General features: G+C 46.1%; 2 protein-coding genes across 2 annotated transcripts; one reads left to right on the top strand and one right to left on the bottom strand.

Moving 5' to 3' along the window:
* Positions 1-25,356: 25,356 nt before the first annotated feature.
* LOC123057251 (protein S-acyltransferase 8) lies at positions 25,357-31,034 on the bottom strand. The gene is made up of 5 exons (XM_044480327.1): positions 30,749-31,034; positions 30,277-30,462; positions 29,887-30,180; positions 28,634-28,867; positions 25,357-26,095 (listed from the first exon to the last, which is right to left on the bottom strand). Exons 1-5 carry the CDS (start codon positions 30,794-30,796, stop codon positions 25,577-25,579), a joined length of 1,281 nt encoding a protein of 426 aa, XP_044336262.1. The 5' UTR covers positions 30,797-31,034; the 3' UTR covers positions 25,357-25,576.
* Positions 31,035-40,677: 9,643 nt separating this feature from the next.
* Positions 40,678-44,130, top strand: LOC123057240 (probable serine/threonine-protein kinase At1g01540). Its single transcript, XM_044480323.1, has 7 exons — positions 40,678-41,522; positions 41,624-41,728; positions 41,847-41,969; positions 42,066-42,236; positions 42,356-42,485; positions 42,593-42,802; positions 43,589-44,130. The coding sequence occupies exons 1-7, from the start codon at positions 40,843-40,845 to the stop codon at positions 43,721-43,723; spliced, it is 1,554 nt and encodes a 517-aa protein (XP_044336258.1). The 5' UTR covers positions 40,678-40,842; the 3' UTR covers positions 43,724-44,130.
* Positions 44,131-72,089: the final 27,959 nt, after the last annotated feature.

Below are 72,089 nucleotides of genomic sequence, written 5' to 3'. Positions count from 1 at the left end.
GGGTGGCCCTCCCAGCCGTCGTCGGCCCAGCCGCCGCCGCCGCCGGACACGACCCTCGCGAGCGCCGACACCATCGTCGACATCTCCTGCGCCTGGTACTCCCCGGACAGCACCGACGAGCCTCCCGCCGCCTCCCCGCCGTCGCCATCCTGCTCCCGGCCCGCCATCCCGCACCACGCTCCCGAGCCCGGTAATGCCGCCTCCGCCGCTGCTCGCATGCAGCTCGCGATCGTTCGAGTGGCTCCCTAGCTAGCTAACCAGTTCGAGTTCAAAGTACTCTCAGCTTGGATTCACTAGCTGGCTAGTTCGAGTTCGACTTCACGAGGTGGACTGGCCGCTATATATACACGCACAGAGGCATGAGATTGAGGATGAGCACTCGAGTAGACGAGGCCAAGAAGAAGATGTAATGCGGCTCGTTCGAGCGGGAGTTACGCGCGGTGGCCACGCTGAGCTAGGGCGAGCTACCGAGCTATAGCTGAGCTAAGCGGGCAGAAGAGCCGCCAAAAAAAAGGCGTGGTTCAGATTTGGACCGAGTCTCGCGCTGACCACGTACTGTCCCTTCAGAGCAAGTGGGCAACGATCGACGACCCATCAGACGGCCGGTGATCAGATCTGGCGAGAGAGAGAGAGAGAGAGAGCAAACGTGCATTATTTTAGCAGCCGGCGTACGTTGGGCAGACTTGGCGATCGGAGACCGATGGATCATGGTTCATGGACGCATTGTTCCAGCCGCATGCGTGTACGCATCAGTATGATTTTTTGTCGGCCTGACTATCTGTACTGTGCATGCGGATTCAAACGAGACAGTGCAGTAAGATGCTCAAAGCATTGTAATAATACAGTAGGTATACGGTATTAGGGCTACGGATTTCGATAGACCTGACTACATACACACCATGCAAAAAAAAGACATGTGATTGAGATGGTTAGGTGGACAATGGTATCCCCAACCCACCAAGGTTCAAGATGATATGTCGGCTTGGTCTCTCAGAGGTATTCATAGGAGTAGGGTGTGCGTGTACACGTTCATAAGGGTGAGTGTATGCGCATGTATATGAGTGCTTGTGTCTGATGCTAAAAAAAGACATATGACTACATTCATGCATACATGAGGGCGGGCGCGTGGCCTACGGCTGGCCACTTGCTAGACGGGACGCCCTACCCTACACCACACCCATCGGAGTGACGTGGTCCTGGTCCAGGCGTGCGTGCGCGCGTGCATGCACCCGAGGTTTCCACGCCCATGGCCATGGGTCAAGCTCGCCCCGGCGAGGTGAAGTTCCATCTCCTCCTCCTCCTCCTCCTTCATGTGGCACGGACAAATCTTCTCCTCGGCCGCCCCGCGATGGAAGTAAGTTCGACATTTGCCAGCCCAAGCTCTCCGGTCTCCTCTCCTCGAGCCGACGTGTTGTTCCACCGTTTTTCCACGTCGTTCGTTCGTTCTACTCTTTCCTGGCCGATCCGGCACGTGCGCGTACTCGTGTTTTAACTGGCACGCGCCGCCTGGAACTGGAATGTTTTGCGAGAGACTACTCCCTCCGTCCGAGTGTATAAGTCATTCGCGTAGTTCTAGGTCATCGATTTAAGAAATTAAATATGTATATGTCATGAAAAGTATACCACTAAATTTCCACACGGATGTAGTTTTTAAATATATATTTTTGTCACATATAATACATATTTAGATAGTTAAATTATCGACCTAGAACTACGCGAATGACTTATACACCGGGACGGAGGTAGTACTATGAATGGACTGCCGATCCACGTCAAGCTCTGGTAAATATAATTATTAGCAGCTCAAAGCAGTCGCTATCTTTTCTGTTTTGGCTAATAACGCAGTCACACAGTCGCTGTCTTACCGTAACAATATGGAAATACTGGTCTATTGTCCGTGCTGCCACTAATCACTTCTTAACTGCACCAGCTAATTTCTCCCATCTGCATCTACTGCAGCGGTGGTCGGCGGTGGGCTGGTCCTCTCCGGTCAAACACACACTGTTGCATAGCACATTTTCGTTTTAGGAATATAAAATGGCGAGTTGCCAAAGGCGCGTGCATGCATTCCTGATTCCAGATCCGATCCCATGGATCCGACAATGAGGTTGACCTAACAGCCTAACACCAGACATCCATGTCACTCAGGGACCCGTGTCAGATCGCATCATAGTATACAAAGCATATTATGGTACTCCTATTTGTCTGCAAATGTAGATTATTTTTAAGCTTTCTCTTCGTGCCCAACGCAGAATGTTGACTGCTACTTTCGGAGATAGCGTCTCCATCTTTTTATATTCTCCATTTTTTTGCGGGGATTTTCCATTTACTCATATAATGGTTTGAATTCCGACCGTTCATCTGAACTATACCAACCATTGGATCTGCGTCGGGCAATATGTTTTTAATCTTCATCTTTAGTACATGGCAATGCTAATTTGAAAAATTTAAGAGCAACTCTAACAGAGTCGCTATATCTACTTGATCAAAATATCCGATCAAAACATCCGAAGACTACATGTTTTTTTACAACTATTATGGCAATTTGGGTAAAAAAAACACTCAATCAGAGCCGTCGAATGCCTTCAAATAGCTAAAATTTATGAAGTACCCTCCATATCTGACCTTTCAGTCACCATATATGGCGTCTCAGGGCTGCCTTTGGAGGGCGCTCCATAAGACAGTAATGTGTAAACTACATGTGGCGTGACCGTTTCAAATAAAAAAGTGTGGCGTGAAGGGAACTTTAGAGAGGTTGAGAAAAAATGGATGACCCATTGATAAGTGGGTCCCATGTTTATGAAGACAATAAATATGAAGACTTTGAGTTTGCCAGGTTTCTCAGCATCATCAATAATTTTTTGAAGTGCATTCCGAATGGTCATAGAGGCTGTCTTTTTTACGACTCTGCTAGAGTTGCTCTGACAGCATGAGTATGTGTAGCACCGATGCGGGTGCCAAGGATAGACATCTCATACCGTGTCTAAACTAGTACAAAACTTCAATGTGTATTACCACTCTCAAAACAAAACTTGGCCACCCTCTTATAATGGCTAATCTACTAGTACCGCTCCTAGCTTAGCCTAGCACCTGAATATGAGCACATTGCTCATGCTCTAATGCTATCATGTTTTTTCAATGAAATACTAGGGCATTTATATTATTTATAGTTTGTTACATGGTCTCCGGTCCTTTTTCTTGCGGGGACAAAGGTCTTCAATCCAACAGAGGCTGCAACTCTTTTGAATATCTTCATACATTCCAAGTAACCATTCAACTGCATTCATCATTATTTCACAGCAACACATAGGCTCCTAGTAGTAGCAAGAGAAACTGAGATCAAAATGTATAAGAAAATTGGGGAAAATATAAAAGTAAAGCTTTTGCAAGACACAAGCAACATCATTATTTTCATCCCACATGAAACCGGCAAGCAGATTCCTATCTTATGAAATTTCCATGTCTCAAATCTATGATCCATGTTTTTTCTTGGGATTACTATTGTAACGCCCTGGACTCCTGGCGGGATCTAGACTGGCCCCACATATCAATACTAGTCTTTTCTGCACACTTTGTCCTCACTCATGCGCACCCGGGAGCAACTTCCCGGTCGGTCACCCACATACACCCCTACTTAGAGGAACCGACGTCCTCGTCGGGCCACAAGAACGTTCCCTCTTGGCACATACGTCTGTGCTTCCAATCCGGTACATGTGCCATGCCGTGTGCCACGACGGGTCACAAACGCCATGAACAACATGACCGCGCACCTGTCCGCAAAAATCTATGTAACCGCGAGGGTCGGCTCTGATACCAACTTGTAACGCCCCGGACACACTCACCGGTGGTCGTTACTCTTGGCGGGATCTAGACTGGCCTCACATATCAATACTAGTCTTTTCTGCGCACTTTGTCCTCACTCGTGCGCACCCAGGAGCAACTTCCCGGTCGGTCACTCATCCTAAAACTACTCCAAGCTGAGCACGCTTAACTTTGAAGTTCTGTCTGAACGGGCTCCCGGAAAAGAAGGAATTCCTTATTGATATGAGTAGTCTATCATCCCTAATGAGCCAGGCTATCACAACTATCCTTTGCACACACACCCATCCATCCTCCAAAATTTATTTGTCGTCGAGGATCCCTCTTTTAGTTATGGATGTGGTGATGTGTGAGTTGAGGCCATCCTCTAATGGCGCTCCTTGCGCATCCCTCTGGGTGCGTCATTGGGCATGTAGACATGCAAACCCGGATTAACCATAGGCTTGTATATTTTTTCTGCAGGGCGAATGAGGAGGCTAGGACATCTAGGTCACAAACCCACTCGATTCACTACATGGTTTAACTATCAATCTATCAAATGGCCCCGCTTGCAGCAATCACGTCATCTATTTCTGATCAGGCGTAAAAAAATTCCAGAAGGGTTAGGCGTGCATCACTGCGCCGTCGAGTTGTTGAGATTTCACAAAGATAAAATTGGTTTGGCATGTGGGGAAGATGATGAAGTGTGTTTTCTTTTTTATATAATGCGGTGTTTTAGAGGGTTTTCTTGCCGGTGTGATTGTGTTATCTTCTACCCAACAAATATTTATGTGAGACGCATGTACTACATTGGTGCTACAATGTCACATGTTTTTTTTTTGCGGAGAGCTATAGTGTCACATGTTGACACTTATTTTTTAGACGGTGAGAGGGTGCATATGTCTGATGTGTTTTTACAGCTTGGTTGTTGCTGATTAATTTGAGAAATCATTGACCCAATCAAAATAGTGAATCAATTTCAAAATTGAATACATCAACTGAATGAGAGAGCTCATTGAGAAATAGTTGACCCGGTCAACATCGTGAACCAAATTCAAAGTGGAACATCTCACTTGAATGGGATGGCTAATAAATTAGGAAGTATAGTGAATTAGATGGTTCAGGGAAAAATAGGTGTATGAGGACCGGTGTTTTTTAAGTGGTGAGAAGCTGCACGGGTGTTGATGTGTTTTTATAGCCTGGTTGTTGTCGATTAATTTGATAAATTGTTGACCTAGTCAAAATTATGGATAAAATAGAAAACGATTACCCTAACTGAATGAGATAGATCCTCGAGAAATCGTTGACCCAGTCAAAATCATGAACCAAATTCAAATTCAACATCTCACTTGAATGGGAAGGCTAAAGAATTAGGGAATGTAGTGAATTAGATGATTCATGGAAAAAATGGTGTATGAGGACTGGTATTTTTTAAGTGGTGAGAGGCTGCACAGTGCTGATGTGTTTTTATAGCCTGGTTGCCGTCGATTAACTTGAGAAATCATTGACCTAGTCAAAATTGTGAATCAAATAGAAAATGATTATCCTAACTGAATGAGGGAGATCTTTCAGAAATCGTTGACCCGGTCAAAATCGTGAACCAAATTCAAATGTAACATCTCAATTGAATGAGAGGGTTCTAAAATTAGGGAGCTATTATAGATGACTAGTAAGTCCTTAGTAAACACATTGTTTTGCTATTTCACAATTGTCTAACAAAAAAAATATTTAAGTCACCGGCTCATAGCTAGGTCCGTCTGATCTAAACACGAGATTATCCATGATGTTGTGATATTTACCATGAGGAATTTATATTATTCCTTTTATATAAGCGGGCAAAATTTTGAAAATTGACTATGTCTCCGAAAGTGTTGTTCTGATCCTGAGCTCATGTGAACTCGTGTGAACATTAAAATCAAGAAAAATATTGTTTTTCCTTTCAAAATCCAATTTTTTTTCATGTTGAACATGGCAAATATTTTCATTGCTTGCAAAGTTTTATCATGAAATGACATTCGTGTAAGGCATGGCAAAAAAAAATCAATACTCCAAAATGCTTTTGAAAATAACATTTTTGAGCATCGATTGTTCTTTTGCCATGTTTTCCACGAATGTTATCTGGCGATGAAGCTTTGCAAGCGATGAGAACATGTGTTAATATTTGGCCCTTTTTTGAAAATTTTCACATTTTTACAGTTCACGAGCTCACATGAGCTCGGGATCAGAACAGCCGTGTCCCTACATGCTCTATATACCTTATCATGTCTATTAAGGAACAGAGAGGCAGTATTAGTTCACTGTCAAACAAGTATACGTCGTATTTCTGGTGGGCCCTGAGAGGCGCCTAAACATGTCGACAGCACGTATCTAGTCTTGGAGACAGGCGTGCAAAGTTGGACATGCATGGGGCATTGAGAAGTCAAGTTTGTTTGCTCGAGGCAGAGGCCTGCATGGGAAGCGAAGCGAAGCCGCCGCATTCTGCCAAACGGTTTCAGTTTCTTTCCTGGTTTGCAACGATCAATCGATCTGCAGTTCTGCACGGAGGGCTCTAAAATAAGCTCATCTACACGAACCATGCTAAAGGACTCCAGACCGTGGAGAAAAACGCAAAGATTTTGTCTTGAAAAGACGGTGCGGAGTTGGGACGCCTCCAGCAGACATTTGCTCCCAGCCCAGCCATGATGAAAAAGGAAAAACGTGATCGTTAGAAAACCACTGGTTATCTTATTAACAGTACGTATGTACCTAACTTGCCTTTCCCTGTTTCACAGAACGAACTTAGGTTTCACACTGTATGCAATATTTTGGACAAACTTGGAGACTGAAGTCCTAATCCGATAAAAACAATTGGCCCTGAAAATGAACAGATGGACCTTATGGAAAGGGGGGAGACAAGCGGGGTGTCTTGCTGGTGTTTATCATTGGGATTGGGAGTTGAAACTTTTGAAGCCAGGTTCAGACTTGCAGCTCGGTGGAATTTTAGCACCGACAAATAAACTTGAAAAATCAAAAGCTTCATTTACATTCCTTTTTTGACGATGCTACTGCACGGTCTTATCCTCCAAGCAAGCAAGCAAGCGTGCGCTGCCTCTGACAAAGGCATGCACCACGTTTCGTCGCACAGTGTGGTGTGGTCTACCACGCACGCCACCGGTCAAAGGTCAAAAGGCCTTCTATTCGAGCGGCCTCTTCATGAAAATTTGAACGGAGACTCTGTAGATGCTATTCATATTAGAGCATGGACACATGATTTTCTAGAGCCTACTCAATCACCAAAGTGGAAAACTGACCCGGCCTAAAGAAACAGAGTAAATAGTGTAAAACTATGGGTGGTGGCAAGTTCGGTCTGGTTGGTGGGTGAAGGAGTCCTGGATTAGGAGGTGTCCGAATGGCCGGACTATACCTTCAACCGGTCTCTTGGACTATGAAGATACAAGATTGAAGACTTTGTCTCGTGTTCGGGGGGGACTTTCCTTGGCGTGGAAGGCAAGCTTGGTGATACGAATATGCAGATCTCCTACCATTGTAATCGACTCTATGTAACCCTAACCCTATCCGGTGTATATATAAATTGGAGGGTTTTTAGTCCGTAGGACGACATACACAACAACAATCATACCATAGGCTAGCTTCTAGGGTTTAGCCTCTATGATCTCGTGGTAGATCTACTCTTGTACTACCCATATCATCAATATTAATCAAGCAGGACGTAGGGTTTTACTTCCATCGAGAGGGCCCGAACCTGGGTAAAACTTCGTGTCCCTTGCCTCCTGTTACCATCCGGCCTAGACGCACAGTTCGGGACCCACTACCCGAGATCCGCCGGTTTTGACACCGACATCGGTGCTTTCATTCAGAGTTCCTCTGTGTCGTCGCCGTCAGGCTTGATGGCTCCTACGATCATCAATGGCGATGCAGTCCAGGGTGAGACCTTCCTCCCCGGACAGATCTTCGTCTTCAGCGGCTTCGCACTGCGGGCCAATTCACTTGGCCATCTGGAGCAGATCGAAAGCTATGCCCCTGGCCGTCAGGTCAGATTTGGAAGCTTAAACTACATGGCTGACATCCACGGGGACTTGATCTTCGACGGATTCGAGCCACTGTCGAGCGCGCCGCACTGTCACGACGAGCATGATCTAGCTCTGTCGCCGAACAGTGACCTGGAGGCCGCACCCGCATCGGTTCGACCCTTAATTCGGAGCCAACTGCGCCGATCGAGGATGGGTGGTTGGACGCCGCCTCGGGGGCTGCGATCCCAACGGCGATCGAACCGAACACCAGCCCCACACGCTGCGAGACTCGTGACTCCAAGGAGTCGGACTCCTCTCCGGACTCCGAACCCTCTGCGTCCCTGCCGATCGAATCCGATTGGGCGCCGATCATGGAGTTTACTGTCGCGGACATCTTTCAGCACTCGCCTTTCGGCGATATTCTGAAGACACTAAAGTCCCTCTCTTTATCAGGAGAGCCCTGACTGGACTACGGTCAGCAAGGTTGGGATTCGGACGATGAAGAAATTCAAAGCCCACCCACCACCCACTTTGTAGCCACTGTCGACAACTTAACCGACATGGTCGACTTCGACTCCGAAGACATCGACGGTATGGACGCCGATGAAGGAGACGATGAAGAACCAGCGCCTATCAGGCCCTGGAAAGCCACCTCGTCATATGACATATACATGGTGGATAGCCCAAAAGAAGGAGATGGCGATGGAACAGCGGAGGATGACCCCTCCAAGAAATAGCCTAAGCGCCGGCGTCAGCGGCGCCGCTCAAAATCCTGCCAAAACAAATACGGTGATTCCAGCATGGGAGATAATAATATTTCGGAAAGTGCCGAAGAAAACCCCCTCCAGCAAGAATTAGCACAAGAGGATGGAGAAACTAGCCCTCATGAGAGAGCGGCAGATAGAGAGGTCGAGGACGATAATTATATGCCTCCCTCCGAAGACAAGGCAAGCCTCGACGACGACGAATTCGTCGTGCCATAGGATCCCGTCGAGCAAGAGCGTTTTCAACGCAGGATTATGGCCACGGCAAGAAGCCTCAAGAAAAAACAGTAACAACTCAGAGCTGATCAAGATTTGCTAGTTGACAGATGGACTGAAGTCCTTGCGACCAAAGAGCGTAAACTCGAACGTCCCTCCAAGAGCTACCCGAAGTGCAGGTTGCTACCCCGATTAGAGGAGGAAGCACTTGATGCGTTCGACCGGCCACCTCGTGGCCGCGACAGAGAGGCCTCTCGGCCCTGCACTCAAGCCGCACCCCGTACCAAGGCACGGGAATATGCCTCGGACTTACGAGATATGTTGGAGAACAAGGCAAGGCAAACAAGATCGATCTATGGATCGCGCGGGCACCCCACAGCTCGCGACGGTAACCGTCACGCCGGTCGCAAATTCGGCAGGGCCGAACACAGTAGACAAAGCTCATTGGAGCTACGTCGTGATAAAGCCCAGTACAGAGGGGCTGCACACCCACTATGCTTCACAGACGAAATAATAGATCATCAAATCCCCGAGGGTTTCAAACCCATAAATATCGAATCATATGATGGCACAACAGATCCTGCGGTATGGATCGAGGATTATCTCCTTCATATCCACATGGCCCGCGGTGATGATTTCCAGGCCATTAAATACCTCCCACTCAAGCTTAAAGGACCAGCTCGGCATTGGCTTAACAGCTTGCCAACATGATCAATCAGTTGTTGGGAGGACCTAGAAGCCACATTCCTCTACAATTTTCAGGGCACTTATGTGCGACCCCCAGACACCGATGACCTAAGTCACGTAATTCAGCAGCCAGAGGAATCGGCCAGGCAATTCTGGACACGGTTCCTAACAAAGAAAAATCAAATAGTCGACTATCCGGACGCTGAGGCCCTAGCAGCCTTCAAGCACAATATCCGTGACGAGTGGCTTGCCCGGCACCTTGGACAGGAAAAGCCGAAGTCTATGGCAGCACTCACGACACTCATGACCCGCTTTTGCCCGGGAGAAGACAACTGGCTTGCTCGTAGCAACAATATGACCAAGAATCCTGGTAATTCAGATACCAGGGACAGTAGTGACAGGTCGCGTCGCAACAAGCAGAAGCGCCGCATTAACGACGATAATGCTGAGGATACGACAGTTAATGCCGGATTCAAAGGCTCTAAATCCGATCAGCGAAAAAAGCCATTCAAAAGGAATCCTAGGGGCCCGTCCAGTTTGGACCGAATACTCGACCGCTTGTGGCAGATACATGGCACCTCCTAAAAGCCGGCCAATCACACCAACATGGATTGTTGGGTGTTCAAGCAGGCAGGCAAGTTAAACGCCGAAAATGAAGACAAGGGGCTGCATAGCGATGACGACGAGGAGCCCCGGCCGCCGAACAACAGTGGACAAAAGGGTTTTCCCCCACAAGTGCGGACGGTGAACATGATATACGCAACCCACATCCCCAAGAGGGAGCGGAAGCGCGCATTAAGGGACGTATACGCGATAGAGCCAGTCGCCCTAAAGTTCAACCCATGGTCCTCCTGCCCGATCACTTTTGATCGAAGGGACCACCCCACTAGCACCCATCATGGCGGATTCGCCGCATTGGTTCTAAACCCAATTATTGACGGATTTCATCTAACTAGAGTCCTTATGGACGGCGGCAGTAGCCTGAACCTGCTTTACCAGGATACAGTGCGGAAAATGGGCATAGATCCCTCGAGGATTAAGCCCACCAAAACAACCTTTAAAGGCGTAATATCAGGTGTAGAGGCCAACTGTACAGGCTCAGTCACACTTGAAGTGGTCTTTGGATCTCCGGATAATTTCCGAAGCGAGGAGTTAATCTTCAACATAGTCCCATTCCGCAGTGGCTATCACGCACTGCTCGGGTGAACCACATTCACAAAGTTCAATGCGGTACCGCACTACGCATACCTTAAGCTCAAGATGTCAGACCCTCGAGGAGTAATTACGGTCAATGGAAACACCGAACGCTCCCTCCGAACAGAGGAGCACACGACGGCCCTTGCAGCGGAGGTACAAAGCAGCCTCTCCAGGCAGTTCTCCAGTCCGTTCATTAAACGACCGGACAACGTCAAGCGCGCCCGGAGTAACCTACAACAAGACCGCCTGGCACGACCCGAGCAGGCGTAGCAATGCGGCCCCAACCCCAGCCCTCGCAAAAATGCGATACCAGTACTTCGCGTACATAACTATGCTCTAGAAATACCATGGGTACAGGGGGAGGGGCACCATCACGGCACGCCCGAAACACGGCTTAAACCGCACCAGGGGCTGCCGATTTTTTAATTTTCTCTTACTTTCAGGTCTCCACTCTTCGGAAGGCCTGTTCGGCAGTTCAATTCCCGCACAAACGATGCAACAACCAGGGAAGCAGACAAGCCACGCCGCATTATGGAACTCCCAGGTGGTCTCTATCACGAGCAGTATACCTGCTTCGCATACTATTCCGCAGCTTGCCCCTGGACCGGACATGTTACATAGTCCAACCTTTTGCTAATCACATTATTTGTATCATTCTGCTTTGATCGCAGCCCTCTTTAATAAACAGTGCATAACTTTTGTCTATTTTTGCATTACCTTTTTTTATTATATATATATATATATATATATATATATATATATATATATATATATATATTCCTTAACGACATATTGCACCCGTACACTTTGGTACGGCCTAAATACGCCAGGGGCTTTAGTACCCCTCAATATGGTGTGAGAAGTCCGAACACTTTAACAAGTGCGGCACCCCGAACTTATAGCATTATATGCATCGGCTCCGAATCATGTCTTGGATTAATAGTTGGGTTTGTCCGGCTCCTATGTTTTGGTGTCTTACGTTCCACTATATCGGCTAAGGTAGCACTAGGAGAATCACTGCAATTGTGCCCTAGTTGAGCTGGGTCGAGCACCTCAGTGGAGAAAGCTAAAACTGACTGTCATGATGAAGCGAGAGCTGGTCGCTGTTCGAGAGGTTTTTTCGAGTCCCTAACGACTTATGCCGCTTAGAGCGAGGAGCCGGCTCTGTCCGGCCAAGGCGTGGATAGCGCCCCGAACTCGGTTTTCCGAATACCAGGGACTTCGCTGAAATTTAAAATTATAGAATTCTATGGCTAAGTGAGAGTGTTCACGCATTATAGTTCGATTGCCTTGTTCTTTGGGCTGAGCGCCTCCCTCGAAGGACCCAAACATGGGAAAAAGAGCGCTCAGGTTTATCCCCGAACACCCCAGCACTAGCGGCACGGGGGCAGAAGCCAACGACTTGCCATCTCTCAGAATTGATAAACAACCGCACAAAAGGTAATATTTTAAATTCCAACAGCATTGCTTAGCGCATATGAACAAGTTTTCAGCGCACAGGACAAAACGAGCAAGTTTCACTAAATAATTACATCCCTAGAATATTCATCCGCCACAAGGCAGGCACACTTCAGAACATCCTTATAATAATTCTCAGGCTTGCGATGCTCTTTCCCCGGCGGTGGCCCGTCCTTCACAAGCTTCTCAGCATCCAGCTTGCCCCAGTGCACCTTAGCACGGGCAAGGGCCCTACGGGCACCTTCAATGCAGACGGAGCGCTTGATGACTTCGAGCCTTGGACAGGCCTCCACCAGCCGTCGCACCAGCCCGAAATAGCTCCCAGGCAGAGCCCCTCCGGGCCACAGCCAAACTATGAGGCCCTTCATGGCCTGTCCGGCCACCTTGTGGAGCTCGACCAGTTGCTTCAGCTGGTCGCTCAGGGGCACGTGGTGTCCGACCTCAGCATACTGAGATCAGAACGCCTTCTCTGTTGAGCTGCCCTCCTCGGCTCGATAGAATGCGGCGGCATCGGACACACTCCGGGGAAGATCTGCGAACGCTCGTGGAGAGCTCCGGATTCGGGTAAGTAACAAGTAACTCACGTTTATGTGTTTGCTTTGCATAAAGAATGCCTTACCCGCCGCTATCTTCTTCATGTCATCCAACTCCTGGAGGGTCTTCTGGGATTCGGCCTTGGCAGACTTGGCATTTTCAATAGCCACCGCGAGCTCGGACGCTCGCGTCTTTGAGTCAAGCTCCAAACTCTCATGTTTTTCCATGAGAGCCTGGAGCTCTTGCCGTACCTTGCCAACCTCGGCCTCATACTTCTCCCGCTCGGTGCGCTCCGTGGCCGCCCTCTTCTCGGCCTCGACCAGCGCTTGCTTAAGGGTCGCCACCTCAGACGTGGCCCCTACAATAGCCATGATAATCCTGTCATTTTTTGCAATTGCACATTTTTATATATATTTAAAACAAGGTATTTCTTACCTTCATTGTCCTCGAGCTGCTTCTTGGCACGCCCGAGCTCTTGCTCGGACCGCTCGAGGTTATGCTTTAGCGTGTCCACTTCCGCAGTCAGTGCAGCGGACGCAAGCAGAGAAGCCTGCATACGCATATTGACTCCTTTTTGTTAGACTCCTACGAATTTTATTTGATCCTCTATTCGGCTTTTCTTCCCGAACGTCAAACAGAGCATCAGGAGCTACTGTCTATGCGGTAATATTATTTACACATTCTTTACTTACCTCAAAGCCTGTTAAAAGGCTAGTACAAGCTTCAGTCAGTCCGCTCTTGGCGGACTGAACCTTCTGGACCACCGCACTCATAATGGTGCGGTGCTCATCGTCGATGGAGGCGCCTTAGAGCGCCTCCAACAGATTGTCCAGTGCCTCCGGTTGGACGGGGGTCACCGGCACGGTGGGCTTCCTCCTCTTGGAAGGAGGTCCCCCACCGGACTCTGGAACCTTTGAAGGTTCCGGAGCGGTGTCCGGCCTAGAGCCGGACTTGGAGCCCTGGGGGGTTTCATCCCCTTTACTCCTGGAGTCCGGGAGGTCGCCTTGCGGCGCCTCCAGGACCACCTCCTCCCGGCTTGGAACCTGTTGGGACAACACTTCGGTGTCGTCCGTAGGGCGGGGGGAGGAAGCCGCTGGAAGCGAGTTCACATCCGACGAGTCCAGTGAGCCGCTCGATGACGCGTCGAGCCGGTCTTTGGGTGGGCTGCATAAACATATTCGACATAAGGGAAATCTGTGCAATAAACGAATACTATGAATTACTCTAGTATCCGGATACTTACGATTTTGCCAGGGGCTTGGCCCTGGGCGGCCACTCCTCTCCGCCGTCGTCGGCGTCGGTGGAGTAGTCCGGAGGAAGGGTTTTCCCCTTCTTGGACCCTCCGGCCTCCCCAGAGAGGGCGGCCTTCCTTTTCTTCTCTCCTCCCGCTGGAGGGGGAGAGGTCTCTTCTTCTTCCTCCTCGTCTTCACGGGAGGAATGCGCCTCGGAACCGTCAGATGATGGATCCGACACCTCCTGGCGCCGGGCACTCTTTCGAGTCCTCGTGGCCTTTTCGCGGCCTTCTTCTCCGGTACCACATAGGGTGCCGGAACCAGCAGCTTCACCAAGCGAGCGTCCGCTGGGCCTTCGGGCAAAGTAGCCGGACAGTTGATCTGTCCGGACGTCACCTGCCAATCCTGTCAAAGGTAAGGGAGCTTAGATCCTGCATGGAGTCAAACTATGAAAAACTGATACCCTGTAAAAGGAAAAAACAGCTTACCGCAAGAGCGTGACGCTGCGTACTGAATCTACGATCCTCGGTAGCGGATGCGGGGGCCTCGGCGCCCTTAAAAAGCACCTTCCAGGCATCTTCGTATGTCGTGTCAAAGAGCCTGCTCAGAGTTTGGTGTCGCGCCGAGTCGAACTCCCACAGGTTGAAAGCCCGTTGTTGGCACGGGAGGATCAGGCGGATGAGTATAACCTGGACTACGTTGACAAGTTTGAGCTTCTTGTCCACCAGGGTTTGGACGCATGATTGGAGTCCGGTCAGCTCTCCTTTTTTACCCCACAATAGGCCCGTCTCCTTCCAGGAGGTGAGCCGCGTAGGGGGTCCGGATCGAAACTCAGGGGCTGCGACTCATTCGGGGTCGCGCGGCTCGGTGATGTAAAACCACCCCGATTGCCACCCCTTCAGGGTCTCCACAAAGGAGCCCTCGAGCCATAAGACGTTGGCCATCTTGCCCACCATGGCGCCTCCGCACTCCGCCTGGTTGCCGCGCACCACCTTCGGCTTGACATTAAAAGTCTTGAGCCATAGGCCGAAATGGGGGCGGATGCGGAGGAAAGCCTCGCACACGATGATAAACACCGAGATGTTGAGGACAAAGTTCGGGGCCAGATCGTGGAAATCCAGGCCATAGTAGAACATGAGCCCCCGGACAAATGGGTGAAGAGGGAAGCCCAGTTCGCGGAGGAAATGGGGGAGGAACACCACCCTCTCATGGGGCCTAGGGGTAGGGATGAGCTGCCCCTTTTCGGGAAGCCGGTACGCAATGTCGTTAGACAAGTATCCGGCCTTCCTCAGTCTTTTGATGTGTCCCTCCGTGTCGGAGGAGACCATCCACTTGCCTCCCGCTCCGGACATGGCTGGAGAAGGTTGAGGTGGGGAGTGCGTACTTGGGCGCTGGAGCTCGAGTACGCGAGAATGGATAAGCAAAGGAGGAAGAAGGCGTAGGTGAAAAGGTGGGTCCTTATCCCCTTATATGGGTGGACGCAACTACGTGTCCCCACCAGCCTGGTAAAACTCGTTTATCTCCAAGCGCCGTAATCAATGACGCGGTTGGGTTACCCACGCCCGTATTGATGAGAATCTCGGAATAAGGGGACACGATCTCTGCTTTAACATGACGTGCCAAGAAAACCGCCTCGCATGACGCACTGAGGTGGGATAATGAAACGACTCGGATAAAGGCTTGGTCGTGGTGTGTCACATTACGGAATACGTCAGCAGATTAGATTTGTGTAAATATTATTCTCTCTACGGCAATATATGGAAACTTATTTTGCAGAGCCGGACACTATCTTTGTGTTCAAAATCTTCTATGAAGTACTTGGAGGAGGAACCCGCCTTGCAATGCCGAAGACAATCTGCGCGCCGGACTCGTCGTCATTGAAGCCTGGTTCAGGGGCTACTGAGGGAGTCCTGGATTAGGGGGTGTCCGGATGGCCGGACTATACCTTCAGTCGGACTCCTGGACTATGAAGATACAAGATTGAAGACTTCATCCCGTGTCCGGGAGGGACTTTCCTTGGCGTGGAAGGCAAGCTTGGCGATACGAATATGCAGATCTCCTACCATTGTAACCGACTCTATGTAACCCTAACCCTATCCGGTGTCTATATAAACCAGAGGGTTTTTAGTCGTAGGACGACATACACAACAACAATCATACCATATGCTAGCTTCTAGGGTTTAACCTCTCTGATCTCGTGGTAGATCTACTCTTGTACTACCCATATCATCAATATTAATCAAGCAGGACATAGGGTTTTACCTCCATCGAGAGGGCCCGAACCTGGGTAAAACTTCGTGCCCCTTGCCTCCTGGTACCATCCGGCCTAGACGCACAGTTCAGGACCCCCTACCCGAGATCCGCCAGTTTTGACACCGACAGTGGGCGTCCCGCGGCGACATGGTTGGAGTTGGTGGTGTCTTGGAGGTTCTTCTCCAACTTCAGTGGCTTCCCACCATTGTTGCTCTGTCATTAGCAGCCTCATTGTGCATTTTGCTTCTTCTTGAGTGTTGGTCCCCCCCAGTGCCATGTTTGTCTTTGTGGAGCTCGGCGACGCGAGTTGGTGGTGCTCTGGTTAGGTTTTCTGGGCGACAATGGCGTCGGTTGTACATCTTTGCTCTTGGGAGAGCGTTTGCATCGTCCGACGGATCGGCGCCTCGTGCCAGGCAAGGGGCTAGGGAGCCCCTTCGGAGATGTAGGACGTTGTCAACGGTTCGGTCGGAGTCTATGGAGCTGTCAGCGTTGCCCTTACATGCTAGTTGGATCTCCGCAAGGCTTGCTGGTGTGAAAGATCGTCGATGTCGCCTAGAGGGGGGGTGAATAGGCATTTTTAAAATAATTACAGTTTAGGCTTTAACAAATGCGGAATAAACCTAGCGGTTAATTTGTCAAGCAGAAAACCTAAAACAACTAGGCTCACATATGTGCACCAACATCTTATGCTAAGCAAGATAAGCAACTATGTGATAGCAAGATATATGACAAGAAACAATATGTCTATCACAAAGTAAAGTGCATAAGTGAATGGGCTCGGGTAAGAGATAACCGAGGCACGCGGAGACGATGATGTATCCCGAAGTTCACACCCTTGCGGATGCTAATCTCCGTTTGGAGTGGTGTGGAGGCACAATGCTCCCCAAGAAGCCATTAGGGCCACTGTAATCTCCTCACGCTCTCGCACAATGCAAGATGCCATGATTCCACTAAGGGACCCTTGAGGGCGGTCACCGAACCCGTACAAATGGCAACCCTTGGGGGCGGTCACCGAACCCGTACACTTTGGTAACCCTTGGGGGCGGTCACCGGTACCCGTCAAATTGCTCGGGGCGATCTCCACAACCTAATTGGAGACCCCGACGCTTGCCCAAAGCTTTACACCACAATGATTGAGCTCCGAACAATACCAACCGTCTAGGGCGCCAAGGCACCCAAGCAAGCTCTAGGGTGTCCAAACACCCAAGAGTAATAAGCTTCTCAAACTTCACTTCCACGTAGCACCGTGAAGAACTCAAACCGATGCACCAAATGCAATGGCAAGGGCACACGGAGTGCCCAAGTCCTTCTCTCTCAAATCCCACCGAAGCAACTAATGCTAGGGAGGAAAATGAGAGGAAGAACAAGAAGGAGAACTCCAAGATCTAGATCCAAGGGGTTCCCCTCACATAGAGAAGAAAGTGATTGGTGGAAATGTGGATCTAGATCACCTCTCTCTTTTCCCTCAAAAACTAGCAAGAATCCATGGAGGGATCGAGAGTTCGCAAGCTCAAAGAAGGTCAACAATGGGGGAAGAACACGAGCTAAAAGGATAAGATTCATTGGAGAAGAAGACCCCCTTTTATAGGAGGGGGAAAATCCAACCGTTATGTGCTCAGCCCGCACACGAGCAGCACTACCGCTCCATGAGCGGTACTACCGCTTAGGCGGAAGAAACAGGGAAAAGGAGCAACAAAACATGAACCTTGGGGCGGTAGTACCGCAGGAGACAGCGGTACTACCGCTGGGTTAAGCAGTACTACCGCTCCCTTCGGCGGTACTGCCGCGCAGAACGAAAGGGAAAGGGAAAGAGGGAACCAGGCGGTACTACCGCGGAGGAAGGGCGGTACTGCTGCTAAGGAGCAGTACTGCCGCACTACTGCCGCAGCGAGGTACCGCACAATTCGACACAGAAAAAGACCCCTCGAATCGACGCGGTAGGGACCTGGTAAGCCAGCGATAGTACTGGTGCGGAGTCACCGCCGGTACTACCGCTGCGGAGCGGTACTGCCGCTTGAGACCCCTCAGCGGTACTACCGCTGGGTACCACGGTACTACCGCTGGGACCCTGACAAAAACCACACTCAAGAAAACAAGAACTGCCATAATTTCTGCATATGAGCTCCGAATTAAGCAAACTCAAGCTTGTTGGAAACAAGACGACGGGTAGCATCAAAACAGCGACTAGTTATAGTAAGAAGAGGCAGGAGAGGTATGCCTAACAAAAAGAGGAGTGAAACCTCCAACCGAGAAGAACTGGCAAAACCTCCAACATCGAAAACATCATAGAAGATGCAAGCGAACTCCATTTTCGATGAACTCAAGCTTGTCAACAAGATGACCGTAAGCTCTAAGACTCACAAAGAGAACCAAACAAGAACCAAGAAAGCTGATGCAAGGATGCAATGGTTTGAGCTCTCAACGAACGATACGATCAAGCTACTCATCGAGAGCCCCCCTTGATAGTATGGCAATCGATCCTATAACCCGGTTTCCCAACTACCAACATGAGACCGGTAAAATAGAAAACCTATCAAGGGCAAACCTTTGCCTTGCACATGGTCCACTTGAACTAGATGATGACGATCTTGACTCCCTCAAGTTGGACCACCTTTCTTGATTGTGTTGGCTCGATGAAGACTAGTTGATTGCTCCCCCATACTCTACTATGGGTGAGCTACTCTTCCGCACATCTTCACAGGTCCATTGTCACCACAAAGGACAACAAGCTTCAAGCATTTGATCTCTTTGTGGTGCTCCACTTGAACTTGCACATCGCAACCTAACCCCACAAAGAACCCTCACGAAGACCATGGGTTAGTACACAAAGCGTAATTGACAATGCTTATCATACCATGGGATCACTTGACCCCTCTCGGTACATCTTCTACGCTTTGTGGGTTGATCAACATGATTCACTCTTTAACTTAGTCTTGATCAACCTCTCACAAGACCAATCTTTAGGTAATTCCTTGAATAGCAACTTGGTCGACACAAACTCTCCTTGTAACCAACACATGTACTCCAAGAAAAGCCTATGGACAAAACCTTCAAATATAACTCAAGGCAACCATTAGTCCATAGAGATTGTCATCAATTATCAAAACCAAACATGGGGGCACCGCAAGTTCTTTCATGGTGTCTCGACGGGATGGATTACACTCGGTGGAGGGCTTCATTGTCTTCAAGCCGGTCTTGTTCCTTAATTTCTTCATCTTTGCTTGTAGATGGTAGGAAGCCTATTAGCTGCTTGCACAGCACTCTGTATCCTTTTATCTGTTTCTTTGTTCTGTCTTTATAAGTGGGCGGTTGATGTAATCCTGGCCGGTTGATGGCTTTGTTAATTCAAAGCCGGGCTCGACTTGAGCCTTCGTTCTAAAAAAAACTATGGGTTTTAAGGTTTGGGTTCCAAAATTCTAGTACCTGTTTTTTTTAAAACACCACCATCTTTTTTTACAAGAAAACAGTGAAAACAGCGTAAAACTATGGGTTTGAAGGTTTGGGTTCCAAAATTCTACCTATTTTTTTATAAAACACCGCCATCTTTTTTTTACGAGTAAACTTTCAATCTATTCGTTATAAATCATGGTAATACAACGAACGCCAGAATTAATAAAAAATACATCCAGACTCGTAGACCATCTAGCGATGACTACAAGTACTAGAACGAGGCGAAGGCGTGCCACCGTCATCACCCCTCCCTCGTCGTAACCGGACAAAACCTGTTGCAGTAGACAGTTGGAAAGTTGTTGTACTAAGGCCCCATAGGACCAACGCACCACGACAACAACAATCGCCTATGAAGAGAGGTGTAGATCGAAAGGATCCAGTCTGAAAAAACACTGACGTAGACAAACAAAGACTGGATCCACCAAAGAGAACCACCGACCGAATCTGGCGAGATCTGTTGGACAGGGGTGGGTGAACCTTGTTTCATTTTCAGGGAGTCGCCGTTGTCTCGTTTTTCTGAGCAGGACACAAACCCTATCAAAACTCAATGCAACATGCAAAAGAAACGGAGCCCTCCCACCAGTAAGGGTCAGGATACACCGCACACCCATGGCCCTAAGGCCACAGGAGACGAGGCAGATCGGTGGCGCCGCCGACGGGAGGCAAAAACCCTAACCGCCATATTCACTTGGAGGAGAGGCAAAGGAGTAAGGCGTCCTCATGTAAAAAAAACAATATGATAGAGTAACGTCACCTTATCATCCTGAGTTTACTAGACAAGTGATTAACTAATAGAGATATTAAATTAATTTTGCAAAAGACTATCAACAGATTGAGGAAAGATTGGTCCAATAAACTGAATGATGCATTGTGCGCTTATAGTACTGCTTACAAGAATCATATGGGAATGTCAGCATATAAGATGGCCCATGGTAAACCTTGCCATTCACCTCTTGAGTTAGAAAATAAAGCATATTGGATTGTTAAGCAACTTAATTATGATTTAAACTTGGTGTTGAAAGGAGGATGCTTGATACGGGTGCTTTAGATGAATGGAGGAAGGAAGCTTACGAGAATGCAAATATGTTTAAAGAAAAGTTTAAAACATGGCATGATAGGAGAATTCAAAAATGTGAATTCAAAACAGGTGTAAAGCTCTCTTGTAGAAGTCCCATTTCAGATATTTTGTAGCTAAGTAAGCTTCTATCTAAACGGGAAGGGTTGTTTATCATCGACGATGTTTACCGGTCTAAAAGGCCACCTCCAACCGAGTCCTCTCGACAATTCCTACATGGATATATCAGCTCTTTATTGCGTCTCAAGCAGCACCCCAATGGTGATGTTGTTAAGGAGAAAATGGTGATCGATACTGCGCCACCGGCTCACACAACTAGCGTCCTAGGCTCCTAGCTAAAGAGGAGCTGAGTTGGGTCGCCCCTGGTACAGGCTGGACCAAATTGAACACGGACGGAAGCTTTATACCGGCTATAGGTAAGGCAGGAGGTGGGATGATCCTCCGGGGCATTCAGGGAAACGTCATCTTTCGTACTTGTCGTGAACTCCATACATGTGGTAACGCGCTGGGCGCCGAGCTCGCGGCGTGCAGGGAGGGGCTGGAGCTAGCCCTCCACTGGACGAAGCTTTCATTTTCGATAGAACTAGATAGTGTCGAGGGCTGATCACAACAAATTCTGATGATAGATCAGTTCATGCTTTGTGGTCCAGGAGATTAAGAGCTTGGCCTCAACTGAGGATAAGGAGATTTCTTTTACTCTTTATTGTCGTTTCGTTGAATAAGATTAGCCATGAACTTGCCGCTTACGGCTGTAGCAGCCCCTCAACCGCAATGGTTGTATTCGGGGTTAGATTTCATTGAACCTGTCTTTGGTTGAGATGCCACCGTGAGTAATGAGAATCTCCTTCACCCCGTAAAAATAGAAAGGCCAAGTTTGACTGGCCCGCCGCCATTTGCACATAGCCAGTACGCATTCAACGTCAACGTGTTGATCAAACCGCATCCGACATGGAGCTCAGGGGCCATGCGTATGCGTACGGATAGGCGCATCCCCTCTATCCGATGCATGCATATGCGATATTGCCAAACAAAGAAAACAAATCTGTAGCTTCAACAGGACAAAAGAGTCTTCCGTTCAGATGGAGATGGCACCACTGTCAACCCCGTTTTCAAGAAGCATTTTTGTTTTCTCTCTTCTCTCTCATGCTAGTCCAGTACCATCACAAAGGAAAGGAAGTATAGTACAGAACTACAGATTGCAAATTTGCCATGGCCAGTGCAAACAACATGTGGGCACAATGGCACATGGCCAAATGTCGGATCGAATGATATTTCCCCAACCATGTGATCTATCTATGCAACGGCAACGAACAGCAAGTGCCCATCTCTTCTACAGTGTTAATTAACCTTGGCTGCACGAACTGGGAGTGGTCAGCACTCAGCAGTGGACGGAGCAAGTGAGGTCGCCTTCACTGAAGCAGGTACAGTACAGTGGCTTTCATGGAATGATCACCGCCACAGGGGGTCAGTAGGTTGACGAAAGCGCGTGAAGACGGCTGAAAACCCACTTCAGAATGTGGTTGGGGGACCTTCCCAGCACGGGCGATTATTACGGCTGGTATGAGGAGTAGCAGAACCGCATAAAAGATTCCGAGGGTAGGTGGGGGCCTGTAACGTCAGTTAACCATAATGGTGAAGCAATCATCTTCCCCTCTGATTTTAAGGGGTAGGGTCAGGCCTTATTTTGTCCCAACCAAATCAAGCCACATATGCAGAAGTACGGATGGGCGCACACACAGAAAGCAGACAAATCTCGTCCTAAAAGTATTCCCTTCGTCCAGTATCGCAAATATTTTGAATATTTTAATATGTATATGGACTGAAATGAGTAAACACATAAAATGCATCATAACTCATACCTCTATGCCGAAAAAAATAAAGTTAGAACATCTTACAACAGTCGGAGGGAGTAGCGTATAAAAGTTTCTAAATGGTAATGAGACGCTAATTGGATAGCGCCTATAAATCACTCCTTCTGTCCGAAAAAATTTGTCCTTTAAATGGTTGTATCTAGCATCAAGTTAGTACTAGATACATCTATTTGAGAAATAAATTTGAAAGAAGTTTTTTCAAACGGAAGGAGTAGATTTTAAAGTGCATAAATCAGTTTTCTCTCCTCATTTATCTCTCTTTAACTTTTTTAGCCATATACATTGCACCATCAATAGGTGCTAAGGGCTGTGACAATCAAAAAAGTATGTTTTATTTAGCTTAACAGCGAGCTAAACTGTTTAAATCTATTATCACGCCCCTTAGCACCGGTGCTAGGTGATTACTATCACTTCTAGAGTCCGCTTCGCACATAGGGATGCAGATGCTCAAAGGGATAATGTTTCAGCATCTCTGCTCTCACGAAAATGGCAGCGGCAGCAGAACTCTCCTCTCCCGGCTTCACTAGAAAGCTGTGGATTCTCCTCCCCTTTGCCTGCCGCTTCAATGAACGGTGGTAAGGAGGAGAATCTCGGTGCCTTGCCTTCCACTGGCAGTTTAAGTTAGGATTTTTTTTCCTCGAAGGGGCGGCGTTCAGGCGGATGGCGGCGTCTCATTTTCAAGCTGGTCTTTCGGATTTCGATCCTTGGGACGGCAAAGTTCTCGTCATGTGTTCGTGACGATGGCATGTCGTCAAGCGCTTCGGATTGAATCAAGAGTACAACAACGATGACTATGGCTCCAGGGCGGTGGTCCTTAGGGACACGTGCATAAAGACTTTTCGGTTATCATCGACAAGTCAAGCTGGCTTGAGTAGGGGAGTGGCGCGTCGACAACTCGTTTTGACGACGGTAGTGATTGTTCAGTGGTTCAAAGATCTTGATGATTTCTTTTATGTTTGGGGTGTACTTCTGGTGAATTTTGTGATAGTTTTGGATCTTTTTTTTCAAAAAGAAAAAGACACCTTAGCATCTACGGCAATGTTAAGATGCGGGTAAAAAACACTAAGAGAGATGAATGGAAAAAGAAAACTCATATGTTCATTTTAGTGTCTAATTATGGACGTTGGAATGTGAATGCTCTAATACACGACGAACTTCAGTGCCACTAATTATCAACTTTTTTTGTTCTTTACCTACACCATGTCGACTGGAGATTGGAGAGTTCCAGACAACAAGGTTATTCAAAAAACTTTGAATACCAACTCAACAGGATCTAGAAGATATAGTTTCTGTGATCATGATGAATCTATCAAACACCTTTTTTTTGACTGTCCAATGGCAAAAAAAATTATGGCGGTCTGTCCACATAGCATTTAACATTACTTCTCCGAATATCATCCACACGTTATTTGTGACATGGCTAGATGCAATAGAGTCAGAAACGGCGAGACATATTCGAGTAGGAGTATGTGCTTTATTATGGGCAATATGAAACTGCGGGAATGATTTAGTTTTTAAAGAACAACACATACTCATTTCTTGCAGGTTATTTTTTGGGCCACTGCACTGCTCCGTATGTAGTCGCTACTCACTCCGACAGATGCCAGGGAGCGTATGGTTACTGGGTCTATCCGGTGAGAGAGGGTAGCACGGACTATTTTCAACCGGTTTGAATGGCGGTCATGCAATAGGATAGGTGTTTAGTTTCCTGTCTATTTTTGCCTGCCGGTTGTGGCTATCCTATTTTTATGTGTTATTGCTCTTTGTGAGGATTTTTTCATTTTTTTTAGACTTGGAGATTTTGTTGGACCTTTTGTTTATTAATAAGATGGCCGTATGCATCACTCTGATGCAAAGGTCGGGAGATAACCACCTTTTCGGAAAAAAAACAACTCAACGCTTGGCTTGCTGAATCAGCATATGGACCACTTCATTGAGCTGACACGGCAAGGCAAAGAAGAAGGAATTGAAGGGAAGCGATGCAAAAGAACAAACACAAACGGATAGGCGCAAGCATTTCATTTTCATTGACCAAACAGTATAAAGGTGGTCGCGCAGCCATTCAATTTCAGTAGGCTCTTGGAGCGTACCAGCGCACAGACACCGGCCAGGTTCAGTCAGGCAAACGGATCGCCAGTTTTGGTCCACGATCAAACAAAGCAGTAGAGTTACCATCCGACGACCGTCGAGTAGACTTGGATAAAAAAATATCTGGGATCGTGGCAGTCATTTTCGATGTCTATGTAGTAGTACAAATGATTAGTAGGACTGACTTTCCCATGTCTTATGAGTTGCACGCAAAGCTCTTAAGTTTGAAGCTGCAAAAGCCAAAAGCATCTTCCTCTTCCCGGTCTCTGGTCCGAAAAATGGACCTGGGATCCTGATGTCTTCTGGTTTGTCACTATCAGGCCGGCTTCACCGTGCTCCGGTCCTCCGGTTCAAGTCCGCCCTTTGCAGCAGTCAGAGAACCCAAGAAACCAACAAAAAAGATGCTCAATGCAGTTCCACTCAAAACAAAGCAACTGCCAACCTTCGAAGTTCGAACGGTCAATTCCGGAAGAACACAAAGAGTTTTACGTCTGCTTGCAAACAAATAGATGATGTCAACACGCAAACTAAATTTGATATCTCCTTGTTCATCAGAAGAATGGAACGGGAAAGGCGCGACAAGAACTTATTAAGTTGAGATGCAAGCTAAACTAGAGACATTTCCAAGGAAGAGCCGGTGAGGAATTACAGGTGGATGAGTATCCCGCATCAGTAATTTACACAAAGAATGGCATCGAACACTGTCAGACGACAACACCGGCGCAAAAAAGACCGACATTACCACTAAACCCTTCGACCACAACAACTGTCCATACATAAAACACGATCCAAGATACCAAAACATGGCAGTCAAAAGTCAAAACGGGTCACGGTCATCGTTCCTCTCCCTTCTCCCGGTGTGTCACCGTCAGTAAACAATCGCAGAACCCAGCCCGCCAACACAAAGTTCAGAAGAATTCACACATTTTCAGCTACTAGTGAGTTATCTTTGAGACCGCGGCCCAGCCTCGGTGAGGGAAGCGCTTCTTCCAAGCACATCCGATGCGCTCCTTCCAATCATGTCCGACGACATGTCCCAGTTCCCACTTCTCCGGTCCCAGCTCGAGTGCCGCACCCGCACCTCGCTCCCGACCGCAGGAATCTGCGACCCCGAACCCGCCGCCAGTTTGGGGCCGCCGGTGCCTTCCGTCTCACCGTCGTCCTGGTTCCCCATTTCGACGTCAACATCCTCATAGTTGCGCCGCCGAGAGATCTTCAGGAGATCGCTGCCAATCTCAAGATCGTCTTCTACCTTTGCGCGAGGGCCGCCAGCCGGTTCCTCCTCCATCTGCCTACCGAAGTTAACTACTGGAGCGCGTACCTCCTCTTGAACATAGGCTCGGAACCTGTGCTTAGAAGGCTTCCCCTTGCTGCACAGGACTTCTAGGAAGTTATTCAGACATCCTCGGTCATAGACGTTGGGCCTGCTGTCTGCTCTGTACCGAAAATTCTCGTATGTCGTCTGGAAAAGCAAAACATCATATCAGAGTCATGCACTGTAACTTCAACAAGTTCTACATGCAGAAGAGGCCTTGAGCATACGACATTAGGTCAATCTACTAGTAGTTGAGGACACACAACTGTAATTTTGTTCCTTTCCACCATACAGCTTCATCCAGACCTGCTGGTAAGACTAAAGTGTGGCCTGATGATAATAATTGATTTTTCTCACTAGATAGTAGATACACTTGCTAGGAACAACCATGCTACAGCATTTTTAAATTCTTTCCTGATATTGCACTAGCATTGCAAGTTTTGACTTTATCAGTTCTCGATCAACTGTACACAAACAGATAGGCAGATGAATTGGTAGCTATTTTGCATAATTCATAGGACTTGGTAGATAAACTCTTATCTTCCCCAGAAAAAAAAACTCAACAGCTAACATAGTTGAATTGCACAATTTTCCGTATTACTGACTGAGATCTAAATATACAATCCGTGTTAGGCTGTAAATGAATCGAGCTATCCATATTGTTTTATGTAGCCATGTAAAAGTGTGTTGCTTCAACTCCGAGAAAAATGTCAACTAGATAAAGATATCATAGTACACTTTTCTATTGTGTATGCATAGCTAATTTGCTATCACTGGACAACCAAATGTCTTTTGAGTGATAAGTGGAGGTGGGTGTATCCTCTGCTCATCAGGAATGACATCCTAGGATTGATGCCAAGCTTTTGTGACAAAAAGTATATTTTTCCTTTAGTGATAGTCGCATACCCTTCGATTTTTGTTGCATCGATCTTCAGTCATCAAATCGATGGCACAAACCATGGCTGCCCACGGTTTTAATTTGTGTACATGTTGTGGTTTGTCTTTCTCTGCCAGTACATTTTGTACTTGGCGTTTCTGAAACTTACTTTTTCTTATATGGTGCTTAGCGTGCAATATTCCTTTCATCTAGTATAGAGCTACATATTTTTTAAATAGAATATCCTCCCCTTCTCTTGGCTGACAGAGAAAGTTTTTCCTAGAATGCTCCACCATTTCACGTCTTTGCATGTGCCGACCAAACTTTCCACCACCACTTGTGCCAACCAATCTTTAAAGTTCATCACATGACCAATTACGCATGATGGAGAACACCTGCTCGTCCAATTAAATTGCCTCCTCTATATGCGATTTGTGATTATTTTTGCTACTATAGGACTACTTGGCATGCAGTTTTCTAACCTCGTATTAAGCGCTATAAATAAAAAAAATCCCTTAGTCTCTTTGCGGACAGACACTTTCCCGAATGCTCTCCTGTTTCACGTTTCCGGGTACGCAAGCAAATCTTTTCCTCTGCCGCTTGCGCCAACCAAACTTTAAAATTCATCGTAGGTCAAACTAAATGTGATGGGAGACACTTATATTCTTCCCGTTTCACTTGCTTGATTTGATGTAAATTGCGTGTTATAACTAATATTATGAAAATCGTAATTATGCATCAAGTTTCTAGACCAACCAACCTAATTTCATTTTTCCTCTTGCTAACAAACTTGATATTTACAATTGCCATACTGGAATTGGCTGAAGAGTTAGAATTCACACAATTAGGGCCATGCATGATTATCATCATAGCAAATTTGCAATGGAGGAGAAATTCAACTGTGGCAGATAGATTTAGGCGCCACATCAATGGTGACTGCAACTGCACTTGCACAGGCTACATCATGTGCAGATCCTCTGCATGTAGTTGGAGTTTGGACTTTGGCCATGATCTCTTCTTATACTTCATACTGTACACAGAATAAAGGTCTCATCGTACGTACGTGGATGAGGCATATGGATTTCTTAGAAGTTTTACATACGGATATATGATGTGCAAGTTGGTTGGATTAGTCAAGGCACACATGAATCAGGCTTGTGCCTTTATTTCCTGGATGTTCATGTTCACTTTGGTCATACTTAGGTAGTAATTGATGAGGTTGTCTTTGAGTCGTGCACCCTAATAAAGCGATAAATAGCGTGTGACTGTGTGACTATTAAAAACAAAACGTGTCGGATTATGTGTAGGTGCATATGCATAGGAACAGCTAAAGGGGAAGGAATTAATTTTGCTAAGACTAAAGAAAACATATTATGATATGTGCAAGCGTGCATATCGGATGACTGGAGAGATAAATACGGAAGATACAAAATATGAAGGTTATGTAATATATCAAAACATGTTGTGTTTGAGTTGGTACATCTGTCATAATATGGGTCACCCAGTCATTGGATTTAGGTGCAGTTACAAAGATCTAATGGTTATACTTCGTTGATTAAAAGAAGATCCACTAAATTAACTGCTAGAGATTTGCTTTTTCGTGAGATTTTCCAGCCTGTCTATCTTTTCTGGTTAGACCATCATGTATTTTTAATATATAACAGATTCAATGTACTCATGGTTGAAAACAAATATATATAAATGAAAAGAAATTATTTAAGGAGTACTGGTAAACAAGCAAGAAAATGTTGCATTCATGGTTGAAAGCAAATTACTAACAAAGAGTAATTTCGTGTTAGCAAACTAACCTGGTTAGTGCTAATGAGATACGAATGAAATCCAGTGAGCCCGCCAACAAACCATAGAGCAATGAAACAATATATCATAAGCACCAAGCAAGCTGGAGAGTGTTTGAAAGCCTTCCATACTGTAGGATAGTCTCCGTCCATGAGAAACTTGATGTGTAGTGCCGACATGGCAAAGACATAAATGCAAAGAAGAGTCGAGGACGAAACAAATAGGAAAAAGTATCGGTAATTGCGCTGCACAATGTAAAAGTGAAAGAATAAAATATCAGGAGATAAAAGTGGTAATATACAAACTGAATCAAAATTTCGTAACATTTACAACAAAAACAAGGTTCTGAGTATCTCTTAGTTTCATATGCATTTTTCACCTAGCAAAGCAATACTTCCTTGCATGTGCATGACCTATACAACACCCAAATGCGTGGCTTCTAAAATGTAGTGCGGACAGTGGAAGATAGAGGACACTACCATCAGTGTAATCCTCCATGATTGTAGCGAGATTTACTACTTTTGTGGCTTTTCAGTTGCTTTATCTACTTGCAGGCCAGCTGATTCTTTAACTGGTTTCTATGGTACTCCCTCTGTAAACTAATATAAATTGTACTTATATTAGTTTACAGAGGGAGTAGTTTGTAACCTTTTTAAAGGAAAATTAGGGAATATCCTAAGATAAATTGTACTTAGACTGTAACCTGGTACATTTGCTTATCTGTTATGGAAAAATGGTCATCCCACAAATATGAACCTAATCAGGCGACCGAACTAAAGTACAAATTATGGATTTACATTGTGCCTTATAAAAGTTCAAACAGAAACGTGTCCCTCAAGTGGTATCAATTACGGTGATGAAGAACGGTTTCATGCTTAACTAATTAAGAACAGGTAAGAAAAGATACCGGGCAAGTTGAGCAAAATCACATTAGCAAAGCAATTCCACACAACTGATAAGGCACGGCAATTCTAAGGAGGGCAGACACTTCAACAGAGGAGAACAATACATCTTTGCCTCAATTAATCAGAATATAGTGCTCTAGAGTAACTAGGCACCATGAATCATGCTAATCATGTCATGTTGTGTTCACTTTATCAAATGGGTTTGTCGATAGCCCAATCCCAGTACCCTATCTGATTAAGCCCATATGAAATAATATCTCCCTCCCTCTGGCTCAAGGCATATCCATCTGGAAGTAAATGGTTCAAGATCTTTTTGAGTTTCTTTAAGTACAGAGTTCAGTGTGAGGAAGATGGTGTACCTGACCAATGCATTGTCCAACCCAGGGGCAATGATGGTCGAATCGCTCCACACAGTTGTTGCATATCGAACAGTGAGAGCACCGAGGAGGCCGGTAAATCATGCAGGTGTCGCAATACTTTATCTTCACAAGCATCCCATTAACCATCACCTCCTTTATACGGGGAAACTGCAGCCTGCCCGGTGTTTCCCCGGCCAACGGATTGCCATACGCAAAGTCTTCCTCCGGTGGATGCGATGCGCGAGGCACAATACCAGGATCCTGAGCCGAGGTGATCAGCAGCAACAGAAGCACCTACAGTGTACAAAACAAAAAACCAACAAGATGAGTGCCCCAAATGCTCGCTGATTAACTGATGACTGCCTGCAGGAATCGCTGCAGTGAACTCACATAGATCATGAACCCCACTGCCACAGCAGGAATCGCGTATCCTGCGTTGTAGCCGGAGAACCGGTGGAGAAGATGCGGCGCGATGAAGGCGCAGAAGACGAGAACCGGCACCACGATGAGCGCAACCGAGACGAGCAGTGACTTGGCATCGGGTCCGAATATCAGTCTCCCTCCGAGGAAGAACCTCTGCAGACAACCAACCAACCATGTCACGCCCGCGCATTGCAAGAAAATTTCACATCTTGAGCACACGGCAACGCATCAAATCACACTAAGCGCACTACTGTTCACGCCGCCCGGAAGTGTCAGGGACAGTAATAAAACACATACAGGCACTAAATAAAACCGCCGAAATAAAAAGCGAGGAGTGGAATTCCCCGAGAAAGAAACGGGCAGAAATCATCAGACCAAGACTCCCAGTTCACGGGCCGGAAGCAGAGGCCGGAGCGAGGGGGACGGGCAGGATCTTTACATTATTCCCTTTCCAAGCTTGGTAGACCCGCTGCTGCGGCTGCGCCATGGGCGGCGGCGCGCGGCGGATTCGGCTCCGGTCAGCGGGGCCGCCTCATCCAGGCGCGCCCCGAGCCGGCGGCGAGCACGACGGACGGAATCGACGCAGGCACGCGAGAAAGGGGGGATTTTGAAAGAGTTGGTGCGCGAGCGAGGAACTGGGAGAGGGGGATGAGGCGAGGAAAGCTGCTTGCTTGCGTCGCCTTTGTGCGTGGGGGTGGCTGGTGAGGTGTAAAACGGCCGCCTTTTTCCTTTCTCAGAATAGAATTTGGGGGAGCAGAGTAGAAAATTGGGCGACACGAGCTGGCAGACGGAACGGAACTGAAGACGAGGGAGGGGAGGGCGCTCCTTTTGCAGATGGCCCCCCGGGCTTCACCGAAACGACAGCCTCATGAGTGCGTGGGACAACAACAAGAAAAACTTGAGAATTTCTTGGGAATTTTACAAGAAAATAATATGATTGGATTTAGTGTGTGCATCTCATATGTTGTTTAATTTGTTCCTTTTTTGTGACAATTGTTTAATTTGTTCCGTATGATTGGATTCACTCATTTTGTTCCGTATGTAGCCACTTGGAATCTCTAGAAAGACTTACTCCATATTTAGAAACGGAGGGAGTAGTTTTCAATTCCATAGTTTTCTAAAGGACTAGCATATCATTGAAATGCTGCTATTTTAAGATCCTTCCCTCTTTTAATCGTGCAAATCAGAACCTTTTAATTTCGCTCACTCAAAAGCTTTGAGTGGATTTGGAGGGATCCTTTTATTTAATGTGACACTAATTCTTACCAAAAAATCATGCATGTATATATCAGTATTGTGTCTCACATGATTTATTACTCCCTCCGTCTCAAAATAAGTGTCTCAACTTTGTATTAACTGCAGTACAAAGTTGTACTAAGCTTGAGACACTTATGTTGGGGCAAGGGGAGTACTTTCCAACATAATATAATTGTTTACAATGCATGTTTTGTTGCACGCGTGGGCCATATTACAAGACTTCTAGAAAAGAGGGGTAAGCGGTTTCTCTAAGGCATTCTCATGGGTTAATTAGTTTTCTTCTTTTGTTACTGTCGACATAGTATGATCTACTTTTGAAAATAGTAAACATGCTTAGTGAAATAGGACACCATATTTACCAAAAACCGTCACGTATATGGATGTCTATTGTATGATTCACCACCATAATTGTGTCAAGATGCACTCTATTCACAGGTTGTTCCACGCATCGTTGATTATACACTTGAGCTTTTTATCAACGGGAAATATATGGGCACACACATTCACCGGTTTGTACTAGGGCACGCCGAGCTCACAGCCGCCAGTTCGCCTCATGCAGCCACATGACCGCACCCTCGCATGGGGCCTGTGTGAAGCCAACTGGTGTGTGGGACCCTTTTGTCAAACTTTACCCAGTTGCGGAAGCCATTTATTTTTCACCGCACTTTTGTCCATTGCTTGCCACCATCTAGAAAGAGGAGTGTGACAAAACTCAGGCCATCTATCAATGCACAAATATTTTCCACCCATATAAAAAAAATCACAATGCACTCTGAACTCCAAGTTGGTGTGAGGGGCTCATGTGCAAAGAAACCATCCCTAGCGGCCCCACCATGCCAGCACCAAAACGGCAGGCAGGGCAGCACGGGCAGCGAGCGGCTCCTGCACCGGGTCCAGAGTCTAGACCAGCAGAAACGGACGGTGCCAGGTTGGTCCGGGGGTCCACGGAGGGTCAACCGTCCAGCTACGTTTCTGGACTCCGGTTGCGCCGTGGACCGGGCCCAGCCAGCTGAGCAGGCGCCTCCCGCTGTCCGCTGGCGCTGGGACCGGGAGCATCGAGGTGGGGCCGCAGGATGGGGCCACGAGTACAGACACCAGAAGAGCCTACCCGCCTAGGGCGCGACGCTTTCCTCCATCAGGCTGGCAGCATGATTTTGCTCACGAGCCGGATTAATTTTTTTTTTGAAACAAGGCAAAAGATTTGTCATTTCATTGATTAAGAAGGAAGAGCCGGATTATTATTAAGCTGCACGTGTGCGTGTTCGTCGATCGATCATTCACGCAGACGCAGGATATAATATCTACAAAAAGTACTCCCTCTACATCAAAATACGGTGCGTTTTCTGATACTCCATTTGTATAAAAAACATGGTGTCCTTTTCGAAAAATAAAAAAACATCTTGTACTGTTTGTAGAGATTACGGGTCTTCATACAGAGGGGTAGTAAAATGACAGTAGAGAAAACCCGGTGGCTTTGGAATCCTATATGGGGAAAAGAAAAGGCTTCTTTTCAGGTGCCGGAAGCAGTGGAAGGACCAGCAAACTTTCGGTGGAAACACCACTGGGCACTGAGATGGAACCTGGGCAGCTGCTTTGCTAATAAAATGATCAGTTGCTACAGTCCACAAGACCCACATGTTTTTGTTGCAGTGCATAGTGATCAAAGGAAACTTGTGCATTTGGTTCGGACGCATTCAGAGTTTCAAATGGGAGCAGACCGCTAAAACTCAGTGCGGTGTTCAGCTGGGCACGCCAGTTCGTCCTAGGTGTTCTCTCTTGTTCCCTACCCAGTTACCCATATGCTCTGCTTCTTTCTCTGCACTCACAGCACTGTCCTCCTGCAGCTTAGATTACAAGAACGGCAGGAGTTATTAGCTGGAGGATGGGCTGGACAGCATCAAATGACAAACTGCTTTGCTTCCGTGGTCCGGAATCGACACCGGCGCAGGATTATGGGGGTGGATCGCCCAAGGGACCAAAGGAAATAGCAGATTGGTATGCCAAATTTGAAGAAAGTATTTGTTGGTACCATCAAACAACTTTACAAGGCAGAAAGTTGTTAGAAATAATTCTTTAGTATTAACATAATAGGATCTTGATCTCTAGATTAAAACACCTCTTTCTGTAGAATATTGGGAACTAACCGTGATTTTTCAGAGACCATCAGGGGCTCCATGGAGCTGCCGTGAGCCTCCAGCGGATTGGAGTTTGTTGGGGAAGAAGCAGCAGCATGGAGATGGACGTGCAGAGTGCTGGACGCCGCCGGCACTACCCTCCTGGTGGCCGGCGGTGGTGGACGGTCTTCTGGACCCTTGGCGCTTCTTTAGGATCGGCAGTTGAGGTTCTGTGTTTTTGTAATCGTCATCCCTTCATGGGACATATACCTCTCTTTTATGTATAAGCGCTAGGGAAAAGGGACCGGACCAAAACGTTGGCACCTCCGATCGTGGTGCATCTTTACGTTAGGTGAGGAGACTTTGTCTCTCCCTGATTTCTCTTAGTTTGTTACATGGAGATCAATTCCAACAAAAGTATGATCTTAACCAAAGGTGCGGGGCACCTGAAGAATACCTGGAACAAACCCTTTTAACTTGTGGGTTTCTTTCTCCTTTTCCCTCTTTTGAGACCAACGACACCGGCAAAGTAAAAGAGAAATGCAAATTTCAGTAGGCAAGACACATGCTCTTGTCAATCATGTGACAGACTGGTGGTACAGGGTTCGAGTGTGTGCCCAGCTTGCAGAATCTATGACATGCAGTAAATCTACAGGTCAGAGTTGAGATTTCAGTGCTACACTAATTTGCTCAAAGTCGAAAACAACTATTTCAAAGTATTTGCATAAATTTTTCAGATGCAACATGCCGGTGCAAAAATCTAACATCTGCTGGTTAATTAATCAAGTGTAACGAGGCAATACGGTAACATATTGCATCAGTTCGTTTTCTTTTCCATTTTCATTCATCAAAAAGGAATCCAACTTCAACAGCTTGAGATACTATAAGGACTTCTGTTCATTTCGATCAGCGCTCGCATCGTACATGTAAAGCTGCAATCTATCAGACTAAGAAACTGCAAGGTCTTTCAAGTTTAAACCCATCCAAGACTCCATAGATGCTGAAGTAATCGCTTGGTTCAGTGCTGCAAACACTTCAAATAACTGCACGTGCCAACTGCAACACTAAATTGCAATCACTTAATATTTGCCCTAACAAATATCAGCACTGAAGGTTAGATGGAACCTTCTCAAGGCACCTAGAATTCTGAAGCCACCCACTACATGAACGTAAAGAGTAGACCTGAACTGAAAATGAGTTCTGCTTCCACCTTTCTGAAAATTGGAATAAAGGTTTTGGAACAATCATCTCTGCTGCCAAGTTCATATGAAATACGCTAGACTCGTAAAAGCTTCAACTTAACACACCTCTGAAGGCTAATGTTCCAGAAATCCATACTGAACCTTTCTTTGAAGAATTCTATACCAATTTCTACTTGGTAACTGACTGATACAGTCTTTTCAGGGTATTGGTGGGTACAGTTTTTGAAGGACTATTTTGTAGTCATATGGGATGTAGGAGTACAGACATGTGTTTTCAGTTCAAGACTGAAAACTGAGGCATAGGGGAACCTGCTATGACAGCGACAGGCAATAGTGGATGTCAATCATCCAGTTGTCAAGGCCTGCTTTCAGCTCCAAAGGATGCCAAGCTCTTGGGCTACGTTCGCATATAGTACTAGAATATGTAGTACAATTCCAGGTAAATTATGCCTTGATTCATTACAAAACTGAAAATTCATTCCTTCAGTTATTTTTTCCGAGACCATCCTTTTGATGTCAGTTCTCATGTTTTGCTTAGTTTTAAAGCCGCCGTATAAAAAAGTTTGGATATGTTATCTTGTCTGGCAATCCAATCAAAGCTAAATAAAACACGATATCCACAATCTAATCTCATGTGTTTGGAAACGCAAATAACATATTCCTTTGAAACTTGATCCAGAAAGAAACTCGTAGGCAAACTTTCAAATGTCAATAAATATGTTTCACCCAAACGAGATTATCGCAGGCAACCACAATGCCGAATGGACTCAAATGTCTGCATTGTTCATATTATTATTTTTTGAATGAAACAGGGCAGTGTAGTGAACAAAACAAACTGCAAATGGACCGTCTCTGAAATCACTGGTCACTGCATTAGTGGTAGTGGTGCAAGTAAAAGCATGAAGGAACAACCTCTTCCAGTACCTGCTGAGTAAAAATTACTCAACTAACTGCACCAACATTCAGCAGCAGAGCAACCAGAGTATCCCGATCTCCATATGACCTGCATAAATCACACCAGAAACACAGAGGTGCGTATCAGTGCTTCAGAAACTATTCCTTCACCAATCAGCAACTCATTCCGTTTTGTAGCTGGCTCTTGGTGGTAATGCAGAAGAACGAGCCCAAACAAGAATAGCCGGCAAAAACCAACAGATGAAGTGATTCTTTTCTGAACATTTGACTGAATTTCAGCATCTGGATAATACTATGGTGCTTTTGTCAGGTCCACTGCTCTTGAGTGACCTGCCCAGAGCAGCTCCAAGTGACTCCAACCAATAAAAGTTCTGAGTATTATTAAGGGGAGTGGGATTTTTTGGACTGTGGCAATGTGTACGCTCCTAACCTCGGCAACAATGCATCAGACAAAAAAAATAGCTCAAACGTTCAGCAATAGAGTATCTATAATTTTTAAGTGGGGCAAACATTGAACACTGCAATATTCAACAAAATGCACCAGAATACCCTGATACAATTCTAGCACAGCAGAACAATCACGCCTTCCCACACAAATGGAAAAGGAAAATGAACACCGTGAAGCCCCATCCAGCTTCATCGTTTGCAAGTCTGCGACGGCATTCTTCGCCTTCAATCGTACGTTGCTCCAGGCTCGCAGCCTTGGTTTCACATCGGGGTCATTTGTGCCCATTTGACCGGTCGAATTAGCGAATTAACTAAAAAAGGCTTTCGCCCCGCTTTATAAATAAAGCAACGAATTAGCGAATTAAGCAACAGGAAATAAGTCCCGATCTCTGTTTGGCTTCTTGATGATCCTGTTTTTATCTAGCAACCATCTGGTCTGAAGATAGAAACTACCACGGGCGACGGCCATGAAGAAACCCTAGCCCACCCCGATCAAGTCCGATGAAGCCGTCCGCGATTCACCCAGTGACAGGAGTGAGGCGGCTTGAAACGGGAGGGATATGCGTCGGCCGTCGTTGGGGTCAGAGCCCTCGTCAAGTTCGCCGGGAGACGCACGCACGACGGTGCGACCAGACTCGGAAAGCCACGGCAGCACCCAGGACAGCAAGCCCAGTACTAATCTCCAAAATGCGCCAGCCCAACCCAATCCCAACAATCTGGGCTTTGTCTTTTTCCAGTCCGGCCCAACAACTATTGTCGCTCGCCGGTGCTCCGCCGCGCGAGCGCTGCCATCGCACTTGGCTGCCACCACACCAGTGAGTGAGTGTTCTAATCATTGTGCAGCTATTTGACATCGACAAAGTGGGAGCCAGCGCGCAGCGCAGGCAGCCTCGTGCGCCGGCCGGCCGGTTCCGCCCCTCGCCGTGATCCCGCCTCCACACGAGCCATTGCGCCCAGCCCGGCCGCGCAGCCCGCGGAGAATGGAAGGAATGATGAGATGAATTGAAGACGGCCACGGCGACGACAAGGACGGCGATCACCCCCACGCCCGCGGTCAATGCCACCACCATCAATGCCGGCGCCAAGTGCCAACGCCCCCCGACAGACCACCTACATTTCCTCGCCGGTTTTAACTCGCTGCAGAGACGCGGCCGGACATGTGCGTACACCTACTCGCCGGCGTTTCCAACGTTGGACAGCGCCGGAAGCAACCAGGGGCATTCCTCCGCGCCACTGTTCATCGTCTCATCACGCTCTCTGAAGACAGCGAGTTGATTAGCGCGGCCAAGTACCTTCGATCCATCCAGCGCGCCGCGACGGGTGGATCCGGTTAGCAGACCAATAATGCCGTTGTCACGCACGCACAGTGCGCCGCGCAGGCCTCTATCGAGAGAAAGATTGCTCGGCAGGAAAGGGCAGGGGAGAAGAGAACAGAGGGACAGGGCGGCGCGAGAGCGACCCGTATCCGCAGCATCAATTCCATCGGACGTACGCAGCCGCGATCGGTCGACCGTGGCCTGGCCAAGAAAGCGAAGCAAATCGGAGCATACACCCACGCCACCTACCCCGTGGGGGGGTCCGGGGGAGGGGAGCAGCCCGATAAATTGGCAGCGTACGTACAAATCGACGAGCAGCAAGAAGCTTCGGCCGATACTCCACTTGCGCCTTGGTGCCTCGCCGTTAACGTAAGAGCGAGCGGGATCGCCGGTAAGTGGCGGCACCACCGCGGGTCGGACCGTCATAACTAAATCCATGAGCAAATTAAGCGGCTGCAGCGCAGTGGGGCACGGATTGAAGGCCTGCCTGCCTGCCTGCCTGCTGTAGGTCATGAGGCCCGGATCATCATCGGCTTGATGATGGAGAGAAGAAACAGTTGACATCTGCCGTTCATGCCAAGCAATTTACCTGGCTGGATGGCCGTACCACATGTTCATGCAGTGGATCTAATCTAGTACTCCCTTCGTCCGGAAATACTTGTCATCAAAATAGATAAAAATGGATGTATCTAGAACTAAAATACATCTAGATATATCCATTTTAATGACAAGTATTTTCGGACGGAGGGAGTATGCTGCTGGGGCTAGCAGATCACCAAAACTCCTCCGGAGAAACCCTGAGCTGCAAACGGAACAATCTTTAATCGGTTGCGGATTTCCAGAGATGGCAAACGAGCGGCATCTTCAGGGCAGATCAGCTAGGCTGTGTTGCACTGTAGACAAGTGGCAATGGAGTACCAGTGGAGTGCAGTACTGGCAGTCCTGAAGCAACCGGGGGCCGATCGATCGATTGCTGAGCCCTAGCTAGCCTATCATGCCAGCTCCCCGCTTTTGGCCCGGCTGCTGCTGCTTCCAAGTGCCAACTGCGCAGTGCTCCATGTTGCTTGCATGCTTGCACAGTTGCACTAAAGTAGACGCTAGAGACGATCGGTCCAGTGAGTCCTCTGCTCATAATTACTCGGCATCTTTGGTGCTCCTCCTGCCACTGCTGCTCGTCTCGTAGATCTATCGCGCCTGCATGTTAGTAACAGCGACTGCACGCGCGTCGCGGTTCGATTGCGCGCGTAGCTTTTGCATTGCAGCCGCGAAAAGGACGGAAAACCGTAATCTAATCAATCAGTTGATCAAAGGTCCTACTAGTACGTTGGTGATAAATGCATGCAGGGATCGTGAATCGTGATACATGCATACATATTCATTCCGCAAGCTCAGCTAACTGCATGCCTACGTAGCCAACAACATTTTTTGTAGTCCACGTTGGGTTGGGCCGGGTAGGGAAGGGGGCGACACGCATTTCAGTTTATCTGTGCCCGGAACAACGCCGGATGCCTCCGAGAAGAGACGCGTCGATCGCACGCAGCCTAGGCTGGAAACCGACCGCTCTGCGCAAATGCCGCCGCTCGTTGCTGGCCAGCCTCCCATCTCCGTCGTCTGCAAACTCTTCTGAATCTTGTCAGCACATACGCGACCTCCATTCAGGCCAGGAGTAGGCTGATGCGTGAGGGGTTCAGTTGAGGGTCACGCATATATGGCACGCCAGAAAGAAGCCGGGCACCTCGGGCGGGCCTCCAGAGTGACTCATCTCACTTGGCCTTGGTAGAAGTGTCGGTAGCCGCGGCGTCGCGCTTTGCTGGCTGGCGCATGGATGGATGGTCGGGGCTCTTCCCTTTTGCGAGGGCGAAAAGGGGATAAGATGAGTAGAAAATGGAGGGCGTCTGTACTTTTTTCCCTATTCTTTGGCCTCTCAATGATTTGCAGCGTGGGAAAAAGGGTTATTCCATGTATGTATAGAAAAAAGGCTATGGGACAAAGGGCACCAACTGTTCTCCATTGCTATTACTCGGTGCATTGCACCGTCACATGCGCACACACACACGTTCCCTATTGGTGGATTAAATACGTAGCAAATTGTATGTAAACACAGCTGATGCTTGGCGATATGTTTTACTCCTTTCGTTCCAAAATAGATGACTCTATAAAATTAAGTCATCTATTTTAAAACGGAGGTAGTACTTCACAGGAAGCGGGACCGTGGGAGTGCCACGAACTGCCATTTTGAACTGGGGGCGTCAACTCTGTGCGACAACTGTAGCTTGTCCTCTTGTCTTAATGCCTCTCTTTGACTTTTGCTTTGTTTACCGGCTTGGACGGGAAAACACATTCAATTGGTCGGCAGCGGAATACTTACTGTAGATTATCAGCACTGGACTTAATTACACCCTCCCGGAGGGGAAATGCAGAGATGAGAGTGGAGCAGAAGAGGACGAACGACAAGCAGAGTACTCCTAGCTTAGAAAGATGCTAAATTTCCTTTTTTGAAGGAAGAGAAAAGGAGGAGGTGAACAGGTGAAACTTTTGGTGCTACCGCAGTGAAATGAAACCTTTTGCTAATGGGAAACACCAGAGGCATTTTTCTCCCTACCCAAGCAAGCAGTGAACACTTTCCCTAAGCTAGGCATGCAGCCAAGCAGGGCCTCCAGAGATTCCCCTCAACAACTGCCCTGCTTCTGGTTTTGTAATCTGTACGCCCCCAAGCCCCTTGCCACCCACCCGATCTCCTCAACCGACGGTCCGGATCGAGCCGGCGACACCGACGGTGAAACGCATGTGTCCGTCGAGTACACACCCCACAGAGAGATAACAACGCCGAGGAGACGTAGGAGTACAGACAAGACAGAGGCTACTGTACGCAGCAGCCGGATCGCAGGCGTTGATCACGACTTTATTTACTCCCAGATCCCTTCGCCTCTGACTTGCGACCTTTTGTTACACCACCGCACCAAGCTCCGTGTCAGATTAACCGACGCTTCAGCTGCCAGCGGGCCCCGTCGCGCAGAAACGGACAACCTTCCGTGCCCAGCGCCCCCCCGGGCCCACCGAAACCGCCCACGGTCCACCCCGACCCCGACCCGAGCTACCTACACTCTCGCCCCCGCTCGTCGTGCTCTCAGTCTCACTCGCTCACACTCGGTGCTCGCGGCCTCCCGCTATATGCTGCGTCGCACCGGCAGCGGCAGCGCCGGCATTGCTGCTAGTGGAGGTGGCTGCCATAGGAGGGTGTAGCTTGGCAGGGGACGGGGTGTAGCGCGGGCGTGAGCGGAGATGGCCGGGCGTGAACGGAGCGCGCGCGCAGTGGCGTCGCCGCCGCCGCCGCCGCCGCTGACCAACGAGCTGTCGCGCAGGACGCCGGTGCTGGGGCTGCGCCTGTGGGTGCTCGTCGGCCTCGCCGTCGGCGCCGCCTTCCTGCTCCTCCTCGCGCTCGTCTCCGTCCACCTCGCGGTGGCCGCGCGGCGGCGCCGTCCCAAGGGGAAGGCGGCGCCGGCGCCGCTGTCGCCCGCGACCATCCCGCCGGTGTCCAAGGAGATCCAGGAGGTGGCCGTCCACGTGGGCTCCCTCCGCCACTACCTCGAGATGGGCGCCGCGTACCTCAAGGACGGCGGCGGCAAGGACGGCGGCGACTCGCTGTGCGGCAGCGTGGCGCACGGGTCGCAGCGCGTGCACATCGAGGCCGGCAAGGACCGGCGCATGGTGGCGGCGTGCGCGGACGCGGAGGCCGGGTCCGTGCAGTCCGACCCGGCGTCGGCGTCGTCCGTGGGGGCGGGCCCCGGGCCCGAGGTGTCGCACCTCGGGTGGGGCCACTGGTACACGCTCCGCGAGCTGGACGAGGCCACCGCCGGCTTCGCCCACGACCGCGTCGTCGGCGAGGGCGGCTACGGCATCGTCTACCTCGGCGTCTTCGCCGACGGCCGCCAGGTCGCCGTCAAGAACCTTCTCAACAACAGGTGCGTGCGTGCCAACAGAGCAGACCAGAGCGCATGTGCGTGGCTAGCTCCGTGACATGTTTGCCTTTGTGTTTCTTGGCGCATGTCGCTGGCCGGCGCAGGGGACAGGCGGAGAGGGAGTTCACGGTGGAGGTGGAGGCGATCGGCCGCGTCCGCCACAAGAACCTCGTCCGGCTGCTGGGCTACTGCGTCGAGGGAGCGCACCGGTACGCATCGGTTGATGATGGATCGACACCGTCTTTGTGCCTAGCTACGTGCTCCTCTCAATCTCACCTACCACGCAGCACTTGACACTTGACACTCGCCACTTGCTTGTGGCCTCAGGATCCTGGTGTACGAGTACGTCGACAATGGCAACCTGGAGCAGTGGCTCCACGGCGACGTCGGGCCCGTCAGCCCGCTCTCCTGGGACGCCCGGATGGACATCGTGCTCGGCACGGCCAAAGGGTGGGTGAACTCATCTATCATCGCCGTCTTTGATCGGCCGGGTCCGGCGGCGTTGATCGGTCGGTTAATGGCGATCTTGATCTGGTTTGGTTTCAGGATCACGTACCTGCACGAGGGGCTGGAGCCCAAGGTGGTGCACAGGGACATCAAGTCGAGCAACATACTGCTGGACAAGCGGTGGAGCTCCAAGGTCTCCGACTTCGGCCTCGCCAAGCTCCTCGGCTCCGACAGCAACTACGTCACCACCAGGGTCATGGGAACGTTTGGGTAGTACCTCCATATTTCCTTCATTTTTGGCACCTTAAATGCATCCATCGGTGTAATACATTGCCAAAAATGTGAGTTGTGTCTGAATTTGAATTGTGCTCCTCTGCTCTTTTTGGCAGCTACGTGGCGCCGGAGTACGCGAGCACCGGCATGCTGAACGAGAGGAGCGACGTGTACAGCTTCGGGGTGCTCATCATGGAGATCATCTCCGGCAGATGCCCGGTCGACTACGCCAGGCCTCCCACGGAGGTAGGCAGGCTAGCTCGGAATGTGTCTGTTTTCGTCTGTCATGCAGAATGCAGAATCAGCTCAACCATGGCTTGTGTCCTGTGGGTGCATCTCTCTTCACTCTTCAGGTGAATCTGGTGGAGTGGCTGAAGAAGATGGTGAGCAACAGGGACTACGAGGCTGTCCTGGACCCGAAGCTGCCGGAGAAGCCGTCGTCCAAGGCCCTGAAGAAGGCGCTCCTGGTGGCGCTGAGGTGCGTGGATCCCGACTCGCAGAAGCGGCCCAAGATGGGGCACGCCATCCACATGCTCGAGGTCGACGACTTCCCCTACCGAGAGGTGAGCCTCCCCGCTTCTTCTACCTCTTTATCATCAAGTCAATCTCATCGCTCGTTTGCTCGTACCAACGTAAATTTTCTGGAAAACCAAGTCAATTCCACGTCTTATGCCCGAATCCACGCGATTGCCGGGCTGCCGTCGTAAAAAATGTGTGCCAGTTTATACCGATCGGTGTGTAAATGCCTGATGATTTTTAAAGTGGACACCTCTGCATCTGAGGAGTCCGGAGAAACGGACAGGGCAGGTGCATCGGGGGTTAGAATAGCAGGGTGCTGGCTCTGATTACTAGTTGAGTGTCTGACCTTGGACCAAGCCTTCATTGCAGATTCCTCGAGATTAGTTAAGTTATCACCATGTTACTACCTGACTGTGCTCTCTGAACTGCCGTTGGGGATGTTGATTACTCTGTCTGTCATCTCGAAAAAGAACTCTAGATGACCTCGAGATCACCATGTCGCCATGGTTATTTTTATCAGATTGAAATTATACTGCCCCCCTGAACTAGTCTTTGGTGGCTTGATCCGATGCTGTTTTGGCAGCTTCAGCATAAGCACACTGAACACATAGTATGATGACATATGCAATGTAGTACTTCCTCTATCCCATAATATAAAAACGTTTAATGCTCTTTATATTATATTACGAGACGGAGGAAGTATATATGTTTCTGCTGTCGTACCGTCATTCTGCATCTCATCCAAAGTTTCAGAAACCAGGACTTAGTAACTCTGAAATTATATTTATCCCCCCTCAAAATCACAATTCTTTGACCGTCTCTGCTCGCAGGACCGTCGGACTCTGCGGCCGTGCCAAGGCAGTCCCCTGGAGAAATCGAGGAAGCCGGTGACAGAATCAGGCCACAGCAGCTGCTACGATGGCAACAGCAGCACCGCTGCCACCACGCCGTCCAGGTTCCAGTAGGGCTAGTTGGCTATGGCTCGCACGTCCTAGGGTTTTTGATCGTTGTCAATCACAATGCCTGTTGCGTTCAGCTCTAGGCAGCTTGGAAACGCAGTGTTGTAACTTGTTTTTTGTCAGTGTCGTTCTTACTCCCGTTTCTGCTGCCTCGTACTAGTTTTGTGGAAGCCCTGGTTGATCTGTCGAGGGTGTAGGTCAGCTATATCCTCGGTGAAAAGTTTCCCCTGGTTTGTCTGCTCTTTGTAGGTGTTGCATGCACACCCCCTGCTTCTGTGATTGACATAGCTTGCCGGACTGTTGTATAGTGATTTTTACTCTTGTGTCAGAACGTTTCTCGCTCGTCTCTTGTGTACAAAACTGTGAGTTCTACTGCCTCCGTTTTTAAATATGAGTCTTTTTACAGATTTTAATATGGATTGCATACGGATGTGTATAGACTATTTTAGAGTGTAGATTCACTCATTTTGCTTCATATGCAGTCCGCACTGGAATCTTTAAAGAAATTTATATTTAGGACGAAGGGAGTAGTTTTCTTCTTCATGCTTGGAAGCATGATCCGATATCACAACATCAATTGTTAGTCCTGTGCATGACCGATTGACCATCTTCCTAAATAAAGCATCCTATACTTACCTAAAAATGGGAAATACTTGCAACTATAGTAAATTATTCTTGTGTCAGACTGTTTCACGCTCATATCTTGGTCTGCAATAGCTTTAAAGATGCTCCCAAATTGATACGACCTGTCAAAATTTGACGTGCCCAGTGGCTAATATCACTACTTGTACTCCATCCGTCCCAAAAAAAGTGTCTAAAAAAAATCATGAATTTGAAAAAAGTTCGCGCATTTGAATAAATGTTCCCGAATATGTGGATTTGGAAAAAGCTGAATTTGCAAAAAGTTCACAAATTCATTTTTTTTTTGCGGATTTGAATAAATGTTCACGAATTTATGGATTGAAAAAACTTCACGAGTTTGAAAAAAGTTCAGGGATTTGAATGTTCACGAATTTGTGGATCTGGAAAAATACCATGAATCTACCTATTTATTCGGGAGAAAAATATCACGAATTTATGAATCATGAATGCTCAAGTATGGCTATCAGCCTATCACCTCAAATTTCACAATTGCGAGAACACCCCAGTGGCTAGAGCCAAACTCCTCCACCCAGGGCTCAATCCCAACAACTCCACCCTTTTTTTTTGCCTTTTCTCCTTTAATTATGGTTGGCGTAAGATAGAATAGTCACGCCTAAGTGTCGCTTAAAAGATGGGTTGTACGATCTTGCAATTTTGGCCTGGCTACTTTTTTTTAACCTTTTTTGGCAGATTCAAATATTTATAAAATATTCATATCTTCCAAACCGTAACCCCAAAGTAAGCATATTATATATGGAAACTACTCAGAACAATGTGTAGATTCTAAATATGATATAGTTTTGTATGTTAAACATTTCTAAAATTATGTTTATGCGAATTGAAGAGCAAATGTACCCCCCCCCCCCCCCCCAAATTATTCTTAGAGGGTGTGTTAAATGCTGGCCAAGGATTTCTCACTCTCAATGATTGTTTATTGATCATTTGAGCTGATCTTGTAGTGGCAGTTCTATCGTGCTTCACATGGCTGCATCTTACAGGTTTTGCCGCCTCGCTCTGCAGCCTTCAAGTTGTGGTTGTATCAACTATATGAACATGTTCTCATTTTTTAGGGCAAACATATGTGCCATTTCCTTACTTTGTGTCAAATTGGAATAATAATTTAATTTTTGGAAAAAAATACTATATGTTTAAATTATTCATCTCTGACATCAAGGAAAACTTTTTTTAAAATCATTCGAAGACTATAGGAAATAGCATCAGAGTGGTCATAATAAACATGTACGTATTTGGAGATTTTTTTTATTAAGTAGCCCTACTCGATATATTCAGTGGTGTGTTTACAAAATCATGTGGTATGTTATGCTATGCTGCATCTACTTCCCATGATTTATTGGCTAACATAATTATTAATAGTTTGTGGAGCCTAAAAAATGGTACTATGGAGAGAAGCAGCAAACATCGTATATATTGTCGTTTGAGAAACATATAACAACCCAATATTTGACTGTTGGTTTCTTTTTTTTTACTTGTAAAGGAACTATCTTACATAAATATATGATCCACCAGGTTCAAAATAAGGTTAGCTTAAACATATGAAGTCGAGTAGGACTAAAAATTGTCTCGGGTTTGCACGGTGACCGTTGTTTTCCCCCGTCGCAACACACATGCCCACTTGATAGTTTGGAAAAAAATGGCAAATTTGAAAAAGATCATCAATTTGGAAAATGTTAACAATTTTGGAAATTTTCACTGATTCAAAATTTTAAAAGTTTATGAATTTTTAAAAATAACGCGTTAAAAACTAATTTGATTTTTTAAATAATTCAAGAGTTCGACAAAGTTAAAGTATTTGAAATTGTTCATGATTTTGAATTTTAAAAAGTTCATAAATTTGCAAAAAGTTCACGAGTTTGTAAAACAAATGTTTCAAATTTGAATTTTTGAATTTGAATTTTTAAAATTTCATGAATTTTAGAAACGTTCATGAGTTTGACAGTTTTTTTGTGAATTTAAACATTATTCCTGAATTTTACAAACTTTGCGAGTTTGAAAAATGTTTGTAAATTTGGGAAAAAGTTTGCGGATTTGGATTTTGTTCTCAAATTTAATATTCTTTCACAAATTCAAATGAAATTTCATGAAAAAGAAAAAATGGTAAAATAAAAAAATGCAAAAGAAAAATACAAACCAGAAAAAACAGAAAGAAAAAACGCACAGGAAAACTCTGTGAAATTTGAACCGGTGAAAAATACAATGGCCTAAAACCGGCGCCTTAAGCGCTAAATAGGATCCAACAAGAACCGGCGCCTTAAGCGCTAAATAGGATCCAACAAGATGAAGTGCCTCGGTTTTACTCAACAAATTTAAAACTTTTATATGTATCGATTCGTAGGGTACAGTTAGCTTGGCCTCAGAGGCTTAGATTGGAACTCCCGCAAAAAAAAATGAGAGGCTTAGATTGGAACTCCCGCAAAAAAATGAGAGGCTTAGATTGGAAGTTTAAAATGAATGCATGGGTGTAGGGGACAATTAGTACCTTTCTAGTTTGGACACTTTGTCGGGCATCTGATGTCAAGCCGCTTGTGATCCTCCAATGTGCGTCCTAGAATGTGCTTCAACATGGCAATGGGTACCTGCTACCCGCGAACCCGACAGGTAAAAATCCTATTGGGGTAAGGGTATGGAAAATAAAAATACCTATGGGTTTCTAAATGGGAAAAAATTGTACCCATCGGGTAAGGCGGGAACGGGTACGGGAAGGCAATACCCATACCCGCAATCCCGCATACTACTACACCATATCAAGTAGGCCCCATGTGTCATTGGCTAGATTGAGAAAAAAACGAAGTTACCAGGCCCTAAGTACAACTCGTGAAGTAGATTTGTTGTCGTCTCCCTTGCGTCTCCAGCCACCTTCAAAAGGGAAAATGCCTAGATGTCGCGGTGACTACAAGGAGGGGAATGGTCGTGGTCGCGGTTGCCCTATGCAACGTCCGGCTACTCCTATGAAAAACGCATGTGCTCCGCCAATGAAAAGGGCGAAGCATGAGAAGCGTCCAATTTGGTGAGTAATTTTGCACTCCACATTTAACACCTTTTCTTAATCTCTACGATGTATGAATGTGTTGATGATTCGTCTAGTAACGAATCTCCACTCCTAATGTCTCAGTTGGTAGTCTTCGCGGTTAATTTTCATCCCACCTCCCCTGTTTTTTTTGTCCTCCCTCCCACCTCTCAATTTCGTCGGTTTTTTCGTCGGTTTCCCATCTTATGTCAAAACTTCGTCCCACCCTTTCATCCTTCCCTCCCCTTACGGTAGCCCCAGGCCTCCCCGATTTTCCTCTCCCTGCCCCGGTTTTCCTCCTGAAAGATCGTGGATGTCGCCTAGAGGGGGGGGGGTGAATAGGCGCTTTAAAATAATTACCGTTTAGGCTTGAACAAATGCAGAATAAATCTAGCGGTTAATTTTTCAAGCACGAAACCTGCAACAACTAGGCTCACCTATGTGCACCAACAACTTATGCTAAGCAAGATAAACTACTAGGTGATAGCAAGATATATGACAAGAAATAATATGGCTATCACAAAGTAAACTGCATAAGTAAAGAGCTCGGGTAAGAGATAACAGGCACGTGGAGACGACGATGTATCCCGAAGTTCACATCCTTGCGGATGCTAATCTCCGTTTGGAGCGGTGTGGAGGCACAATGCTCCCCAAGAAGCCACTAGGGCCACTGTAATCTCCTCACACCCTCGCACAATGCAAGATGCCGTGATTCCATTAAGGGACCCTTGAGGGCGGTCACCGAACCCGTACAAATGGCAACCCTTGGGGGCGGTCACCAAACCCGAACACTTTGGCAACCCTTGGGGGCGGTCGCCGAAACCCGCCAAATTGCTCGGGGCGATCTCCATAACCTAATTGGAGAACCCGATGCTTGCCTGGAGCTTTACACCATAATGATTGAGCTCCGAACACCACCAACCTTCTAGGGCGCCCAAGCACCCAAGAGGAACAAGCTCAAGGGTACCAATCACCCAGAGTAATAAGCTTCTCAACTTGTAACTTGCACGTATCACCGTGGAGAACTCAAACCGATGCACCAAATGCAATGGCAAGGGCACACGGAGTGCCCAAGTCCTTCTCTCTCAAATCCCACCAAAGCAACTAATGCTAGGGAGGAAAATGAGAGGAAGAACAAGGAGAACACCAAGAACTCCAAGAACTAGATCCAAGGGGTTCCCCTGACATAGAGGAGAAAGTGATTGGTGCAAATGTGGACCTAGATCTCCTCTCTCTTTTCCCTCAAAAACTAGTAAGAATCCACGGAGGGATTGAGAGTTAGCAAGCTCGAAGAAGGTCAACAATGGGGGAAGAACACGAGCTCAAGAGATGAGGTTCATTGGGGAAGAAGACCCCCTTTTATAGGTGGGAAAAAATCCAACCGTTATGCTCACAGCCCACACAGAGCGGTACTACCGCTCGACCTCACGGTACTACCGCAGGGGGTAGCGATACTACCTCAAAGGGTAGCGGTACTACTACTTGAGAGCGGTACGAAAAAAATACATCCGTGCCTACCACTGTTGGACTTGTGACGAGTTTTTGGTCCGGAGCGGTACTGCCGCAGTAGTACCGCTCTGGAGCGGTAGTAAAAAATTACATCCGCTCCTGTCCGCGATAGTACCGCTACAACCTTTTCAGAACACCAAAACTACCACAATTTCTGCAAACGGACTCCAAATTCAATGAAACCAAGTTTGTTGGAAAGCTAGTGACAAGGGCTAACACAATCTTGAAAGAACTAACAATAAGAAGGAAATTAGAAAAGTCCCAAGATAAAATGGTGAGAACCCTTCCTCGAAAAAGACCGGTAAAACCTCCAACACCGAAAACGCGATAGAAGAAGCATATGAAATCCGTTTTCGATGTACTAGAGCTTGTCACGAAGATAACCACAAGATCTAAAACCTCAAAATAAAATACAAATAATAATCAAGAAGGACTTTAGTAAGCCGGAAGCCGTCCATAATTGGACTAAGGACCAAAGCGGCTGGTGCTCGGGCTATTCGGAATTAAGGTTCATCACTGGCATTGAAGGTTATAGCCGTGTCGTTCGATGGATTTATTGTTGCAACGTGGCATACTTCGGCGAGGCTGCGGAGTGCTCGCTTGCGCCTATTATTTGAGCAAAAGTCTCGAAGACTGTCAGTACTGTATTGTTATTTTCCACGGGATGGTGCTCTGTGGTATTATTGAGGAGGAGGTCCTCGCCGCTCTTGGCCACTTGCCGGAGTATCCAACATGCTCTAAGGCTATGTGTTGGCATGGTATCCGGTGTACCGTGAATTTTGCATGGTCCATTGAGCCATCCCTCCAATACGGTTCCTCGCCCTGTAGTGGGCTTTGGTTTCTTTGTAATTGGATCGAGTGACTTACGAGGGTACACCCTTTTAGTTCGGACAGAGTGTTTAGTGAGAGCCGGAGGATCCCAGAATTTTGTTTGGGTTTTCCAGGTGCTTTCCATCGCACAGTACTTCTGTACTATGGCCGCCAAGTCAGCGAAGTGTACTATGTCACGGCGACTCATGGCGTTGAGGATTCCCTTGTCCGTGCAATTTTTGCAAAAGAATGAAATTGCGTCTTCCTCGCGACAGTCCTTGACCTTGCTCATTACAAGGAGGAATCTGGCCCAATAGTGATGTACTGTCTCTTGGGGCTCTTGTCTAATGTGGGAAAGATCACTTATGTGAGGGTGGGTGGGTAGATTTAGGTCCAAACCCTGACCCGATCTGAGACCCAGGGGTAGAGGAGTTTCCGAGCTTGGCAATTCGGGCTCCGGGACGTTGCACCATAGTTCTGGCCCGCTGTCCGATTCTAGGTTCGAAGCTTGGGCCATGTCCTCCCGTAGACGGGTATCCGGCTCGGAGAGCTCGGGAATCCAGACATAGTTTGTCCTCAAAATAGAGGAAGAATAGCTGCATCGCTCCTCCACCACCGCTATCTGATGGGTGACCGACGGAGAGTTAATCTCCCTTTGGTCGGTTTTAAGCCCGATCCGATCATAGTCCGTAGCGACTCCCAAGGCGGCGATGCGATCCAAGAGCTCGTTCAAGGAAGAGAGCTCAGTTGGATCCATCTGCTCGGTGAATCCCGAGTTGACGTGGAGGCTGTTTTTGATGACCCGAGAAGTCATCGTCGGCACGACAGCCGAACGTGCGGTCATGACGAAGCCGCCTAGTCGGAGAGTTTGGCCTACAGCCAGGGCTCCCCCAGAGGTAATGTTGTCCTTGACAACCAGACGAGCCATCATGCCTTATCTTGACGGCACAGTGGAACTCTCAATGAAAGCACCAATGTTGGTGTCAAAACCGGCGGATCTCGGGTAGGGGTCCCGAACTGTGCGTCTAAGGCTGATGGTAACAGGAGGCGGGGGACACAATGTTTACCCAGGTTTGGGCCCTCTCGATGGAGGTAATACCCTACTTCCTGCTTGATTGATCTTGATGATATGAGTATTACAAGAGTTGATCTACCACGAGATCGTAGAGGCCAAAACCTAGAAGCTAGCCTGTGATTATGATTGTTCTTGTCCTATGGAGTAAACCCTCCGGTTTATATAGACACCGGAGGGGGCTAGGGTTACACAGAGTCGGTTACAAGGGAGGAGATCTACATATCTGAATTGCCAAGCTTGCCTTTCACACAAAGGAGAGTCCCACCCGGACACGGGACGAAGTCTTCAATCATGTATCTTCATAGTCCAACAGTCCGGCCAAAGTATATAGTCCGGCTGTCCGAGGACCCCCTAATCCAGGACTCCCTCACCCCCTTCGCCCTATAAATAGAGGGGATGAGGGAGGGCAGCAGCACCTCATCCAAGGCGCAGCCCTCCCCCTCTCCTACACCCCCTCCTCCTCCGTTGAGCTTGGCGAAGCCCTGCCGGAGAACTACAAGCTCCACCACCACGCTGTCATGCTCCAGAGTTCTTCCCCAACTTCTCCTTCCCCCTTGCTGGATCAAGAAGGAGGAGACGTCCCCGTGCTGCACGTGTGTTAAACGCGGAAGCGCCGTTGTTCGGCACTTAGATCAGAATCAACCGCGATCTGAATCGCTACGAGTACGACTCCTTCATCCACGTTCTTGTAACGCTTCCGTCTCGCGATCTTCAAGTGTATGAAGATGCACTCCTCTCTCTCTCTCTCTCGTTGCTAGTCTCTCCATAGATTGATTTTGGTGATGCGTAGAAATTTTTTAATTTCTGCAACGATCCCCAACACATAACGGTTGGATTTTTTCCCCACCTATAAAAGGGGGTCTTCTTCCCCAATGAACTTTATCCTTTATGCTCGTGTTCTTCCCCCATTGTTGACCTTCTTCGAGCTTGTTGTCTCTCAATCCCTCCATGGATTCTTGCTAGTTTTGAGGGAAAAGAGAGAGGAGATCTAGATCCACATTTCCACCAATCACTTTCTCCTCTATGTGAGGGGAACCCCTTGGGTCTAGATCTTGAAGTTCTTGGTGTTCTCCTTCTTGTTCTTCCTCTCATTTTCCTCCCTAGCATTAGTTGCTTCGGTGGGATTTGAGAGAGAAGGACTTGGGCACTTCGTGTGCCCTTGTCATTGCATTTGGTGCATCGGTTTGAGTTCTCCACGGTGATACGTGGAAGTTACAAGTTGAGAAGCTTATTACTCTTGGGTGATTGGTACCCTTGAGCTTGTTCCTCTTGGGTGCTTGGGTGCCCTAGATGGTTGGTGCTGTTCGAAGCTCAATCATTGTGGTGTAAAGCTCCGGGCAAGCGTCGGGGTCTCCAATTAGGTTGTGGAGATCGCCCTGAGCAATTTGACAGGTACCGGTGACCGCCCCCAAGGGTTGGCGAAGTGTACAGGTTCGGTGACTGCCCACAAGGGTTGCCATTTGTACAAGTTCGGTGACCGCCCTCAAGGGTCCCTTAGTGGAATCACGACATCTTGCATTGTGCGAGGGCGTGAGGAAATTACGGTGGCCCTAGTGGCTTCTTGGGGAGCATTGTGCCTCCACACCACTCCAAATGGATATTAGCATCCGCAAGGATGTGAACTTCGGGATACATCGTCGTCTCCGCTTGCCTCGGTTATCTCTTACCCGAGCTCTTTACTTATGCACTTTAATTTGTGATAGCCATATTGTTTCTTGTCATATATCTTGCTATCACCTAGTAGTTTATCTTGCTTAGCATAAGTTATTGGTGCACATAGGTGAGCTTAGTTGTTGTAGGTTTTGTGCTTGACAAATTAACCGTTAGGTTTATTCCGCATTTGTTCAAGCCTAAACCGTAATTATTTTAAAGCGCCTATTCATCTCCCCTCTAGGCGACATCCACAATCTTTCAAAATTGTCTGCCATATAGACTCCTGCTAGAACTGCTGCATGCTACGTTTTGAGCTTGCGTTGGTTTTCCCCGAAGAGGAAGGGATGATGCAGCAGAGTAGCGTAAGTATTTCCCTCAGTTTTTGAGAACCAAGGTATCAATCCAGTAGGAGCCCACGCTCAAGTCCCTCATACCTGCACAAAGCGATAGCTACTCGCAACCAACGCGATTAGGGGTTGTCAAGCCCTTCACGGTCACTTACGAGAGTGAGATCTGATAGATAGAATTTTTTTGGTATTTTTGATATAAAGATGCAAAGTAAAAAGTAAAAGCAAAGTAAATAACAAAACAATATAAAAGTGATGGAGATTGATATGATGAGAATAGACCCGGGGGCCATAGGTTTCACTAGTGGCTTCTCTCAAGAGCATAAGTATTCACGGTGGGTGAACAAATTACTGTTGAGCAATTGATTGAATTGAGCATAATTATGAGAATATCTAGGCATGATCATGTATATAGGCATCACGTCCGTGAGAAGTAGATCGAAACGATTCTGCATCTACTACTATTACTCCACTCATCGACCGCTATCCAGCATGCATCTAGAGTATTAAGTTAAAAACAGAGTAACGCCTTAATCAAGATGACATGATGTAGAGAGATAAATTCATGCAATATGAAATAAACCCCATCTTGTTATCCTCGATGGCAACGATGCAATACGTGCCTTGCTGCCCCTTCTGTCACTGGGAAAGGACACCGCAAGATCGAACCCAAAGCTAAGCACTTCTCCCATGGCAAGAACTACCAATCTAGTTGGCCAAACCAAACGGATAATTCAAAGAGACTTGCAAAGATAACCAATCATGCATAAAAGAATTCAGAGAAGATTTAAATATTATTCCTAGATAGACTTGATCATAAACCCACAATTCATCGGTCTCAACAAACACACCGCAAAAAGAAGATTACATCGAATAGATCTCCACGAGAGAGGGGGAGAACTTTGTATTGAGATTCAAAGAGAGAGAAGAAGCCATCTAGCTACTGACTATGGACCCGAAGGTCTGAGGTAAACTACTCACACTTCATCGGAGAGGCTATGATGATGTAGAAGCCCTCCGTGATGACGGCCCTCTTCCGGCGGAGCTCCGGAACAGGCCCCAAGATGGGATCTCGTGGATACAGAAAGTTGCGGCGGTGGAATTAGGTTTTTGGCTCCTATTCTGATCGTTTGGGGGTACGTGTGTATATATAGGAGGAAGGAGTACGTCGGTGGAGCACCGAGGGGCCCACGAGGCAGGGGGCGCGCCCCCACCCTCGTGACCACCTCTTTGATCCCTTGTAGTAGGGTCCAAGTCTCCTGGATCACGTTCGGTGAGAAAATCACGTTTTTGAAGATTTTATTCTGTTTGGACTCCGTTTGATATTCCGTTTATCCGAAACACTGAAATAGGCAAAAAAACAACAATTCTGGGCTGGGCCTCCAGTTAATAGGTTAGTCCCAAAAATAATATAAAAGTGGAAAATAAAGCCCAATATAGTCCAAAACAGTAGATAATATAGCATGGAGCAATAAAAAATTATAGATACGTTGGAGACGTATCAGGCATCCCCAAGCTTAATTCCTGCTCGTCCTCGAGTAGGTAAATGATAAAAAAGAATTTTTGATGCGGAGTGCTACTTGGCATAATTTCAATGCAAATCTTCTTAATTGTGGTATGAATATTCAGATTAGAAAGATTCAAGATAAAAGTTTATATTGACATAGAAAATAATAATACTTCAAGCATACTAACAAAGCAATCATGTCTTCTCAAAATAACATGGCCAAAGAAAGTTATCCCTACAAAATCATATAGTCTGGCTATGCTCCATCTTCCCCACACAAAGTATTTAAATCATGCACAACCCCGATGACAAGCCAAGCAATTGTTTCATACTCTAACTTTTTCAAAACTTTTTCAATCTTCACGCAATACATGAGCGTGAGCCATGGATATAGCACTATAGGTGGAATAGAATGGTGGTTGTGGAGAAGACAAAAAGGAGAAGATAGTCTCACATCAACTAGGCATATCAACGGGCTATGGAGATGCCCATCAATAGATATCAATGTGAGTGAGCAGGGATTGCCATGCAACAGATGCACTAGAGCTATAAGTATATGAAAGCTCAAAAAAAACTAAGTGGGTGTGCATCCAACTTGCTTGCTCATGAAGACCTAGGAAAATTTAAGGAAGCCCATCATTGGAATATACAAGCCAAATTCTATAATGAAAAATTCCCACTAGTATATGAAAGTGATAACATGAGAGACTCTCTACTATGAAGATCATGGTGCTACTTTGAAGCACAAGTGTGGTAAAAGGATAGTAACATTGTCCCTTCTTTCTTTTTCTCTCATTTTTTTGTTTGGGCCTTTTCTCTTTTTGGCCTCTTTTTATTTGGGCTTCTTTGGCCTCTTTTTTTCGTCCGGAGTCTCATCCCGACTTATGGGGGAATCATAGTCTCCATCATTCTTTCCTCACTGGGACAATGCTCTAATAATGATGATCATCACACTTTTATTTTTCTTATAACTCAATGATTACAACTCAATACTAAGAACAAAATATGACTCTATGTGAATGCATCTGGCGGTGTACCAGGATATGCAATATGACAAGGATGAAGTGTGTCATGATGAACTAGATGGTGGAAAGTTGCATGGCAATATATCTCGGAATGGCTATGAAAATGCTATAATAGGTAGGTATGGTGGCTGTTTTGAGGAAGGTATATGGTAAGTGTCTGATACCGGCGAAAGTTGCGCGGTATTAGAGAGGCTAGCAAGGGTGGAAGGGTGAGAGTGTGTATAATCCATGGACTCAACATTAGTCATAAAGAACCCATATACTTATTGCAAAAATTTAGAAGTTATCAAAGCAAAGTATTACGCGCATGCTCCTAGGGGGATAGATTGGTAGGAAAAGACCATCCCTCGTCCCCGACCGCCACTCATAAGGAAGACAATCAATAAATAAATCATGCTCCGACTTCATCACATAACGGTTCACCATACATGCATGCTACGGGAATCACAAACTTCAACACAAGTATTCTTTAAATTCACAACTACTCAACTAGCATGACTTTGATATTATCACCTCCATATCTCAAAACAATTATAATGCTTCAATATTTTCTTAGTATTCAACACACTCAAAAGAAAGTTTCACAAATCTTGAATACCAAGCATATTATTATTAGGCAAATTACCATGCTATTAAGAGACTCTCAAATTAATTTAAGTGAAAGCATGAGAAATCAATAGTTTGTTTAAAACAAACCCACCACCATGCTCTAAAAGATCTAAGTGAAGCACATAGAGAAAAATTATCTAGCTCAAAAGGATATAAGTGAAGCACATAGAGCAAAATTATCTAGCTCAAAAGAATATAAGTGAACCACGTAGAGCAAAACTATCTAGCTCAAAAGATATAAGTGAAGCACATAGAGTATTCTATCAAATTTTAATTCATGTATGGCTCTCTCAAAAGGTGTGTACAGCAAGGATGATTGTGGAATACTAACAAACAAAGACACAAATGATACAAGACGCTCAAAGCAAAACACATATCATGTTGGTGAATAAAAATATAGCTCCAAGTAAATTACCGATGGAAGTGGACGAAAGAGGGGATGCCTTCCGGGGGCATCCCCAAGCTTTGACTTTTTGGTGTCCTTGGATTATCTTGGGGGTGCCATGGGCATCCCCAAGCTTAGGCTCTTGCCACTCCTTGTTCCATGATCCATCAAAAGAATTCACCCAAAACTTGAAAACTTCACAACACAAAACTCAAAATAAAAAACTCGTGAGCTCCGTTAGCGAAAGAAAACAAAAGACCAATTCAAGGTACTGTAATGAACTCATTCCTTATTTATATTGGTGTTAAACCTACTGTATTCCAACTTCTCTATGGATTATAAACTATTTTACTAGCCATAGATTCATCAAAATAAGCAAACAACACACGAAAAACAGAATCTGTCAAAAACAGAACAGTCTGTAGTAATCTGTATCTAGCGCAAGATATGGAACACCAAAAATTCTAAAATAAATTGCTAGACGTGAGTAATTTATCTATTAATCATCTGCAAAAAGAATTAACTAAATATCACTCTTCAAATAAAAATGACAGCAGTTCTCGTGAGCGCTAAAGTTTCTGTTTTTTACAGCAAGTTCAACAAGACTTTCCCCAAGTCTTCCCAACGGTTCTACTTGGCACAAACACTAATTAAACACAAAAAACACAAACAAAACAGAGACTAAATAATTTATTTATTACTAAACAGGAGCAAAAAGGAATAAAAATAAAATTGGGTTGCCTCCCAACAAGCGCTATCGTTTAACGCCCCTAGCTAGGCATAACGAGCAAGAATAGATCTAGGTATTGCCGTCTTTGGTAGGCAATCCATAAGTGGCTCTCATGATAGTTTCATATGGTAATTTTATTTTCTTTCTTGGAAAGTGTTCCATGCCCTTTTTAATGGAAATTAAAATCTAATATTCCCTTCTTTCATATCAATAATCGCACCAACCGTTCTAAGGAAAGGTCTACCAAGAATAATAGGGCAAGAAGGATTGCAATCTATATCAAGAACAATGAAATCTACAGGCACATAATTCCTATTTGCAACAATAATAACATCATTAATTCTTCCCATAGGTTTCTTAATAGTGGAATCTGCAAGATGCAAGTTTAGGGAGCAATCATCAAAATTACGGAAATCTAGTAAATCAAACAGAGTCTTGGGAATAGTAGAGACACTAGCACCCAAATCACACAAAGCATAAAACTCATGATCTTTAATTTTAATTTTAATTTTAATAGTTGGTTCCCACTCATCATAGAGTTTTCTAGGGATAGAAACTTTCAACTCAAGTTTTTCTTCATAAGATTGCATCAAGGCATCAACAATATGTTCGGTAAAGGCTTTATTTTGACTATAAGCATGTGGAGAATTTAGCATGGATTGCAACAAGGAAATAAAATCAATCAAAGAGCAACTTTCATAATTAAATTCCTTGAAATCCAATATAGTGGGTTTAGCAACATCTAGATTTTTATTTCTTTCAATCCCACTTTCATCAATCTCATCATTAAAATCTAAATACTCTGAATTTTTAGAATGCCTTCTAGGTAAAGGAAGATCATATTCAGTTTCATCAAGATTCATATTGCAAAATAAAGATTTAATTGGAGACACATCAATAACTTTTAGATCTTCATCTTGATTTTCATAGATATTCGGTTTAGCGGCCATCTTATTGACTAAGATGGCTTGCATATCCGAAATTTCAGCAGTCATCTTCTCTAGACGAGCAATCTGGGATCTTATACCCTCAAATTCTTTAGACATATCATCGAGCCCTTTATTCATATAACTCATAAAACTTTTTTGTTCTTTAAGCCCGTTTCCAAAGAAATTATTTTGCTCAAATTGCAAAACCATAAACTTCCTAACGTTGTTTTCGATCTCCTCTAACCTTTTAAGGTGAAGATCACCAAATCTTGGTTGAGCCATCGCGACAAACAAGCAATCTAACACATGAGCAAACAAAAAGCAAGCGGACAAAAGAGGCAAACAGAGAGGGAGGATAGAGAGAGAGGGCGAATAAAATGGCAAGGGTGAATTGGGGGGAGAGGAAAACGAGAGGCAAATGGCAAATAATGTAATGCGAGAGATAGGGATTGTGATGGGTACTTGGTATATTGACTTTTTGCGTAGACTCCCCGGCAACGGTGCCAGAAATCGTTCTTGCTACGTCTTGAGCCTGCGTTGGTTTTCCCCGAAGAGGAAGGGATGATGCAGCAGAGTAGCGTAAGTATTTCCCTCAGTTTTTGAGAACCAAGGTATCAATCCAGTAGGAGCCCACGCTCAAGTCCCTCGTACCTGCACAAAGCGATAGCTACTCGCAACCAACGCGATTAGGGGTTGTCAAGCCCTTCACGGTCACTTACGAGAGTGAGATCTGATAGATAGAATATTTTTGGTATTTTTGATATAAAGATGCAAAGTAAAAAGTAAAAGCAAAGTAAATAACAAAACAATATAAAAGTGATGGAGATTGATATGATGAGAATAGACCCGGGGGCCATAGGTTTCACTAGTGGCTTCTCTCAAGAGCATAAGTATTCTACGGTGGGTGAACAAATTACTATTGAGCAATTGATAGAATTGAGCATAATTATGAGAATATCTAGGCATGATCATGTATATAGGCATCACGTCCATGACAAGTAGATCGAAACGATTCTGCATCTACTACTATTACTCCACTCATCGACTGCTATCCAGCATGCATCTAGAGTATTAAGTTAAAAACAGAGTAACGCCTTAAGCAAGATGACATGATGTAGAGAGATAAATTCATGCAATATGAAATAAACCCCATCTTGTTATCCTCGATGGCAACGATACAATACGTGCCTTGCTGCCCCTTTTGTCACTGGGTACTCCCATGGCAAGAACTACCAATCTAGTTGGCCAAACCAAACGGATAATTCGAAGAGACTTGCAAAGATAACCAATCATGCATAAAAGAATTCAGAGAAGATTCAAATATTATTCATAGATAGACTTGATCATAAACCCACAATTCATCGGTCTCAACAAACACACCGCAAAAAGAAGATTACATCAAATAGATCTCCACGAGAGAGGGGAAGAACTTTGTATTGAGATTCAAAGAGAGAGAAGAAGCCATCTAGCTACTAACTATGAACCCGAAGGTCTGAGGTAAACTACTCACACTTCATCGGAGAGGCTATGATGATGTAGAAGCCCTCCGTGATGACGGCCCTCTTCCGGCGGAGCTCCGGAACAGGCCCCAAGATGGGATCTCGTGGATACAGAAAGTTGCGGCGGTGGAATTAGGTTTTTGGCTCCTGTTCTGATCGTTTGGGGGTACGCATGTATATATAGGAGGAAGGAGTACGTCGGTGGAGCACCGAGGGGCCCACGAGGCAGGGGGGCGCGCCCTAGGGGGGCACCCTCGTGACCACCTCTTTGATCCCTTGCAGTAGGGTCTAAGTCTCCTGGATCACGTTCGGTGAGAAAATCACGTTTCCGAAGATTTTATTCCGTTTGGACTCAGTTTGATAGTCCATTTATCCGAAACACTGAAATAGGCAAAAAACAGGAATTCTGGGCTGGGCCTCCGGTTAATAGGTTAGTCCCAAAAATAATATAAAAGTGGAAAATAAAGTCCAATATATAGTCGAAAACAGTAGATAATATAGTATGGAGCAATCAAAAATTATAGATACGTTGGAGACGTATCACTGCATAACTAGCTCATGAGTTTCACAGCGAAAAATATCAAGTTTTCCCCCCTGCAATTGTATGGAATTCCACTCTAGCAATCATCAGGAAACAACAATTCACCTTCGGCAGCAAGATAAATGTTTTTTGTTTTTTATTGAGAAACATATGCATGTATGATTCATTCGTATTAGAGAGAGAATTTTTATTCTTTTGTGCATGTAGCATGGTTAAATCTAGACTTTGACATTTGTTTAAAAAAAATCATTTTCTATTTAATGCAAGCATTTAAAGAAGCTAAACATGATCTCTCTGTACTTATTTTAATTTTTTTTATGAAATATGAACAGAGGGATATGAAGTCTAAGAGTGGAGGAGCTTGGATGGTACGACGACTTCGTGATCAAAGGGAGCTTTTTAGTGTACTCGTAAATCTGTAAGAAACGTTTAATTCATAATTTCCTTCTTTACCAATGCAGTCTATTTATCAGTTTTGTAAGTTGACTGCATTTATTTGGTTCAAATTTTTTGTTTTTTTAACAATAACGATATGCAATAGGATTCCATTGAACAATAATTTTGGATAAACTATACTATACAAAAAAATGACAATTAAATGAAGCTATAGGCAACATCCCAACATTGTATTTGAATATCTTGAGTGATGTGATTGTGGTTGACCCATTTCCATGACATCGTCCGTTGTACCATGATAAAACGGGGATGTGAATCGGTTGAATGCCCAATAATAGAAACCAAATATGAGGCATTGTCATCCCTAGATAATTTAAGTACGTGTTTGAGTGGGAGTGGAGGGAGGGATTGTCAACTGGATGTGTCATGACAGAGGTGGCGAGCTTGGATTGGGGAGGCGAAGAAATAAAGATAGTGGACCATTAGACTAGGTATACCCCGGCCCCGTTGAGAGAGAGAGGAGAGGGGGGGGGGGGGGGGGAGAGTGTGTGTGTGTGAGGATTTGATAGTAAAAAAGATCGCCAATGTCACTTGATATGTTTGAGAATATTAAATGTAATATTAACATGATTAATATTGAACTCTTAAAATTAATTTGACCCTGTTGCAACGCATGGGCGTTCTTCTAGTGTGTATGATGTATCAATGGATTATTTGTCTTGATGATTGTTTACTCAATATTGAACATGCTAAAATATAAATGCCGAGATGTGTATTTTTATCCGTGGGTATTACCCGTACCCGGCCGGGTACAGGTATGGTTACAATTTAAAACCCAGGGTGCGGGTACGGGTACAGATTTGGATGAAAAATATTGAGACGGGTGCGGGTTTGGGCACGTATTACCCATACCCATACCCCTGCTGGTACCATGTTGATTATGTGGTCTGATCGCTTTGCAGTGCCCTACTATTTCGGGTCCGTTGGGTTTGGGTTTGGGACTGACACGACCTACCGTGCATGGTGCATCTATGCTCTCCAGTCCATTCTACACCCATATGGCACAAACAGTATACTGTACATTTTTTCTTTTTTGAATGAATATATTTTGCATTCTTTGTTGGGCTGTTATATTTCAGCCCTGCTCCTTTACGCGCGTGCGTTATATTTGGCCCCTCATCCACTTAATTACGATGCAAAGTTGCAAACCCCAACTTAATTAAATGGAGCTCTTACTACGGAACAGTTTTCGTCTTTGCTCTTACCACCGGATTGTTGTCTTGCTTCTCGCGCCCAACACCTCTGCTGCATGCCTCCGCCTACGATGAACTCTGAATAGACGGAGAGATTCATGAACCCCAACTTGGGTCGGTTCCACGCTATCATTGTCTTCCTCCTCGCGTCCATGATGACCATGAGGCCATCTTGGCGACCCACGCTGCTGACCACGCCATGAACGGGCCAGGAGGGCCGGAATACGTAGCAGGGAGCACGCTGGTGAAGTCAAATATGGGCAGGTGGCTTTACGGTGTAGACTCTCCGGATCTCTTTTTAGAACGAAGGCTCAAGAAGTGTCCGACTTTGAATTAATAAAGTCATCAACCGGCCAGGCATTACAGAAAACCAACAAGGCAAACAAAGAAGAAAAAAGATACAAAGGACTGATGAAGCGAGTGCGGATTTTTGGAGGCCGAGCTCCAGTGAGCTCGGTATTTTGAAAAAAATTAAAAAGCGTATTTAAAAGTTCCAAAAAAATCTGAAAAAAATACCATAAAAACTTACATGTATTCCGCAAGAACGTGTTAAATTTCGTCGAAAAATGTTGTGATTCGTAGGCTGTACAAAAATAACAAATTTCTGGCCCAATAACAAAAATAAAAGGCCCATTAAAAAATGTGCATTTGTATTTTTCCTGTACGCCACATGTAAACGTATAATACTATGAAATTTTGCATATACATAGTATACATGTGCATGTGTGTTCAAAAAATAAATTTGGAATTTTTCACGCTCCAAAAAAATAAAAATTGAAAACGAGCTCACTGGAGCTCGGCCTCCGTTGGCATTTTCCGTGATGGAGCAGCTTACAATGCAACACACACTAACAAGCACAAAAATAGAAAAAGGAGCACAGCTTGCTAATGTCGCTGCCCACTACACTAAGGGCCAGGACAACCAAACAGAGTAGGTAGCCAAGGATCAGCCAACTGCTAAGGGCAGAACCAAGATTGTGTTTGTAACATCAGGCGGAGAAAGGACAGCTCCTACCTCCTCAGATGCCGAAGAGGGCCCCTACCCTCTCTTCCTGACTCGAGCGCCGCACCGTCGGCAAGAGAGACGCTCACCCTAGAGCTAGGATAGGAGCCGACTTCACGGCCACTCGTGAAGAACACGTCGCCTGACCTGCACGAAGCCAAAAGCACACCACGCCAGCTACAACGCCGCCACCCGCGGACACCTAGCAAAGAGGGAAAGCCACTTGGGGCAATCGAAGAGGATGAAACAGCACCGAGCCAAGCCACAGCAGCGAGCATCACAAGAGCAAAATCAGCCGCCGCAGAGAAGAATCGGGTACTCAACAACACGGCTGCCAGCCACGCCGGAGAGAAACCACCAAAGGGGACGCCGGATCTGTAAATCATGGCATCGCTAGCTGCTGTAGAGAGGACAAAGTAGCTGACATATGCCTCCACACCAAGGCAACACTCACCCAAACCTGCAGCATCCCCAGGCGGTGTCTCCAGGGAGAGCACGATGCACACATCGACGACACCGCCCAATCCGAAGAGGATTTTGAGCTTTCGCTCGAGAGCAAGGTAAGGGGTGGGCAAGGAGGGTCCTCCACGGCGCCTCCAGGAAGGAAAGCGACACCCTTGGGCGTCGCCGCCGCCGAGGCCGGACCAGCCGGCCTAGGGTTTCCCCCGGACCCAGACCTGAGCCACCAGCACCTCACCAGCCAGCGCGCCGACAACCAAGGCCGTCGGACACCATGGATGGGGGGGGGGGAGTGAGCAAGAGAGGTGGAGGAGTCATACCTTCAGATCTGATGAAGAAGAAGGCCTCACGCCGCGACCACCAACCACCAGGGGCCTCGTCGCCCGAACGGCCGAGGAACCTGGCCACCAGCATCAACGGAGGCCGCCAGCCAAACGCCGACGCCTCGCCACCCGGGGCCGCCGCCCCGACGACCGCTGCCCTTCACGAGAAAAACAGAGCGGCAAGATCCCCGCCGCCACCGTCACCGGCGACCACGCGGGCTTGCCCGGCGACCTCCTCGGGTGGCGGCGAGGGAGATAGGGGGAGGGGTGGGGGTGGCGGCGCGAGGTCAGCCGCCCGAGCTGCCCGAGCGGACGACGCGGGGGCTGGAGGGGGAGGGGGAGTATATGGTTCCTTTCCTTGATTACCAACTGTTAGAGCATCTCCAACAGGCGCCGGTCGCGCCGCGCGCAAAAAACAGATATGCCGCGCGCGCATCGCCTGGTTTGGCGCGGCGCGCAGCGCTGGCTCCAGCAGCCGTGCTAAAATGCAGCGCGCGTGTCGCTCCAGCAGCGCGCCAAAATGCAGTGCGCGTGACTCGCACAAACAACATATGCATTCCAAAACAGAAGCAAAAAGATCAAAACAAACAAAAATAAATAGTTCAATTTCGTTTATTACAACTCAAACAAACAATTTTTATCATTCAATACAACAAATAGTGCAATTAAACACAACAAATAGTCCAACAATACAATAACGAATGCACAAATCATGATGCTCTTTGTCGTCCATTCCATGCCCACCACTCTTCAATGAGATCCTTCTGAAGATCATTATGCGCTGCCGGACGTCGAATGACATGATATGAGGCAACAAAATGGGCCACCCTTTCAGCCCTCCGTCGCACTCGCACGGGATGTCCCAAGAGCTCATACTGAGAGTAGTCTACATCTTGGCCACGCTCATTCTCGATGATCATGTTGTACATGATCACACAAGCGTGCATTATGTACCAAAGCATCTTCTGATCCCAAAATCTAGTCGGTCCTCTCACAATAGCAAATTGGGCTTGCAAAATTCCAAAAGCTCTCTCCACATATTTTCTAGCCTCCGCCTGAGCATTATGGAAATTAAGATTTTTCTTACCTTCTGGCTTTTTCAACGGCTTGACAAAGGTTTGCCACTTTGGATAGATGTCATCCGCTAGATAATAGCCATAGTTGTATGTACGGCCATTTGCTACAAACTGCACCGGTGGCAACTCCTCATTTGCAATCTTACTCATCAGTGGTGACCGGTTGACAACATTGATGTCATTCAAAGATCCAGGCATTCCAAAGAATGCATGCCAAATCCAAGTCTCTTGATCGGCCACCGCTTCAAGGATTATAGTGGAACCCTTTTTTGGCTGTGGAATTGCCCATGCCATGCCTTTGGACAATTCTTCCAAGTCCAATGCATGCAATCTATTGAGCCAAGCATGCCAGGAAAACCGCGAGCTTTCTTCATCTCTAAAAGCCTTGCGACATCTTCATCGTTGGGAGATCTCAAATACTCCTCGCCAAACACTTGCACAATTCCGACTGCGAAGCGCTTGACACACATGATGGCTTGGCTCTCACCCATAGCCAAGTGATCATCAACTAGATCAGCCGGTATACCGTATGCCAACATACGCAAAACGGCTGTCACCTTCTGAAAGGTGCTATGCCCGAGCTCTCCGGCGGCATTCCTCCTTTGCTGAAAAAAGCGGTCATGGCTCGCTAGTTTCTCTGCAATGCGCTTGAACAACTCGGTGCTCATCCTAAACCGGCGACGAAAATACGACTCGGGTATGTGGGATTCTCCGCAAAATAATGCCTGATCAATCTGTTGTGGGCATCGATCCTATCCCTTCAAATTTTTTGACGACCCATAACCAAACCACCGTGCTTCGGTTTTTTATTAATATGCATAGCTAGGATCATTGCAAGATCCTCCTCCTCTTCCATATCAAATTCTTCTTCGGAAGAATCATACGACGAACTCATCTACAATGTTGAATACTATGCTATAAATACAAAACTACAATCAACATGCACGAAATTCATGGCTTTTGAGCAATACATACCTTCTAGGCGTTTTGTCGAACACCTTGCGGGCGCCAAGCAGCAGCGAGCGCGCGGGAGCTGTTCGTCGGAGGACTAGCACGCGCGTGGGGCGGCGGGACTAGAGGGGGGCCGGAGAAAGCGCGCGCGGGGCGGGGATAGGCCGGGGAAGCGCCGGAACGGTCACCGGGTGGCGCGGTCGGCGGCGGCGGCACGGCTGGAGGGGGGGTGGGAGGTGCGAGCGAGCGCGCGAGAGTCCAGCGCGCGGGAGCAGGCGCAGCAAATAAGCGACGCGCGATTGCGTTTCGGCCCGCGCGCTGGACTACGTATGCCGCGCGCGCGGTTTTTGCTCGCCCGCTGAAGCAATTATTCCGGTTGCGGGCACTAAAAAGAAGATTTTGTGGCGCGGCGCTAGTTTAGCGCGTCTGTTGGAGATGCTCTTATGCCTAGCCGAGAAGACAACTGTTCGATAGGTACAATTCAACCCTCCGGATCTTGAAAGCATCAAGGAGGCCGCCCAAGGCCCTGCCGCCGCCTCCGAGCTAAAGGAGGCTTGGCCTTTGTGCGCCAGAAGATCTGGGATCACGCCATTCCCAAGAAGGTACCCATTGTGGGGTTTTGACACCGGAACGTTCCTTATGTGACTTGATCCGATAATCTCGTGGCGTTCTAACTTAGCTAGTTAAGTGCACAAATGAAGCAAGTATATATGAATAAAATCATGATCGTGTTCCGGTCGGCTGCCGTGGTTCGCTGTTTCCAACCGTGTGCGTCGCCGGTATGCCGCGGATCCATCCAGATGACGTGATTGCTAGCGCGCAAAGTCTCACTAGGATTCAAACTTTGGACCTCAATCTCGTGTAGGAGAGCAGCTAACCAGCGGAGCTAACTGCAAAAATGGGAGCACGCAAGTATAGCAACTAATTCCATGGCAGAATCCGGATTTTTTTTTGAACTTTCCTTGGAAATTGTGATTTTTCTTAAAAACGAGCAATGCTTGACAATCTGATAATTTTTTGAACAACTCGAAAAAAAATTCAAATTACAAATTACAAAATAAAAGGCGTGAACATTTTTGTCACAGAAACAAAATTTGAAGTTCCCGAAAATTTGCTAAAAGCGCGAACATTTATAGAATTTTCAGAACACAAGTTTGATAATGGGAACAAATTTTGAAAAGTGCAAACAGTTTTTGAAAATTCCCACACATTTTTTGAAAACTAAAACACTTATTTAATTCTGAGAACAAAATCTGATAATCAGAACATTTTTTTAACTGCTGAATAATTTTAGAAAAGCAAGAACAGTATTGTATTTGTGAGACAGTTTTTAATATTCTGAACAATTTTGATAGTAGAACAATTTTTATATTGTTAAACAATTTTTGAGAAGCACAAACATTTTTTGAAATTCTCGCACATTTTTTGAGAATGCGAACATCATTTGAAAACAGGGACAGTTTTTAATATTCTGAACAGTTTTAAAAAACACAATCATTTTTTGAAATTCCCAAACATTTTTTGAATTTATGAAAATATATATATGAAAACATGATCATATTTGAAAGTTGAACAAATTTTAAAAAACACGAACATTTTTTGGAACATTCATGTATTTTAACAAGTTATGAAACAATTTTTAAAAAGTCAAAAAAATATGAAAAAAAATCCGAACATTTCTTTGCTTTTTTCAAAAATCCTTTTTTTAAAAACTGCTAATATGTTTTGATAATGAAAAATAAACTTGAAAAAGAAATGAAAAAAAAAGAAAAAAAGGAAAAAGAAATGGAAATAAAAAAACTAAACACAAATGTGAAAAAAGCAGCAAACCGATGAAAGAAACAAAAACCCGGTTCAGGGAACCATCTAGAAGGTTCACACAACCGGGTTGGGCAGTTCCTAAGCTATCTACATAAGTGGGCCGGCCCCAAAAGCGTTGCTCGGTCGCTTGCTCTGTGCGAAGCGCCGGCAGTTTGATGCAATGAGCGGACAATAAGGAATTCCGTGTGCACGTTCCACCAACTGCACAAGAAGCACAACTCGGCCCGTCGCCCGTGTCTTTTTTTCTTCGAAAACTGTGGGCTATTTTTTTTTAAGATTTGCCAACAGTTTATTGATCACTGATGATGTCTAAGGAAATACAAGTTGGGTCATGAGGAGAAATAGGCCACACACGGCGACCCTGATCAAGCATAGCAGCGTTTTTGACAAGATTATTTGCTTCAGTATTCGAAGTTCTACCTTCGAAACTAACTAGGCAACTGAAAAAAGAACTAGATCTAAATAAAAACTCTGTTACAATAGCTTCATAGGAGCCAACTCAGCCCTTTGTAATATCCTCCACCATTGTCTTGTAGTCACATGAAATAACAACAAAGAATACAGATTGAATGAATGAAAAAGTTCCTGCGGCAGTTTACGGTGGATACAGGACGAGTGCTGGCCTAGTACTTACACATACGAAATCATGCACATGGCCCAGGCCCATGCAGCCCGTCACCCCAAAAAAATGGTTGTTCTGCTCGAGCGCTATATCTCGTATTCAGCGAGACCGAAGGTTCTCTCGCCGTAACATCTCGACTAATCGGGTCGGCCCACTAGCGCATAGTAAAATATAAGAGTAGGAAGAAAATGAGGGCACGAAGGGATTCGAACACGGGTCATTTCAATAGTGCGTAGAGCCGCTAGCTTGTGCCAGTATTGAATTCATGTTTACATAGGAGGCACATGCTAGTTGAGGCAAAAGGCCGGGTTTTTTTATATATCTCCGGTTTTTTTGTTTCTTTGTTTGGTTTTATTATTTTTCTCCCGTTTTGTTTTTTGTCATTATACTTAATTATTATTTTGTTTTTATTTTAGTTTGTCTTTGATTTTTCCATGGTTTTTATCGTTTTTCATTCTTTCCCATTGTCCTCCTTTTATTCTTTGGTTTTTATCCTTTTAATCTTTCTGGTTTGCTTTTTTTCTTTTGGGTTTTCATTCTACATTTTTTGTATATGTCAACAACATTTTTCTAATACCTGTTCAACATTTTTCCAATGCAAATTTATATTTTTTTAATACATAGTCAACATATTTTTCTATAGGCATTTGTAACATTTTTTAAAACTAGTAAGTATGCACGTGCAACGCATGTCTCGATCAAAGCAGCCTATGAAATTCATGTGAGTATTGAATTCTGAATTCATATTAAGATTAATTAACTTCAATGTGGCGGAAGCTCTCCTGCGTGAAATGAAGCTTAATGTATACTACTCCCTGTTCACAAATATATCAGTACAGAGGGAGTACTGTTTACAAAAAAACATGAAAAATAATGATGAATCCATGTAATAGAAGTATCTATGCCGACCATGTAGAGATTTGAATAATAAAAATAGTGTCTTCATGAAGCAATACAATCTTGGAACATACCATTGGCCTTGTTTCACAGCAGTTGTGCGGGTCATCTTCCTGATTAGAAACATTTGGCTTCAGGCCTTCAACTCTTCACCCCAAATCATTTTCTTTAGTTCCAAACCGATGATAACTTCAGTTACAAGGATAGAATAAAGTGATGGCGCGACTCAAAAAATGTATCATGCAGTGAATGATTCATAGTATGCTCCATAAAGAGTATGCAAGTTAAATTAATTAATTAAATCAACATGATGCAAGGAAACATCATCCTCAAACCAAGCCTAATCTAAACAAACACTTGACAAAGGAAAGCTTAAAATCATGGATAAAGCTAGTTACCATGATGCGCACCTGTGCAGAATCTGAGATGAGCAGAAGCACAAGATCTCTGCCCAAAACCGTCTCCTGTATGTCTCCCAATGTCCCGGTCTCCGCAGTGAGCCGAGATGCACGTGCTTCCTCAAAAGATTTAGAACCATTCCTGAGACCGATTTGAAAGCGAAAAGACAGCTTATTGAACATCTGACATAATAGTCCAAAGTACATACCAAATGGGACATAATACCAGCTGTCACATGATTTCCATATTCCAAGTTGTACAATATGAAATGCTCAATTTAAGCAAGAACAAGTAATAAACAGTGCCCAGTGCAAGTTATAAAGGTAAAGAAAACAATAAACTTTAGTTGTTGGTGTTCACTCAGGACTGCAAGCAAAAGCTTAAGAGATTTTCACTCAACACATGGTGAAAACTCCTTTCCATGTCTAAAGCTGGAGATACATAAGAATAACAAACCTTAAAGACGATGTCATACTTGGCTTCAACCAAATAATCTCTCAGGTTATGGGCCTGCGCTAGACCCTGAAAAAGCACCCCAAAATATTCCATGAGCCAGTGCACAGACTTACAGACTCAAACCCAAGTAGCAGAATAGAACAAATATGTGTTGAATCCATCACTCAATTTGAACACACCGACTGATGTGTATATTCAGGTAGTATCTCGAGTAGATAGACATGTAAATATCAGGAGTTAGGAAAGAAACAATGCAACGAGGGGAGCAGACTGAACCTGGGAGCCCCATCCGATGACTCCGATCTGCTTGATGCCCTTGAACGCTTTAGGAAGCAGTGGGAAGAGGTTCCGCCCGCCCCTCACGATGTACTGCAGGGAACAACACACATAGAACAAATTGTCAAAACCCCATCCCGAGGAGGGATAAGGAAAGCGATGGAGTGGCAATGGTGGTGCATACCTCCTCGAGTCCAGCTAGGGAGACCGTTGAAGGCAACGGTAAAAATGTAGACAACTCTGCTTGATCGTGAACATGGTACTTCAAACCGATTAATCATCGACTAAAGCGTTCCACAAGCTCCTGACCTTAATGGTTATAGATAAACATCATGAAAAAGATATTCAACAAAGATATATACAATAATTATTGAGAGTTGAGAAGTTAAATCAGAATACATCTTCACTAAGACATCTCTAACGATAACACAATTTATTACACAGATCTCACATGCTTCTTTAATTCTGGATGATCTACTTTAATCAAGATTTCCATGGTGAAAATAACAACCATTCTCACATCCGCACTTAAGTATTGTAAATACAGTATTGCAATCTCAAAGACATTATTGCTGCAGCAATTACGTTGACATAGTTGTACTATTGCTAGAAATTGTAGTGCAGCAAGTCTGGTGTTTTTTTAGCATTGGCCAACCATTTTTTATTAGAGATAGTAATTCTCAATTGGAAGGTAATCTTAGAATATAGAGTTGACGTTTAGTAGTATCTTCTATGGGCAGCCAATCCACGTAAACTGGATAAAAATGGGTTCATATTTCATTCTCCAACTTGAATCAAGGATAGGCTCCTACCGATTTCCAGTAAAAACAAAATGCAAGCCTATTAGTAGTAGACTCAAGGAAGCATCAATACATATAATTTGTTAGTGTGATGGTGATAATTTTGTTGCACGTCTCGGCTAATACAAATACACCTGAAATACATAACACCCTACCAGAAATCTAAGCTACAAAAACATACGCTTTGTTGACTTTTGATATGTTTCAGACTTTGATTTAAGTCATTCTTAAAATACCCATTCATGTACAGAATTGCATAAACGTGACAAGCACTCGTGGATGCATGAACCTTCGTTTTGACGGTCTTGATGGTCTTGTGAATGCCTGAAATATGAGCGATGGCTGGAGGAAACGTGTTCGCTACAACATGGGAGCTAAACCACTCCAGCAGATTAGTGCCAAACCTACCTCGTGTGTCCGTAGTCACATGCCAGCAAGCAGAGCACAGTGATAGTCATATAGTGGTAGGTGGGCAGAGAGACAAGATCAAATCGACTCACCCAAACCAGAAAAGTCAGCGAATCCATGACAAAAGCGGAGGTGCACGTGCTAGAGCGAGATCTCGTGTGGTGTCGGCGACGGGGATGCCGTCTCCGGAGCTCCCCATCACCTCTTCGACGACGACGACTGGGTCTTCATGGACCCTGCCGAGCGCCTCTTCTTCTACTGCCATGCCAACCCGGCCGCCGCGTTCCCGCTACCCGCTGCCTTCCTACCGCATGCGCTCACCCACTTCTTTCCGCTCCCTGGCACTCTTAGCCCCGCCGCCTGCTGCTTCTCCTACTCCATCGGCCACGATGCTCGACCTCGTCCTTGCAAGTAAATGGAGGACTTCAACCAGCATCAGTATGAGATTACACCTCCTGCACTGCATCCAGATGGTAGTAGCTTGAGTATTACAGTATTGCCCTGAAATATGGATCAACTTCAAAATAAACAAGTCTGACAATCAACTTCACGATCCATTCAATTTTTCCATAAATACACATCTATTGTTCTAACTTCTAAGAGTGTGGCCTCACCTCCCTGCAAGAGATCAAGATCCCAATCCTCTCCAATCTGCCGTGACAGAGTCAACTCAGCCGACCACCCACAGATAACACGGACATAGTTGACTGTTGCAGGATAGAACCCGAGGCGTATTTAGATAAGTTGCCATAGTGATGCCTGAATCTGTTTTCGTGGCATACGATTCCCACTTAAGGTGAGCATGTGCTCGGCAATATGCGTGCTTGCAAACACTTGTAGGTGCATCATGCTATGGCCTAAAGCACTTCACTGCAGGACCTAATTCCGTTTGATGCTGCAAACCTTTAGGGATTCAAAAATCAACTCGAAAATTAGTTAAAGACCT

This window comes from Triticum aestivum, chromosome 1A, assembly GCF_018294505.1.
Source record: "Triticum aestivum cultivar Chinese Spring chromosome 1A, IWGSC CS RefSeq v2.1, whole genome shotgun sequence".
NCBI classification, from domain to species: domain Eukaryota; kingdom Viridiplantae; phylum Streptophyta; class Magnoliopsida; order Poales; family Poaceae; genus Triticum; species Triticum aestivum.
Note: the sequence above shows the minus strand (reverse complement) of the source record. Positions and strands in the feature narration are given on the sequence as shown.

Excerpts from the sequence above, each read along its gene's own strand:
- LOC123057251 (XM_044480327.1), bottom strand. The coding sequence starts at position 30,796 with ATGGCGCAGCCGCAGCAGCGGGTCTACCAAGCTTGGAAAGGGAATAAT. Across the intron at positions 30,463-30,748 it reads AAGCTTGGAAAGGGAATAAT|AGGTTCTTCCTCGGAGGGAG; the intron begins GTAAAGATCCTG and ends GGTTGTCTGCAG. Across the intron at positions 28,868-29,886 it reads TTGGACAATGCATTGGTCAG|CGCAATTACCGATACTTTTT; the intron begins GTACACCATCTT and ends TACATTGTGCAG.
- LOC123057240 (XM_044480323.1), top strand. The coding sequence starts at position 40,843 with ATGGCCGGGCGTGAACGGAGCGCGCGCGCAGTGGCGTCGCCGCCGCCG. Across the intron at positions 41,970-42,065 it reads GTGCTCGGCACGGCCAAAGG|GATCACGTACCTGCACGAGG; the intron begins GTGGGTGAACTC and ends GTTTGGTTTCAG. Across the intron at positions 42,237-42,355 it reads AGGGTCATGGGAACGTTTGG|CTACGTGGCGCCGGAGTACG; the intron begins GTAGTACCTCCA and ends TCTTTTTGGCAG.